This window comes from Argiope bruennichi, chromosome X2 (genome assembly GCF_947563725.1).
Source record: "Argiope bruennichi chromosome X2, qqArgBrue1.1, whole genome shotgun sequence".
Classification (NCBI taxonomy): Eukaryota; Metazoa; Arthropoda; class Arachnida; order Araneae; family Araneidae; genus Argiope; species Argiope bruennichi.
Window position 1 is genome coordinate 43,278,373 of NC_079163.1, and position 72,089 is coordinate 43,350,461.

General features: G+C 27.4%; 1 long non-coding RNA gene across 1 annotated transcript; it reads right to left on the reverse strand.

Annotated features, from left to right (window-relative positions):
• Window positions 1-5,070: 5,070 nt before the first annotated feature.
• On the reverse strand, window positions 5,071-34,449 carry LOC129960746 (uncharacterized). The gene is made up of 3 exons (XR_008783683.1): window positions 34,221-34,449; window positions 32,264-32,319; window positions 5,071-5,424 (listed from the first exon to the last, which is right to left on the reverse strand). It is a non-coding gene; the product is annotated as an uncharacterized LOC129960746 (long non-coding RNA).
• Between the last annotated feature and the right edge of the window lie 37,640 nt (window positions 34,450-72,089).

Consider the following 72,089-nt stretch of genomic DNA (forward strand, 5'->3'; position numbering starts at 1 on the left):
AAAAACAAAGCATAGTTTGACATATTGGGTTGAAAACAATGTATCTCTTCCAAGTTAATTTATATTTTTATTTAATTTATACTTACTTTATTTATATCATGCTTCAAAAATATATTAGTTAGTTGTAATTTCTTCTTCTTCTCCCCCCATCTTTCCTTCTTTCTTTGTTTCTTTTCTCTCTCTCTCTCTCTCTTTTTTTTTTTTTTTTTTGCACAAGTTTCAAAAATGTACTAGAACATTCTAATTGGATTTGTATGGTGTTAAAATAATTGGAATTAGCATGGTATAAAATTTTAATGCTATTATGGTATTAAATAGCACTTATGTCATGAAACTTATATGTTAAACATTTTTCAATTTATATATATATATATATATATATATATATATATATATATATATATATATATATATATATATATATATATATATATATATATATTAAAAAATAAAGAAGTTGAAAAAAGTGTTTACTAGTTGCTCTGTTGTGTATTGAGGTATTTTCAGAAGATGAATAAAAGATACTTTCGAAGCCAAACAGTCCTCAATTTTTTTATTGGTGTTTCATATATTCACATATATCAATCATAGGTTTCATAAAATCAAACTTGAACTGTTATTTGATGGGATTTGAAGTTATGCTTGACAAGTGCATACTAAAACTTATTCCTATACGTTAAAGTCATTCTTCCCCTGCACCTTTTTTTTTTTTTTTTTTTTTCCTTTGTTTTTATTATTTTCTGCAATACTCTTCAAAATTCTTGAATAAATTGTATTCAAAATAAATGGACTTTAACAGTGCTTAGAAGAAACAAACAAACAAACAAAAGACTAATTTATGAATTTTTTTTATCATAAAAAAATAGAAGTTTAAAAATTATTTCGAAGGGAGAGAGAAGGGGCCTCTGGAAGCACATAACCTCAAAGGAATTTCCATTTTCCTTTCCGGCTGAAAATTGAAGTAGTTAGTGTCATAATACATAGTTTTATTTTATGATTAAAAATTAAATTGGCTTGTCATGCCAAAGGATGAAAGTCGAAGTGAGGGAGGGACTTAGCACAGTGCCTAATCTTAAAAATTATAAGAACATTTTATATTAGAATCTCGAGAAAAATAATAAATTTTTTTTAAATTTCAAATATAAGAAAAAAAATATATGAAGAATTCATAGATTTTTCTATCTTTTCTAAACCTGTATTTCTATATCAATTATAAATCCATCAATTAAACAAAGGGAGTAAAAGCATTAGAAAAAATGTAACCCTAATCCACAAAATTTGAACAAATCATCAGTGTTATGCATTATTATGAGATGTTAAAAACTAAGTCTACCAACAACATTTTATACATATGAATTTTTTTCACTGAGAGATATCAAAAAGATAATTTTTAAAAACATAAATGAGTACAAAAGTCTTCAACCTGTAATGAATGCTTTAATTTATTTGTAAATAGAGATCCTCTCCTGATTTAAGTTTTTCATTTTGAGGTTTTTGCATATACTCCATAAATAAAATTCACAGTAATAAAATTTTACTTTCAAAATTGGAAACAATGCATTTCAATTACAAAAAAAAAAAAAAAAAAAAAAAAAAAATTCTGGGTGGTACTGAAATGCCTTGGGCGGCCTCAACCATAGAGACGGATTTGAAAATATTTTGAAATATAATGAAATGTTTAATTTAAATGTTAAACTAATACTTGAAAAAATCATATATTAGTTGAAATTTGATAATGAATGTTCATAATAAAGATCAATTTGAGTAATATTTTGTCAATTATTTGGAATCTCAGTGGAAAAAAAAAATTTTTTTTTCCCTCTGTTAATAATCTCAGGTTTACGTAGTATATTGTTCTTAGTGGGTTGACTTTTTTCAGGCGGAGCGAACAATTCCTTTCTGATCTAATAATAAATAATAGTCTTAATTTTTATCTTTATGGATTAAATGGAATCTTACTAATTTAAAGTATTTAATCTTGCTTATCAGAAATCCTAATTTCTCGTAAAAATTCTAAAAGGCCAGATTAAATTTGGGTTATTTTAATAAACATATCGACCATATGTTTAATTTAATAGCAAATTATTCCCTTTTTAACTATTGTAGAATATGTTATGAAAAAATACAATCTGTCAGTTTTAGTAACAGTGAATTGAAAGCAAAAACATAAACGCATCTGTTGATTTAAAAATTAATTAAAAATAGAGACACTTTTTATCTGCCTATGTTAAAAGTATTGTGTATGCTAAAAACTGATGAACGCTGCAATTATTTAATTTATAAAGCATTATTTAACTCATATTATTTCATTTTCTCCATATTTGTTATTTATTTTTTCCTCTGATTCATTTGAAAACAATTCGCTGCTGAAATCAATTTACTCGTATTTAATAAAAAGCTTTAAAAAATCTCTAAATCGTGAGAAGTTATGTGGAAGCAAACTCACAAAGAATTTACTGTCAGCCAGTCTCGTTCATTTTCGCTTCTAGGCGGAGACAATGACATCGAACGACGCATCGGAGCCAATGAACGTGAAGAAAGTTTTCCGACGAAGATACTGACGGAAATTCTGTAACTTTGTCAGAAGTGGGATGGCTTTTGTAAAGTTGCATTCCCCCAGTGGGACGGTCGAGAGTTTAGAAAGAGCAAGGAAAGAGAAATTGCGGCAAATTTCTCTTTTCTTGCTCTTTCTTATGCAATTATGTGTTTTTAAGGCTTATACAATAATTTTGAAATAATTATTCCAAAAAATCCTGAATTATTTATTTTACAAAAGCCATAAGAATGGAATAAAGAATGGCCCTTTTTTAGATATATTCAAAGATAATTACTTAAGTTCAATCTTCAAGTAAGTATTTCGATTAATTATTTGAAAATGAATTTGATTTTGATATGTTTTTTTTTTCAAATTTGTAAATGATACACACTGAATTAAATGAATTATTAATAATTAACTTTTTCATAGAAACTTAAGCGTTTATTAGTTTAACGCTGTCTACTGAGTCTGACTATTGCTAGTTAAAAATATATTCATTTTTTTATTTGAATTGATGGATTTGAATTTGATTTGATTTATTGATTTGAAAACTTATTGATTGAAAATTCAAAATTCCCAGCTCTTTTATTTTTAAAGACATTTCTATACTTGTCAAGTACTTGAATTGTAATGCCACATTCTCCAAACAATAGAAATGCCAGAATCAAAAATTATTAAATTTTTTTTTCAGTTTTTTGAACAAAAAAATATTTCCGGCAGACATTTTTATGCAAACAAAGGTTATTGAATAAGAAGCTGAAAAAAGTTGTAAATGATTTGGCTGAATGATTTAATAAAAATGCTTGAATGCTTTAATGCTTGATTGAAATCACGATTTTTAAAAATTGACTTAGATTACTATTTTAATCAAGGCGATCACTTAAGAAATATTTTCCATCATATGCTTTTTATGAAACTCAAGTTATGTCACTGGCACTAAAGAAAAGGTTTTAGATCTTTATTGCTTTGCATTCAGTTTATAAATTGTTAATTAAATTAAAAGAAATTTTCAGTTTTTTTTTATTCTAAAATGAGAAAATTTTATTTATAAAATTCTCCATTATGAATACGAGCTGAATTAAACACAATTATTGGCTTAGTTATTTTTCTGAATGAATAGCAAAAAAATATCAGAGAGAAGTTACTCACAAATTTCAATCGATTTAGAAATATATTTATTTTCACCCGAAACATTTAAACAGCTTAAGAAATAAATAAAACATATCAAAAAGTTGAAAAAATTAGCTTTAAATTCAAATATACAAACAAAAAAAAACCTTGAAAATATATTTTATTAAAAAAAGCCAAAACATGTGAAGCAAATATAGAAAAAACTACTAAAAAAATATTAAAATGTACACACATACAAAATTCTACACAACATTCCAGATAATGAATCAATTAATCCATGAGCAATAATAAGTTTTGCTAGCGCTGATTTCAATAACAATAAGAATATTTTTTTTTTAAACATTATGGTATTGTAGTTTTTCATATGCATTAACTACATAATTTTTTGCTTCAGTTTTTCTTTTCAAGAGAATTGGCGCTCTTATTTTGACTATGAATATCGAATTTCCACTACTTCACTGTTTTTAAGACCTTGTGTTTATAATTTTTAATTTGGGGATAGTTATTAAACTGATTTATGGTCTGATAAGTGTTTCTAACTGATTTCATTATTTTAGAAATTACTTTTTTTAAAGATATATCCACAGAAGCAAACTGAAAAGTCTCACATGTCTTTTGAGATTACAAGCTCTTCAACTAGTTTTATCACCAAATTGTGTTAATTTTGAACCTCTAAAAATTCACTCTCATATTTTTACTGTTTAATTTCTGAGTTGCAATATAAATGTGAACAACAATATTAGTTACAAATTCTGATGGATAGTGTAACCCTTCCCTATCACAGCTTTTAATTAATTTACAGTTTGCATTTATATCCAATATTTCCTTCTTTATAATCCATGAATGATTTCTTATGAATCTCATGAAGAAAATATTATAGTCTTAATTTTAAAAATATTTGTCTAGATTAAGATAGGAAATATTTATCTAGTTGTTCATAACTGGATCTTAACATTGTGTTGACTTTTCTTAATGTATTATTAGGTCTAGCAATATTTAATTACTTGACTAATGGATAAATTTACATGCATACAAAGCGAAATAAAAGAAATAAATATGATGGAGGAATAATGATATTTTACTGGATTTCACTTTAAAAAATGAAGGTGTTCGATGAGAAATTCTATCAAAAATTTAAGTTTATCCTCTATAAGATTTATTGATTTCTTTAGAGAAGATGTTATGAAATCTGAATTATCATCTAATAGATATCATAATTTGCAGCATTTGATTTGCAATAACTAAAAAAAGTAATTATTTCATTAATATTACTTTCATATATAGTTTTGCTTCTTTATATATCGACTTATATTCTGACCTTTATATGAAATTCTCAACAATAATTTTTCATTTTATGACAGCTGCATCGTGATATTTGGTATACACTTATTAATAACCAACGATAAAAAAACTTATTTTGATCCTTTTGAACTTTAGAACAAAAAGTAGTAACTTCATTAATTGAGAAACATTCATTTATTTCAGCAAAATTCAGAAAACTCTTTTTCATAGTTCTCTTTTGTCAGGAAATTCTCAGCAATAGCTTTATTAATGTGTTGTTCCTTCTAATTTCTACTGGTCCTTCAAAATCTTTTTTCGTAGATGACAGATACGAAGGACAACTGTGAAAAAGAGAGGAAATGTGCCTTTTGGAGTCTTGGTTTTTTCAATTTGACTCTGAATGTTTCTGCAGATGATTTCTTATTAAAAATTGTGACAAATTCTACATCATCTTCTTTGAAATGCTCTTCGTATACCTAAAACGAAAAAATAATCAATTAATCCCAAAATTCAAGAGTAATAATTCGAAATACATAAGTATGTTGACTCACAGTAGAAAATAAATTTAACTATAAATGTAAATAATTAGATTTTTTTTTTTTTTTTTGAGAGAGAGAGAGAGAAAGACAGAGAACAAAAATTTTTTGAACAGCTTGCATTTCTTGTGCGTTACAACGTTTATAAATGAAACAAAGCTATGATAATTAAACAATATCAAACTTTTCTAAAAATAAGCAATGTAATATTCATATATAATAGGGTTTATTATATTGTATAAATTTATTACAAATATCTTATAATTTTCCTGCCCTACTAAAATATAGTAATATTAGTTATGTTTTTTATCTTAGCTCTTAAACTGCAATTTTTTTTTATGTAATCCATTTCCTTATCTTTGTATTTTTAGTTACTTCTAAGTGCTTTCAAGAAATGGTCTTAATTCATTTGATTTTAACTCATCAGCTTTAAGGCAGCTAAATGTATGGGTTTCAAATGGATTTGTCATCTGCGACCTAGTTACTCGATAGTTTGTAACACAACAAGTGTTTGGCACCTGTTAATGAAGAATAGCAACTATTTGAAATGATAACTATAAATTTACATTAATTAAAAACTGCAAGATTAATTTCATGCGTCATATCTTTAATTTTAAAATAATTTCAAATTAACATAAACAACATTACGAATAAGTAAAATATACTGCTTTCTAAACGTGTGTGAATGTTATACATAGTGACTTTGCATACATGAGTATTATTTCGACATGCACAATAAATTTATGATAAGCATACTAAGCCTTATTATGAAATAATCAAATATTTTGTAAAAAACAATAAATAATTTAATCAATGATTTAACCGCACTTTGTAATTTTAAATAGTACTATTTTGCAAGTATGCATAACGGTGATAAAAAATCTCATTTACAATAAAAATACGTATCTATCTCATTAACAAAAAAAAAAAAAAAAAAAAAACGTAGCTTGTACAAGGCACGTTTTATAGTAAAAGACTTCAAGCAATGCACTTTATAAAAATCATTTGTTGTGATTATTATAATGAAATGTTAATTCTTAATTTCGGTAAATATATCTGTTTAAACTTACAAGCAGTGCCGGTCACTCTAGAGTGGCGAACGAGAAAACCGTTCTGTACAGATAAGGTTTTCATTCGAGCTGGATCATGGGACAGATGCTATTCTACTAAGCAGGAGACAAAACTCTCTTATCTAGGATTATTGTTCGTATTTGTCTTCTAATAAGCAAGAATAATTTAATAGTACTGTTTCAAAATTTTAATAATTTGCTTTAATCAAATCACAATTTGATATATCTTTGTTTTCTTGCGATAAACTGTTTAAAAAATGAATACAGTCCACTTTATTTATTGAGCTAGAGACACTATTTGGTCTGTCGAGGCCATGGATGAATTAAACTATAATGACTGGGATTCATTTGAATTTAGTGTCCATTAAAAGCTTTGGAAAATATCAACAATGGTGATGACGGCAGATATTCTAGGACAAATTAATATCTGCAAAAGGCGCTATAAAGGCCAATGTTACAAAAATGGAAACATTCCTTGAAATGTGAATTAGAATTTAAATCTTTTGTATGTAAATTAGAAATTAGACTGAAAAAAAATCAGAATACTACAGAAGAAATCAGACGAACTTCTTCAAGAATACTTTTCGATTCCAGATTTGAATCAATTTCAAAAGAAATGACAAATAATTTCGAGCAACTAAGTGTATTATCAACTTGAAGAATTGGAGGTAAGAATCACTTCTATTCTCAATTCTTTGAAATCGTCATCCAGTTTAAAGGAACCAGTTGTTGAAAACATTAAAAAAATTGTCAAAAATTCCATTCTCCACGTTTTGCGAATGGCATCATTTAAAACCCAATTCATTAGGCTGGTGTGAAATAATAATAATTTAAACAACTACGAACTGTTTTATTTAAGAGCGTCTCTCAAAGGAGAGACTAAACAGAATCATTTGAAGTTACATTTGGTTCTCCGTTTGTGGCATTAAAGGAAAGATTTGATAATGAAAGACTGTTAAATGATCATCATGTTCTTTCGATACTGAATTATGCTAAAATACAGAAAGAAGTAGCTAAGGAACTTCGGTCTTTAATTAACTATATTAAAAATGACATTTGGGGTTTTAAAGTTTTAAATTATGAACCAAATAATTTATCAGAGATTTTATCAATTAATATAATCCTTCAAAAACTAGACAAAGAGTCAAGAAAGAAGTTTGAATTTTCCCTAAAAACATCGGAAGTTCCACAATTTGATTCTCTAATATCTTTTTTGAAGGAAGTTTTATTTTAGAAAATGGATCTCGATTATTAGCAGCAGCGAAACCGGATTATCCAATCAAAAATGCAACAGGATACAAAATTTTAAATAATCCATTTAAACAAAAATATCTTGCGATAAAATCCAATAATAAAAGCAATTATAAGCAGTGTATTTGTTGTAAAGGCATGCATCCATTGTGTAAGTATATATCCTTTCAAAATATGAGCATAAAAAAAAAAGGAAAGAATTTGTTTCAACTCAATGAATTTGCAAACTCTGTCTTCGCGATCATACTGGTTCGTGCTCTTTCAAATTCAAGTGTCTTGTTAAAGATTGCCAGATGGCCCACAATTCCTTACTCCATGAGGGAGAGAGAGACATTAAATCAACCCACAGGAGGGGTAAGCAATGACCCACTCTTTCCCCCTAACGGTTCAGATGTCATCGAACCTTCTTCTCTGGTAGTTCGAAACAGGGTGATAAGTACAGCCTTTGCTATTGCGCTTTCGGATGAGATGTGCATCTTGCCGACAGCTTTAATTTGTTTTGCTTGGGAGAAAGGAAAATTATCTGATACTTGATTTATTCATGGAGCCAAATATGTGCCATTATTACCAAATGTGTTGAATTACTAGGGATAAAATAAGAAAAAATAAACATTCCCGTTTCTGGATTTAATTCGACCAATATCAGTATGAAGAGAAGGATGGAAATAGAAATCTTAAGACTTAAAAAATGATTTTACTAGATGTGTTTCCTTTTATGTAACTCCTTCAATTACAAATTTAACTCCATCCATACGATTAAACGGTGATATTTCAAAATTACCCAAACAAATCAATTTAGAGGATCCTAGTTTCATCGAATTTAATAAATCGAAACTTAATAAACTTAAATAATTAAAAAGAGAGCAGATTTGTTCCTTGAAATGTTAAAACCAAATAAATTCTATGTGAAGAATTCTAGCATAATTTTGTAGGACGTAATTTTCGGTTATATCTTGGCTGGTATATACGAAATCTCAGATATTAATAGACAATCTTGCGGTCTTACAATAGAATTTGGAGACATTTAAAAAACCTTGCAAACATTTTGAAATATTGAATCTGTAGGAGAGGATTTTCACATTTTAAGTAGTGAAGAGGAGTATGAAAAACACTTCGTTGGAAATTATTCAAGCACACTGGAAGGTAGATTTGTAATAAAAATTTCCTTAAAAAATTATAAATAATTAGGAGAATCTCGGACTCTTTTTAAACGACTTTCAGATATTTTATGGAGACATCTTAGTAGGGATGAAAGCTTAAATTCTGTCTGCTGTGATCTCATGCTTGAGTATCATGATTTAAGTCATATGACTAAAGTTAAAGAAGTGAATGAACATCAATTCTTTGTCTATTTATCTCACCATGGAGTTTATATCCTAAAATCGTCCACAAATCTTCGTGTAGTTTTCAAAAGTTCTAATCTTAACATTTATCTAATAGAGTTTCCATGAATCAAATTCAACTGAACGGCGAAATAATTCAACAAGACCTGTGTTCCATCATAATGTGTTTTCATAAACATGAATTTGTATTTACAGTAGATATCCGCATTATGTATAGGAAAATCTTAATTTACCATAATCTTGAGATTTGCAGAGAACAGCATAGAAAGAAGGGCCAGATAAATCAACAAAAATGTACCAACACAACACAATCTTTTATGATACAACTATTGCTCATTATTTAGATTCTAGAACCTTGAATCGGCTAGCGGTTGATGAAAAAATTGTTTTCCCAGATGCATCCGATGTTGTTCAACAGATTATAACATGGACGACTTTTTAACACACTTATATACCTTAAAAATTGCCAAAGCACTGTAAAACCAACATGTGCAGTTACTTGAAAAGGTAGGTACGACTTTCCACAAATGGCGCTCTAATTTTGAAAGTCTTCTCCCTAACATTCCAAATAATAGTGACTATCAATTTAACCACTCTAAAGATATGAAGCCTGTCAAATATTTAGGTGTTTTGTGGAGATCAAATCGTGATTTCTTTTCATTTAAAATAACTACTTCGTTGCAAAATTCATACACTGAGAGACGAATGCTTTCAGATATTTCTAGGATATACGATCCTCTAGGTCTAATTGATCCTGTTGATTCAAAGGCCAAGATTTTCATGCAAAGATTCTGATTATTGAAAATGGGTTAGAACGACTCTTTCTCTAAGGATGTTACTTGTGCATGGATCGAATTTGTCTTATTACTTCCGCACATTCAACAATTGGAACTCCCTCGACATTTTCCTTCAAATGACAGAGTAGTTATCTATTGGTTTACAGATGCTTCTACAGCAGTATATGAAGCAGTAATCTAGTGAATCCAATCCTGTATACCTGTTATGTGGAAAATCCTGTGTCGCTCCAATAAACCATTGACAATTCCCAGACTGGAGCTTTGTGCAGCACTGTTATTGTCAAAACTGACACAGAGAGTAATAAAAGTTCTTAATATTGCAATTTCTGAAGTAATGCTCTTCTCTGATTCTACCATTGTATTAGCTTGCTTGAAAAAACAAGAATTAAAAACTTTTGTTAACCACAGGGTAACCACCATTCAAAGGACTTTGTTTGGAAATTTGTATCATCAGAGGAGAATCCAGCAGATCTCATTTTTAGAAGTGTGTCTCCTGATTCCAGTAATTTATGATGGAATGACCCTTCATTCCTTAGAGGTAGATTAAAAACAGAAAAGCCACCTGCGTCCGAACCAATCACAGACAATGACTTTGTAAACTAAAGCAACCTGGAAAATGCCCCTTACATACTAACTCATTTGATAATGGAACATTATCATAAAAAGTATTTACATGTTGATCCTCAAAATCTTTAGTATCTAACAAAACATTTTGGCCTATTAACCGCAGAAATTTAGCAAGAGATGTGGTGCATAACTGTGTTATATGCGTCAAAAATAAATCTGTTATTGTAGAGCAATTAATGGGTAACCCTTCCCCAGAAAGAATTAATGTCAATACTCCGTTTTCTAACACAGGTCTTGATTTTACAAGTCCCTTTTTTATATAAAAAATGAAGATCAATGTAAAGGCATAATTCATAAGGTTTATGTAGGTTTTTTTTTTTTTTTGTAGGGTTACTAAAGTTATACAAATTGAAATGGTAACTGATTTTACTTCAGAGTCATTTGTCTTTACTTTAAGAAGATTCTTTGCAAGAAGAGGTAAATGTTCAGCTCTTTTCCTTTGCCACAAAATTCGTTGGTGTTCAAGCTGAATTGAAAAGAAACTATACAATATAATTACTTATCCAGATGATAATTTGAGTAACTTTTTGGCCTCTAATGCTATTAAATGGAAATTATTCCTCTGAGTTCACCGCAGTTTTCGACTTTGGAAGACTGGCGTGAAATCCTTTAAGTAGCATTTTCGAAGGGCGGTTGGAAATGAAAATTTGTAAAGAATTTATTATGAAGTTATGAAGAATTTAACACCATTATTGTAGAAATTGATGGGGGATTTTAAACTCGCTTCTTATCACTCCAATTTCTTCAAATATAAATGACTTGGAAGTTTTGACGCCAGGACATTTTTTTATTGGACGATCAATAAGTTGAATTTCCAAACCTGATTTAATTAATGTATCAGACAATAGATTATCTAGGTGGCAACAAGTAGAAAAATTGCCCCAACATATTTGGAAAAGGTGGAGTTGTGATTACTTAAATCATTTTCAACAACGCTAAAAACGGCAATTTGTAAAAAATATTGACAGGCATGGAGGCTACCAGGCATGATGGTAGTGCTAAAAGAAGAGAGTTTATCCACTTGCAAATAGATACTTGGTCGAATAATTGATGTAATACCTGGTAAAGATGGATGTATAAGTGTAGTGAATGTAAGAACATTAAACTGCATCTTAAAGAGGTCGATATCTAAAGTTTGCTCACAACCTGTTAAAACGAATAATTAATTGTATATTTTTTATTAATAAGCATAAAATCTCTCTATAAATTTTCTCCATTATAGGTATAAAGTGTATTTATGTATTGTATTTCAATTCTAATTCAATCATGTAGTATTTTCATGAAGCATATATTATTTCTGTATCTTATATTCATATTTGTATTTGAAATGTAATTTAATTATTCTTTTAATTATACTATACCTCTTTTAAATTTTGCTAATTTAGTCTTTCTATTACAAATGATATTTAAGAAATTTTCAAAATGAGCTTTACATTTGTCAGAAAGGTTCAGTAATATTGTATGTATGATGTGCATTCCTTAAGTGTTGGAATTTAAAATTCCAAAGCATGACGGAATGTTTAAAGCTCATTTGCAGCGCCACTCACCCTGGGAAATGAATGAGAAAACCGGCCAGAGCAAACTGGGATAGATGCTTCTGTACTAAGCAGGACACGAAACCCTCCTATCTAAGGTTATTGTTCATATTTACCTCCTAATAAGCAAAGTGATTTAATAGTGCAATTTTATACCTTTAACAACTCAGTTTGCATTATCAAATCATAATCTGATATATCTTCGTTAGTAATAAATAGTTTATTTAAATAGTTGCAATAAATAGTTTAAGAAACGAATACAGTTCACTTCATTTAATGAGTTAGATACAATATTTATTGTATTGATTACTTAATGAAGCGTTTCATTTTAATTTTAGTAAATTATTATATAATAATCTTTTTATTTTAAAAAATGCAATTGCTGATTGGACAAAAATTAAATTTTATTAAACACTTTTATGATAAAACTATTTTGTAATTGGATTCTTTTCAATTTAAACCAACTTGAAAATTATTGAAAAATGTCAATGTTCGGTCTCTTCAATCCCCCCCCCTTTTTTTTGTAAATCTGTTTCCTGTTTGAGAAATTTTTTTTAAACCATGTGTTATTCTACGCAGCTTTGAAAATTATTAGTATGCTTACGTCTGAAACAAGGAATGCATGCGCGAAAGTTTCTTTCCCAGACTTCATGCGTGGTTCGTTACGATGTAACGGGATCATTGAACTTTCCCCTCCCTAATTAATTCTCTTCAAGAGAACATTTGAATACAAGAGATCCCCCCCAGTTCAAAGCAGACTTGAACTGACCCTTGAATTCTGGTTTCTGAGAAATTTTCGGCTTTCTGTGCTCTGTCGGGAAAATTAGATCAGGCGGAAAATTCCTTTGCAGAGTTGTTGTACTCACGTCGAAAAAGCATCAAAAGTTTAAAGTAAGAAATAAGAATAAGAAAATTTGGCGAGCAAGTGTACGAAAATAACTAAGTTCAAAACATATTGTTCTAAGTCACTTGCAGCGCCAGCCCCTCCTGGGGTGGCGAAAGAGGAAACCACTCAGTTCAGACTGAGTTCTAATGCGACCTGGACCCAGAGATAGATGCTCCTCTACTAAGCAGGAGACGAAATTCTCTGATTTACTATTGTATACATTTACCTCCTATTAAGCGAGGGTGTGATTTAATGTTGCAATATTTTAATACTTTAATAATTTAATTAGAATATCTTTGTTGAGTTTCAAAATAAACTGCTTAAAAAACTACAGTCCACTACTTTTTTTATTGAGCTACAGAACATATGAAATAGAAAAATAACTTTGATGACTGAACTGTCTTCACGCATTTGAATGACAATCTGCGAGCGCCTGATTTCGAAAGGCGAAAATTTTCGACTGTTATGATTAGAACGAGACCTTGACCAGTCTCCAAGCCGATTTATTTCCAAGCTGTAAGAATGGTCAGAGCGCCTAAAAGGAAGAACCAATGACGAAACGTGTCGAGTTAAAAGGAGGGAACCTTTTCGGCGAGGATACTGGGACCGGTTGGAGCGAGGCTGAACGGACAAATCCTGGACCGACTACCTGAAATGTCCTGTGAAGCGAGCACGGAAAGGTTTAGCCAATTCTTGACTAACGCCCCTCCAGATGGAAAAACCTACCTGCGAGCCAGAAAAAGCAGTGACCTCAACATCCAACCTTCTTCTGTCAAAATCCTTCCAGCCGATCGACACCTCACTTAAGTCTTGTCCGTCCCTCTCGATTGTAAACCTGCGAATCTTCTACCGTGGCTCACTAGATGATGTTTGCTTTCAAATCATGATGCGTCTAGTCTTTTCCGTACCTCACTCCCTGTAATGATGTACGAGCAACCGTTTGCTGGATTTTTCCGACACAATAGCCAGATAAATCTTTATAGAATTAATTATGTACACACAGATTTAATGTCTAATTCTGAAATTGATATACAGGGTGGTTATAATTAAATTTCCACTTTGAAATGGTCATAAAAGGAAAACCACTGGACCAAATGTTATCAAACTTGGTAATAGTTTAAAGGAGGTCATGGGAATTTCTTTTCCGCCAAAAAAAAAAAAAAAAAAAAAAAATCTCAGCACCAGGGAGAAATGGCGTTGTATGTAATATGTTAAGCAAAATAGGATTAAGGAAAATAGAACATGAATACATCAGTCTAAAATGTGTTTAATCGTTTCTGAAACGTGTTACAAAGCATGTTCAATGTGGCGTCCACCATTTTCTGAAAGCAAGTTAAATCGCATTACTGCATTCTCAACAGTAGCTCTTAGCATTATCAGGAGGAAAGTTAAGCACTTGTTGGTTTATCGCTTCTTTCAGTTCCGCCAAATTGTTTAGATTATCACAATAAATGCTTTTGAGGTAACACATATTGAACATGCTTTGTAACACGTTTCAGAAACGGTTAAACACATTTTAAACTAATGTCTTCATGTCCTATTTTACTTAGCAATATTGCATACAGCGCCATTTCACACCTGGTGGTGAGTTTCTGAACTTTTTTTTTGGCAGAAAAGAGATTCCCATAACCTTCTTTAAATTATTACCAAGTTTGATAGCATTTGGTCCAGTAGTTTTTCTTTTATGATCATTTCAAAGTGGATCTTTAATTATAACCACCCTGTATATTTTTCAAATTTTATCTTTAATGTTTCAATGTACTATGATCATTTTTTTTCACTATAAGTGGAGTTCCAGCTTCCATTTAACCAATTAATTGTATTCATTCTTTCATTACTTAAATAAAGGTTTCTGCGAAATATTCCCATGCTATTTTGATTCTGAAATAAAAGCTTTGAGTATGTTAAGTATAATTATACTCAGAAGATTATGCATAATGTATTTTAATGATTCATATATATTAAAATACTTATTTTTTTATATGTAATTTAATTTATATGTTTGTAAATAAACGTTAACATTGTCAAAATTAGCAAATTATCATTATTTTTGCATCAACCGTAGAGCCTAAACAATTGATTTTCCAGCTGGATCTTTGATTCGAACCTGATTATTATTTAACATTATGAATTTCATGAAGAACACAATGAAATGCTTTATTTTCTTCTGTAATGCTTTGGTTACTTTTGTGAATTTTTAATTATTTGCTGATTAATGTTTAATTGTGTTAATTCTACTTAATCAAATAAACATACAAATCACCACGCATTAAATAATTGTTAACTTTTGAGCGATCAGCCTTAACAAGAATTTTTTCCCCCTAGTTTGGAAATTTAATAAAGGCTTCAAAAAAACATAACATTGATTTCATTATATAACAATAATGAATTTCGGAACCAATTTTTAACCAGAATTACTGAAATTTTTTTATTATAGGAGTCCCTTGGAGCTGTTATGTCCGTATAAAGATACATTTGTCTGTAAATAATACACTCACGAACATTCGATTCAACTTTCTTCTATTTACAATTCAACTTAGCTAAAAATTAAAACACTCAAAAAATGTAATTAGTATGCAAAAAAAAAAACAAAAAACAAATAGCGGTAGACGTCTGAAAGTATCATCAAATAGCTTTAATACCTGGTATTTGAATCACTGAGCTAGGCTTATCAATATTGATCACTATGATCGATCAATACTGATGTTCACGAGACTTAAGGAAGGATAAAGAAATATTTCTTCACCTTCTTTAATATGTTCTTTCAGAAGTGACTATTAAAAGCTTTGAAAGGACATCGTAAAATTCATCAATTTCTATCTAAAACAAAATTATGGATATAAAGTTTCGTTACACACTTTCCAAGTTTACTCACTTTCCTAGCCAGTCATAACATCTCTCCCCCCAGTATTTTCATCAGTGTCTAGAAATTTCGAGCAATCGGAAATGATAAACGCAATTCTGATATACGGGAACAAAAACAAAGGAATTTAAAAAAAAGTTCGCGAAAATCAAATTTCTATCTTAACGGAAAACTAATAATCTTTTCTTTTACGCTTAAAATTGCCAGCAGTTTCCCCCCATCTCTATCAATGTACGTTTGTAGAACAGTGCAACTGTGAATTTAAAATGTCTACCTTATTTACAAAATTTAATTTTGTTCATAAACTAAACAACAAACAGTTAACACAAATTTCAGATGTTAATAGTAATTTATACGTAAATCAGGACAAGAAAACCGCTTGTTCCTTAGCTTTGGAAGGGAAGTACAATGTTCAACAGTTCTACAACATGCGATAGGTAATACATACTGGAAAGTAACAAATTCTAGTTTTCGTTTTGAAACAGATGCAACACAAAGTCCCAGATAAAAATAAAAAAAGCTCTTCAATAAAAGGTAAGAGAATTATGATGCCCAAAATAGATAACTTAGATAAATATTTAATATGGAAAATCATAATTTTTATAGAAGGTAATTAATTTTCATCAAAATATTTTTCTCTTCAAATTGAAACTAATATTAAAAAAACTAAATTAACTCACTCACTAAATTAAAAAAATGAATCCTGAAAGAACTTCTTAATGTCTAAGAATTTTGCAAACAGCTCAAAGCTGAAAAAAGAAAACTTGCTGCACATTTTTTACACAGTTTATTAAAAGGCAGGTGAATTGTTTGATATCACTAATTTAGTAGAATTGAAGTAGAATGCAGGGAAGCTTCGCTATTATTAGCAAACCCAAAAACTTCTAATGCAAAAGAATGTTCATTTAAAAACAAAACTGATCTAGGTTACAAAAATAGATATTCTTCGCATACGAATGCCTTAACAATACACGCCGACTCATTTCACCACAAATATGAATCGAATCGTAAATTTAATCCAAAAAGAAACTATTATCCTTCTTCCGATGACAGACTGAGTAATCAAAAATGTATCTTTTATACTGAAAAACACATGAGTCATGATTGCTCACTTAGTATTAATGAAAAGAAAAAAATCGTTAATGGTTAAAGGAAAATGCTTTGTATGTTTTCAAAATCATATAAAAGAACATTCTGCAATAGTAATTTTCATAATTGTAAGCTCTGTGGTTCTTTTTCACATAATTCTTTAATTTGCGAAAGACCGCAATCCGAAACCGAAACTAAGAATAATTCCCCTCCAGTCGAAGTAGGGACTTTTATCCCCTAAGAAAATAATACCGCTTCTACCATGATATCTTTCAGCACCGAGTCAAATAAAAGAAAAAAATAGGGCCCCTGGATCGGTTTTATTATAAACATTTTCAGCTGTAGTGAACGGCAGAAGGGGAAGGACGCACTTGCGTTGTATGTTGGATTGCGGGGCCAATAAATCCTTCATCTTGAGAGAGGTGGTCGAGGAATTAGGATTGAAAACAGTGAGCAGGGAAGTTTTAGCTATTCACACTTTCGAAAGTGAAACCGCTGAGTGTCGTGTTTACGATATAGTGGAGATTACGTTAAGGAATGTGCGACACCCGACTCAATGTGTTGAAATACAAGCGGTTGTTTTTCACTCGATCACTTCGGCGAAAATTCATACTTCATCGCAGTTTTTAGAAACATAGCTTTGGAAAAGGGAATTGAGTTGGCAGATGTTAGTACTTCTAAGAGGATTGATGTCTAGATTGGTTCGGATTATATTTCAGAGGTTTTAGACGAAAGGAATATAAGGATTAGTAAAAGATTGTTGCAGGTGATAGTATTTTCGGATATTTTTACTACTGGGAAAGGAGATGGGAATTGATTGTAAGGAGATATCTGCTAACCATTTGATCATCGAGAGAGAGGAATCGAGCTTTGATAGGGTAAAAGATTTGTGGTTATTAGAAATGATTGGGATAAATGCGGATAAAGAAGTGTCTCTATCAGATAAAGAAACTTTAAAATCGTTTCTACAAAATACGACGTATAAAGACAAAAGATTCGAAACTCGTTTGTTATGGAAGGAGGATAATAAGGCATTAAGCAGTAATTATGAAATTGCAAAACGTCGTTTATTCGGTTTAAACAAAACATTAGATAAAAACAAAGAATTATTTGTTAAATACGATGGCATCATTAAGGAACACTTAAGGGAAGGTATTATAGAACGAGTAGATTTTAATTTAGACCAAAATATAAACACAGGTTATTTTCTTCCACATCACGCTGTAGTGCGAGAACGGAAGGACTGTACAAAGATTAGGATTGTCTCTTTGACGCATCATTAAAGGGAAAAGGCGCGTTATCGTTAAACGATTGTTTAGAGAGCGGACCGAACTTAAATCCTGATTTACTTGAAATCTTGTTACGGTTTAGGTTGCACAAAATTGCATTTAGTGCACATATTCAGCGCGCTTTTTTAGAAGTAGGGATTGCCGAAGAAGATAGGCAATTTCTGAAATTCTTATGGACAAAAGGGTATTATCCTAATCTCGGTTTCAGCCCTCACAATATTGAAACATTCCAGTATAAAAGTGTCACCTTTGGAGTGAAATGTGGCCCATTCTTACTTGCCGCAGTTATTAAACTGCATTTGGAAAAATTCGAAAGTGAATATGAAGAAACGTGTAAAATGTTGAGCTATTTGTACGTAAATGACCTAGCAGCTGGCACGGCAAGCATTTCCGAAGCTATAAAATTGAGCAAAGAAATGATCTATATTGTAAGTCAGGCAAGCATGAATCTTCGAAGATGGGCTACGAACTCCCCAATTCTAAATGTAGCTTGGGAACAAGCTAATGTTGACCGCCTTGAAACATCCGAAGAATTATGTGTGCCGTTAAAAATTCTTGGACTCATTTGGGACAATATCAACGATAAATTTACCATAGACATTCATCAAATTTCTAAAATGAAGGACAGTAATCCTTCAAAACGATTGATTCTGAGCATCTATGGGATGCTGTTTGATCCATTGGGGATGATAACCCCTTTTACTGTCAGAATGAAGTTGGTACTACAGATCACCTGGGATCGGGAGCTGAAATGGGATGAACCACTAACACCGGACATTCAAGAGACATTTCTATCATGGCTGGATGAGGTAAAAACTATCCCTCAGATTTCTTTGCCTCGTCCTTACTTCCTTGATGCAGAGACTCCAATGGCTGAAATTCACACTTTCTCTGATGCAAGCCCAAAGGCTTATGGTTGTGTCGCCTACTTCAGGAAAGTGACCAATGGGAAGGTGAACTCCAGTTTCATAGTGGCGAAATGCCGCCTAGCTCCATTGAAAAAATTCAGTCTGCCCTGACCCGAACTCATGGGAGCCCTTGTTTCTGCCAGATTAGCAGAATACTTAAAATGAGCATTTCCCTGGATTACATCTGACCACATCTTCTTCTGGTCGTATTCTCAAATCAGCCTTCATTGGATAAAAGGAGACCCTCTACGATGGAAGAAGTTTATGAGAAATCGCGTACGGGAGATCCAGGAGAAAAACAATCGAGACCAGTCGAATTACTGCAGAGGAAAGACGAACCCCGCATACAAGTTAACCCTAGGACTGTCTATCCGAGTGTTAATGCAAGATGTTTGGTGGCATGGTCCAGACTGGTTGTCTAATCCAGATCTATGCCTTGATAACACAATGAACAGCGAATTCAACGAAGTTGAAGTAGGAAACGAACTAAAGAAAGACTATATTCCAGCAAACAACATAGTAATGACTGTAACCGGATCTAATTGTGATGATTTTCTCGCTAAACTTCTCAAAATCACAAATTACTATGTAAAACTGATTCGTATTATTTCGTATATTTTTAGATTTTCAGCTAATTACAGGTACCCTCAGTCAAGGACTGCAGTGCCCATTACGGCTGATGAGAGGATTCAGACAGAAAATCAATTAATCCGAATGGTTCAACTTGGTAAGTTTAAGGAGGAAATCAGAGATTTGAAAAGAGGTAAGAATGTTTCAAAGAAAAGTAAGCTGTCAACCTTAAATGTATTTGTGGACGAAAATGATATTCTAAGAGTGGGAAGCAGGTTAAAAAATTCCAAATTACATGTTTATTCAAAATATTCTATTGTGTTACCATCCAATCATATTTTAACTTACAATATTTTAGTGCATTATCATAAGAAATATTTACATTTGGGAGCACAAGCTTTGTTGTATCAATGTAATGTTGTATCGTCAGAAATTTTGGCTAATCAATGGTAAACATAATTGTAAAAAGGTGATATTTAATTGCATTTCTTGTGTGAAAAACAAACCTGTTTTAACATCCATTAATTAATGGGTGATTTACCAGCTGATCGTGTAACTCCTAATCATGTATTCAATATTACTGGTATTGACTTTGCTGATCCATTCTTCTTAAAATTGAAAAATCAGAGAAAAGATATATTGAACAAAGTTTATGTTGTAATTTATGTGTGCTTATGTACTAAAGCCTTGCATCTTGATTTCGTAACTGATCAAACATCTGACTGTTTTATTGCAAGTTTAAAGCGTTTCTTTGGAAGAAGAGGTAAATGTGCAAAAATTCTTACTGACAATTAAAAAACATTTGTCGGTGCAAACAAAGAACTTAAAAAGCTGTATAATCTTGTCAATTCTCCTGATCAATATTTAAGTGAATTTTAATTTCAGAATCTATTGAATGGAAGTTCATTCCACCTAAATCACCGAGTTGTGGAGGTATTTGGGAAGCCGGATTAAACTCCTTTAAATTCCATTTAAAACGCGTACTAGGAAATCAAAAACTAACTCTGGAAGAATTTCTAACAATTTTGGCTGAAATTGAAGGCGTCCTAAATTCTAAACTCCGTTATCTCCAGAATTCGACGATTTTGAAACTTTGTCACCTGGTCATTTTTTGATTGGCAGACCAATTAATGGAATTGCCGAACCATTATTAATTAACTTAAATGAAAATCGATTATCAAAATGGCAAAAAATTACAACATTTTGTCAAAATATTTGGAAAATATGGAAACGCGATTATCTTTGTAGTTTACAACGTTACAAATGGAAATTCAAAAAGAATGATGTAAAACTCGGAACACTTGTTCTAATAAAAAATGAAAATTTACCTGGAACAAAGTGTTTGTTAGGAAGAATTACTGAAGTTTTCCACGGTAGTGACAACCATATTAGAGTAGTCAATATTAAATTACCAAATGGTAATATCCTAAAACGAAATGTTCGTGATATAGCTATTTTACCCTCTGGAAAATAAGTGTATTAATCTTATTGTATTTGTTTTAGTTTATACCATATATAATGAAAATTAATAATCAGAATTTTATTTTATTTATACTAATTGTATAATTGGTATTATTGTGAATTTATTGTTTTATTGTAACTACAGTATGCAATTTTATGAAGATCTTCATCCCGGGGGGTGGATGTTAAGAGTTTTGATTCCCTCCGGTGGAGAAAAGGGAAAATTCTGTTCCCCTAACCAGAAAAACCTATGAAAATTTCAACTCCCGCTTCGTCATTAATGGAATTATCATGCACTGACTGAACAACATTTTTTGTAATTGATGAAAAATTAATTTTAGCAGTTCATGCAATTTGAAATAATTTAAATTTACTTTCAGTAATGAATATATTTATAATTTCTTATTACAAGCAGAAATGCATAACTATACGGCGAACGAAATGGAATGGGACCATGCAGTGATTTTAAAAGAATTACAACAAGATTCTTGGGGCTTGGAGAACAGAGCGAACAGGGAGTGTAACCTTCAAGCATAAACATAAAATATCAGCAATTGCTTACTATTTTATACCAACATTGAAACTAAATTATTTAAAATATTTTTTAAGACAGAAAAATTAAAATAAAGCCCTTTTATTGCATATCTAAAAGTATTTTATCACATTATAAATAGTTGAATTGTAATATTTAAAAAAAACCTATATATATGCTATTATTTCAATTCCTTGAAAAAATAAGGTATATGGATATAAGAAAACAAAGTCTGGATATAAAATTCATGCTAATTTTATTAAATATGTAAATAGCAATTTGTTTCTTTTTTTAAAAAAATTACAAACACTACAATTACAAGCTTATTAATATAACTGACTGATTAGGTTACTCAGATAAGAATTTATTAATTTTTAATTCATATTTTCAAACATTATTTAATTGCTTCTTTAAACAACACTTAATCTCCGTGACAATCTGAGGTATGAAATTTTTAAACCAGGAGGTCTGGGGGGGGGGGATTCAGACTGATGTAAAAAAATATATTTGTATACATTTGTTTGTTTACAAGGGTTACATTTTTTTTTTTTAATTTTCAGTAATGTTACCACAGGGTTGTGGTTGTAGCATGGCAATAAGAAAAAAAAAAAAAAAAAAAAAAAAAAAAGTTAAATTGATGACACTAAAATTCGCAAAACATTTTCTCATTGGAAGATCTGTACAAATATTTCTTAAGAAAATACTTTTTTGTAAATTAGCACTAATCCATGTTCCCCTTTTGCTGTCTAAGATAATTCGATCCTTAGAAGCATGATAAAGTAGGAAATTGGTGAATTTTCTTTTTTCTATATAAATAAACATTCTCTCGCTTTCACAGTCTCGGATAAAATCAATTCCTAGAGACCTAAAAAGGTAGGCAGTTGCAATTTTATGAATAACAACATTTTTCCCTGCTCTAATAACACATATAACTTAGCACATTGCCGCAAATTAAATTTTTAAACTAGGTAATATTTATGGAAATTTTCACAAATGGTAAATATATTTCATAACACATGTTGTAAATTTGATTTACCCAACATTTTAAAGATATATTTTAAATAAGTAACATTTCTTAATTACAATCTAAGAAATCTACTTATAAATAAGCAGATTTATAATAGAAGTCTTATAAATAAGTAGCATTTCTTATTATATTTATGAAGATTTTCAAAATAACAATTATTAAAAATGTATCAACATGAACACATCATGGCAATTTTAGAATTTAAGATACCCTGTTTCTGATTTTGAAATATAAAAATGTTGTGCAATTAAGACCATGCAAATCAAATAAAATGCAATTAAATAATAATTTGATTTTATTATTTAATTATTTAATTAAATAATAATTTAATTATTTAATAATTTATTTAATTAATGCAATTAATTAATAATTTAGAATTTTTAGATTTTCAACATGAAATATCTAAAAATTCTAAATTTTTAACACACAGTGATACAAGAACTTTTTTAAAATAAAAATACTATTTCAATTTTGCAAATGGTAAAATATTAAAATCAATAAATTTCAAAAATCAATGCATCAAATAAAATGAATCTAAATAGTTAATAAACATTACAAAATTATTTTTGGTATTACTAAGCAATTGCAATTTTATTTCATTCTTTTTCTTGTGCACTTTTAAAGATTTTTATGAATGATTCTTACAATGGATTTAAGTGCTTGACAATTTTTTTTTAAAACAAAAACTTTTTTTGTAATATATATCACATTTTTAAAAATATCTGTAGGACTTAAACTCACTATATTTTGAAAAAAATGAAGAAACTATTTATCAATAGAATAAATCACTTAAAACTCTCATCAGAACTCCAATATACGCCTTTTCACTTGATAATTATACATTTTTATGTAATATCTGGAGAACAGCAGAAATGGGATGAGATTTGGTCGTAGCAAACCATATATTTCAAATTATTTCGTAAAACAAGATTTGAAAAAACAGTTATGCAGTTATTTTAACACATTTTATTCCTCATAATTTTAAGGCAATAGTCTCATTTTCATCTTTTGTCAAGGTTTCTTAGTCCGAGCCACGGGGAGCATGGCAAAGCATACCAAATTGAAAGGTAGGAAACAGGAAAAAAAAAAAGCAAAAGAATGTATGCTGAAAGCTCAAGCAACTCTAAAGTGAAGCCGAAATTCGAGTAATAGGAAATTATTTTCAGATTATAGATAAATTAGAAACCATATTATAATATAATTTCAATTTAACCGCATTTTAATTATTTTTTATCCTTATAAATTCATCCTTAAAAGCTAACTTCCAAGTTGTACAGTTTCCGACACTTTTTTAGAATCAACAGCTCTAACTGACTTAAACTACTGTCAAAGCAATTTTTAAAACTAGTTCGTGTTATTCTCGAAATAGACAGCCTTTTCTGAACATTAAAATGTCACTAACTTCTTCCCTCACTGCATTTTTGTTTTCATATTCTTAGCAGTGAAGCTGCACTGCATTTCTCTCCAATGGCAGCTATTCAAAATTGCTGACAGGACTATCTGAAAACTGCATTTATCTTTAATTCTTCAAGTTTACATAAAATTGATTAATTTCATTTTATCAACAACTACATTTCATTCATGACTCTATAGCACAACATTCGATTACCTAACATTATAAAAGCCGACAACAGATCCCCATGCAAATGGGAAGCATGCAGGATTTCGACTACATCAAAAGTTTTAATCAAATTCTGGATATTCACTGCAGGTTTTGGTTTTCCCTGTTACTGGAAAATAACAATTAAAAATAAAAATCTGAGTACATGTTTCAATCTTTTCTTTGTATTTATTAAGTTTGACCAAATTATCATCAAGCAAATAATAATAATAATGAAAATATCTAGAATTTTTCAGTGATTATTATTATTACTCACAAGCAATTTTTAGATAAGTTTCAGGGATGTTACTGTCACTTCCTAAATAATCAAAAAACCAATTTCAGATATAATTCCAGCTTTATATGCATTAAAAACTATTAAGTTATTTATTTCATGCTTTCTTTATAGAACACATTAGAAGAAAAATGGTGATGTTTATTTAATCCAATGCCCGGCAACTATTCCAACACCCAAATATCTCTAAAATGACGACACTTAAATGCACAATGAGTTTCTATGTTCCAATCATTAATGGCAAAATTCATTGGGATGACTTTCTACATTCTAGATGGTTGAAGGGTTAAAATGAAAAGTTGCATATTGCTTGCATGCACATAATTCTATCAAAAATACATTATGCCTTGTATGTAAGAAAGTATATATCTATTTAAAATGTCGATTTTTTTTCGTTTTAAGGAAGCTATTTACACCATTATAACAAGGCACTAAATATAATTCCAAAAGCAATAAAACACATTCAATTAAATAACACTGACCAATGTGAAATATATCTTACAAATATTCACATTAGTGGCTAAAAAAATAAATAAATAAATAAATAAAAAAGGCTCCTTTAAAATCTATGAATACATGGAAAATATACATACCAACATAATTAGAATAGTAGTATTCATAAAAATGTAGAGTTTTCATTCTTGCACCTTTTCCGAAAAGGAAACTGCCAATGATTTATCATATGCAATGGACAAAACAAAGGAGTTTCCCATTAGGATATTTGAAAGCAAAGGAAGTAAATAACACGAGAATTTCTGAATTTAGAAAAAATATATCATTTGACAAAATCAAGATTGTATTTCAAACATTATTATAACAAATAGAGATTTTATTTTATAATCAATTTTAAAACAAATTATTGAGTTTAAAAATTATGCATAATAAGCAATTTGTATGAGATGCTTCAGGTATCAAACTTTTTAAAATAGCAGATATAAGGAATACTTTTTTTATCTATATGATAAACAAATAATTGAATTTAAAATATTTAAATTTAAATGCCAAAGCTATGTAGAAGATGCAAAGTTTAGAAACAAGTTAAATGTCAACTAGTATTTGAGTATAAGCAGAAAATGCATTATAGTGTAAATACAAAAAATCTTACAATATAATCAAATTACTTTTGAAACAGAAATAATTTATTCCAAATCAAGCAATACCAGCACAATTACAAAATAATTATGAATAATGTACTAAAAAAATACTATTTCAAAAGTTATAATACTTAAATTTTAACTGTGAATAAGTTAAGAATTTTGAAACTAATTGTAAAAAAATCCTATTGGATGATAAAAATGGACAGTATTTTAAATAAAAATGTCATGAAATAAAGAAACGCTGCTCATATTTGTAAAGGATTAAAAACTGAATCACTACTTAAGGAATAAGATAAATATTTTTCAAGACATAATAGACTGAATGGATATTCTAATATTCAAACAAAAGCTCAGCCCAAATTACATTTCTATAAAATTTGAAAATGCTAAGAATAATTACAAAAGTAGCTAAAATAGTAGTAGCTAAAACAAATTATGTTCTCACTAGCAGCTGAAAATATAGATGTTAAAAGAACTCCATAAATACATAGTATAAGATAGTATTTGTATCAGAGTTCCTACATACACTTTTTATAACATCTTATCGCAAAAGGTCACTGAACAATCAAGAAAAAAATATAATTTACAGAATTCAGGATTTACATAATATTTCAATTTACCAATCAAAAACCTTTAATCACTATTGTCAATTATCAACATTTAAAATAATTTCCACACAATAAATCTATTGCTAATCAGAACATTTTTTTTATTTGAATATGCTAACAAAGACAGCAAAACTAGTAAAATAACCGCTTATGATCTGATTAAAATTTAAAAACAGACCAACTGAAAGATTCATTAAGAACAAGTCATAACTTAGACTTGAAATAACAAAAATCACAATTTAGAAATAATCATAATTATATCAACAAGGTGCATAGATAATTTTATCTTAAGAAATTTTTTTTCCCTTTAAAATACTTATAAGACCCAACTATGAAATAGAGCCTTTTTTTCATAAGAGAACTATGAATTCGATAAAATAAATTAATTTGGGTACTAAGTGCCCAGTTTGATACAAATATAAACTAAGAATACTACCAGGAATTACAAAATATTTTTCAACAACATTGAAACTAAATTGTTTAAAATGTTTTTTTTATGCAAGTTTCGTTTGAAAAGATCTTATTAAAAGACTTTCACTGCAAAACTTTAATTATTTAATTACATTACAGTTAGCAGTATAAGTAAAAAAAAAAAAAAAAAGAAAAGAAAAGAAAATGTTATACTACTACTTTATTAACATTCCAAGTCCTCGAAATAAAGATTGAGAGCATAAATAAACAAATTTTGAATATAAAAATCATGCTAATTTTATTAAATATGTAAATAAAAGGCTGTTTCCTTTTAGAGATTTTTCTAAACTCTTTCAATTTGTTCAATATTCTCACAAATAACTCTTGCCTATTCATTAGATAATTTTATTTGTAATGAAAAGTTTCTAACTTGCCAAAAATGTGCATTAGCTTTATATTCAATTTCCTTTTCCAAGAGAAATTTCTTTTCACATAAACAATCAAGAAGTCGGATTCTAACTTTATATCATTGACAACTATTTCTTTTGCCAATATTTTCACAAAAATAGGAAATATTTTGAATGGGTTGAGGTTTCTGAAATTCTCAATTCTTTTAGTAATGTTTACTGAATGGATTCTGTCTGACTGCTTTATGTAGTCGTATACTAAATGTCAAGGAAGCTATTTTTCATTCAAATTTCCCACTTCAATATTTTTACAGGGTGAGAAACTGCTGCGAAAATTAAATGCTTTTAAGTACCTTAGCCCCCAAAATAAAGCATCTTTGTATAAGTATGCATACATAAATTGGGCATTTTCTAAGCATAATATTTTTTTAGGTTTTATAATAATGCATAGTTTTTATTGAAAAAAAATCTTAAAAACTAATTTTAAATGATTATTTTTTAAATTTTAATATTTATTTCTGTATTTGCACAACGTCTTCTATTGTATAATAATGCTTTTTTGAATTTGACAAAAGCATAGAAAAGATCATAAAAATGACAAAAACACCTATTAATACCAAAAAAATTAAGCCAACTTTTAAAAGATTAGCAATAAAGATCTGTGAGCTTTTCCAACATTTCTTAAAATTAAAATAAAATATCTTATATATACAACATTTCTGAAAATGTCAATAGTGATGTAAAAGTTCATCATGATCACAAATTTTGTATTTAACTTTTATATAAGCAACTTTTCTGCCTACACTGACTCATTCGGATTAAGCAATTTTATTTGCAATCTTATAAACCTAAGAACTAAAGCATTCCTATGGCTATCATCACACGACTGCCAAAAACGCCATGAATTTGCTGATAGAACAATACCATGTTCTAAATGAGTTTTAAAAATCCTTTTTTAATAGAAAATAATAGCAGCGTTCACAAATCCTCAGACTAAAAAGAAATTGTATAATCGTCTCTTATTTCTAAAGTGTAGTAAAATTCTTCTTTGAGCATTTAACGTTCCTAAAATTTAATGAAAACCTGCTTTTTAATTTATAAGAAAAAATTCTTACTTAAAAAAATTACAGAAGCTTTATATATATTTTAGGATGAAATTAAACTGCCTTAACAAATCCTAGTTTTCATAAATAGAGGAAACAAATTAATAAAGTCGAAAAAAAAAATAAGCTTTATAGTTAGAAGCAAAATGGAAATAAATCAGTCAGAGTCTCCCCAAAACTTTCTTACATATTACCAGGAAATGCCTTGTGTGGTATTGGCATACAATAGTTACGAAATATTAACACTAGGCGTGAATTAAATATTTTTACTAATTCTATCATGCGAACATTGGCAAGTGTTTTGGGATTGATCTCTGGCATGTGGTTGAAAGTATCCAAAAAGCGAATTGCGGTGTTAGGTGCATTCTACTTAATTGATTAAAACAAAACTTTGACTCAAAACTACACTTATAGTCACAAAATTACATACCAAATTTGATATATTTAAGTCACTACATTTTTGAGCTATCACGTTTACATATTTCTGAAAGTACAGACCGACATGTGGTGAGCCCCTTGTTGGATTTCCCTCAAAATTTGACAGATGTTTATAGGATAGATATTAAATCTGTGTACAAAATTTTAACTCTAGCTCTATTAATTTTGTAGTTATCAAGCTAACTTATATTCGAACAGTCAGACAGATAAACAGATTTCCTTAAAACGGATGTAGCTGAAAATTTGATCGAAATCTACCAGTTTGGTGTGAAGAACATATACCAAATTTCATCCATCTAGCTCAAAGTGATTCTATGTTATCTTTGTCACAGACAGACATTTTCCGAAAATGTGTTTTCGAATTCAAGGAGGTATGAAAAGTGGATATTCATTAACATTTCAAGTTCGAATTTTTTGACGATTGCTATAATTTTTCTAAATTTTATATAATAGAAAGTAAAAATGCAAATTGAAGCATTTTTTTAAAGTCTTTCTTGAAGCCAGAGCGAGACAATATATCGCATTGCTTCAAAATGTAACATAAATTATCAAATGAAGAACTTTACTCAATGAACACGCTTTAAATTTTTTAAAGTTTAAATAAAAGCAAAGAAAACATTTTTCTCCTTTTTATTACAAGTTTAACAATTACAGAATAATGTGAATAATCGAAGAAACAATATCATTTTGAATTTTATTATAGTAAAAATATTTGTTATAAACTGTGTCCAAAACTAATTTCTCAGAAATATTTTTTTTTAAATTACATTCAACGAAACAAAATTTTTACTATTCAAAAGCTATTCTTTTTTAACTTTTAAAACAGTGTTAAAATAATTTTTATGCGATAATACGCTTCGATGTTATGATGAAAACACATTAAAATTCTATTTTTTAATTAAACTTTGAATTAAAAGTTTGAGAAATCTGTTCTTGGTGTGCCTCTAATGTCAAAAAAAAAAAAAAAAAAATTTCCCTGAATTTCATGCTTCTAACTTCAATGGCTTTATGCTAAGCGTTGCTCAGGACAAGACTTTACATATAAAGACAGATTTCATTGGGGTAAAAATTTCTATAAGAGTTGTGAAAAGTGAAAAATTATAAAAATGGTAAAACTTAAATCCTGGAAGGAAAAAAAGATTGTAAAAACGGTTTTTTTTATTTCTTTAAAAATATTTAAGTTAAATAACTTAAAATATTAAGTATAAATCTTAAATATTAATATTAATTATTATATTTTAACTTAAAATATTCAGATCCAGCAGTTTCTTTTTTTTCTTAATCGAAACAAATTTGGCAAGATTAGTTCAACAAATAAAAATGTTCAAATGGATGGGGACTGCGAAAGACATCAAAAGAAAGACAAAAAAAATACTGCAAAAGACATCACCATCATTGAAAATGTAAGGCTTCGTCATATTAGATTTTAAGCGATTGACTAACGTAATTACATATAGCAATTAATAACAATTCAATATAAAACAGTTGAATGCATGTAGTAGGTCGTTCAAGTGATTGCTCAAAAACGACATATTAATGAGAATGATGGTAGAATATGTTAGTGTTTTTAAAGTAGTTTTTTCCATGTTCGATATATCGTTTTGGCGCATTAGATTCATCCTACTATTTTCATAGCAGGAAAGAAAAAAAGGGGGAAAAAAGAATCACTAAGCCTTATCTTATTATGTGCTGGAATCCCTGGAATACTTCTTCGAATTTTTCCCTCTCGTTGGTTTTCTTTTTTTGATGCATCCGGTAAACAAGCTTTTATGACTATGATTTCGAATTACCATATTCGACTCGTGGGGAAATAAAACAAGACGAAAACCTTTCTTCTTCTTTATGAGAGAAGTAAGCACTTTTTAAGAACCTTTTCAGAAAATAAAACACTTTTTAGGTGCTTAAAAATGGTTTTCAAATTTAAGCACTTTTCATGTATGCATGTGATACTGCAAAATCAATGCAGCACTTAATGTATGATAATAATTACATAATCATAGTTCATGCAGCATAAAATGCTGAATATTAGAAATGTTAGAAAAACATCCTTACTTCACATAAATTACTTTTTGACAGAATTCAACTGAAAAATAAATCAAATTATTTCATGTCTCATACTTTTAGCACAATTAAATATAAAATTTATGCTATAAATATCGATGCCTTTCCACATTTTATTTTCCCATTTTGAAGAAGAGATTTATTTGTTGAATCAAGATTCAAGTAGCAAGAATGAGTTTTCTTCATAAGTTCCATTAATAGCATAAATAAATGAACATTCTTCTGTTGCAAGATCAAAACTCTTTTAATATCATAAGTACAACCACATATATGAATATTATTAGTAAAAGCTTCTGGACTTATCATCTAAAAAGAATAATTTTCTATAAAATGCAATTTTGTTGACATTATAACATGAAACTGAGAATGTAAACATCACTGACAATTTCAAAGATGTTTAAATAATGTTCAACTGATCTATAATGTCAATAATTTTTAACCAGTTACAAAAAAAAAAAAAAAAAAAAAAACCAATTATGATCAGTTATTATGATGCTTCATATATTAATGTCATATATTAAAAAATTATGAATAGGTGTACTGATGAAAAAAAGTGTATGATGTAAAAAATACAAACCTAGGAAACAAAACGCAAAGCTTTCTTCGTCATCACGAGAAAATTAAGCACTTTTTAAGAACCTTTTCTGAAAATCATGCACTATTAAGTTGTTTAAAAATGGTTTATCATTTGAACTGAGAACAATAAAAAGTCAAAACAACTTCAAGAAACATTTAATATTGATTTACTAATTTCAAAAAAAAAAAAAAAAAAAAATGAATGACATAAAAATACATTCATCCAAAAGATAAAGTTTGGTTGACATAAAAGAACTAACTTCTAATAAAGATAATACAACACAATAAAGTTATGTATTTTACTTGTATCCTTTAGTATAACCAGAAAATTAGAAACATGAGGTCAATGTGAATTCCTATCATAATTTGAGAGTATGGGTTAGTAATGAAAATGCTATAGCAAATAATTAAAATTTTTAAACAAATCTCATAAAATGTGTGATCATTGTTAAAGGGGAGCTATTTCAATTAATTTATAAAAAAATTAAGACTTTTAATTTATTAAATATTTAAGATTTATTAAATTTTTAAGACTTTTTTACAGCTTGTAACAACCAGAATAATAACATTATACTAAATAGAAAAGTTGGTGGATATAAAAGTTGACTATTTTCACACGATTTGGAATATTAGGAGATAGAAGCTTAATCAAAATTACATGATCACAGAAAACGGAATTATACCGACGTGATTAGAAATTTATGACTGAATGATAACAAGGTGCTGTGACAAGTTACCCATTTCAGGAAAGTGTAACCCATGCTACCATTAATGTACAAATCCGTATATGGATATTACATTTAAAAAATGCACTTTTTTCTGTAATGGCTAAACACACATGTTGAGTAGTGAAATAGATTTACTTTGCTACATAGATTCCTGTAATATAACATAAATCAGAAACTACCTAGAATAATGTGTAAAAAAAAACTTACCTGACGTATACTTTTTAGTTTCCATGTAGAGCATTTTGATCTGTATCCAGATAATTCTGGGAGAAAAAAAAATTAAAAAAAAAAATCTCATACTGAATGCCCAAAGAAATAAATCTCATGCTGATAATATTGTTCAACAACAAGATCAAAAATTTCAATTTCAAAGTAAGATTTAACTGTTTTAGATTATTTTGAGTCTGATGAATCCAAAACTGGATTCATTAGAATCTATCTTCTTATCTTCGATTAGAATCTAATCTAATTCTAGTTTTTAAAACAATGAGTATTTTAAATATTTTATAACATCTGTAGCCACTAATTATCCTGCTGATTGCTGTATATTATATATATTATTCATTTTATCTATATATTCAATAGGAAAAAGAAATAGTCTAATATCAACAAACACCTGTGTATATTTTAGCAACAGTAGAAAAAAGTGTTAAAGGAAAGCTTGCACTGTGGTACTTAAGTTCAATTCCCGTGTTTTCTTCTTACTGGAATTTCAATACGACTGGTATCACACCTTTAACTTGAGCCATTGTTTTGATTAAATTTTACCACTCAACCATGCAATATGAATTAGAACTTTGTAAAAGCAGAATCAAAAAGTAGGTTCTATTAAAAGTATAAATTTACATACATGCATGGATGACCTACACACTTCAGTCCGAAATCAAAAATCAACCTTCAATAGCTCAAGCCATTCCTTGCTCTCTTCTCCTTAATCCTTGTCCATTCTTATTCTGTCACCTCATGATCCCTCTCTTGGCTCCCTCTTCTCGGATATCATGTGAACTTTCCTGATCACCACAATAACTGTTAGTTATGTCAGGTGCATGTAAAAGGCTTTATTCATTACAGGGGGGGGGGAAGGAGGAACATTCTGATTTAGAAAAAACAAGACTATCAACTAAACTGAGATTATTATTTGAAGCAAATACAAGGAAAAAGTGCAGACTAATTAAAGAAAAAACATTTTTCTATTGAATATAAATATATTTAATCAAAATATTAGGTAGGAAACAGTGATATGCATCAAATATTTATGAAAATTTGTTTCAATCATAACAAGGAATTTAGAATACTATAGTTAAATCAATATAAATAAACTCTTAGAAACTAAAATGAATTACAATTTATTCATAAAATCAATTGCATTTTTTCAAGATTACTTGAATAGAAAAAAAAAAGACATTAAAAACAATTATTAACAATGTGGTTCATGTATATCTGCTTTGGAGAACTGCCTTCCTAAAATAATTCTAAATAAGCTAATAAAATAACTAACTTTTCATTTTCTATTAAATTCACAGATTTAATTCAATATACAGTAATAGAATTAGAACATAAAGAAAGCACTTAGAATATCAACACTATTCAGCACTGCAACCATTTAACTTTCCTAAAACCAACATCTAAAATTTAAAAAATAAACTGCCAGATTCCCACTAAATATTAATTTTCATTTTATTAAATGAATGTTTAAGTGAAAAGAAAAATAGTACAACTTAATATGGAAATTTAAATAATGGACGATCGAAGGAATTTGGAATTATAACAAAAAACAGTAAATTTAATTAAAATGCAGCAGAATTAATACACTTCTGCTTGCTACCATATATTAAGAAAATTCGATTGCTTTGTCTTTGTAATCTTCGCATAACTCAATTTCTCCTTCCATTTCGCTTAAATCTATAATTAATTGAATACTCTCATCCAAGCTAATTAAATCCTTCAATTTTTCCCTGAGCTGAGCTTTTAAGCTCACAAGCTCATTAATTTTTGTTTCTTTCGTATATTCATTACAAATTTCTTTGCTTAAGGAATTTTTAATTTTAGTTAAATGTTTCGTGAAAATAGTACGTAATCCTTTCCTTTTTTCCTTTAATCTATTAATATCCATTTTAAACTAAATAATTCAAAAAAGCTTAGAACAAATAATAAATGTGCCCACCTCTGGTTTCAGCTCCTCACTGTGCTTCCTCCAAACGCTTTCCAAAAAAATTTCAATTTCCAAATTTCAACGTATCACGTCCAGGGTACAACACGATGTTCAGTCAGTGCATGACAATTCCATTAATGAAGAAGCAGGAGTTGAAACTTTCATAGGTTTATTTTCACACATATATGGACACGGACATTTCTAAGCTACCACACAAACACATCACAACACAAAAGGCGGGAGAGAGAGTATGTACATGTCGCAGCGTCAGCGTCTCGAATACATCTGGTTAGGGGAACAGAATTTCCCCTTTTCTCCACCAGAGGGAGTCAAAACTCTAACTACACTTTCTATTTGTATTTTTCATTCTTTATTCTTGTTGCTGCTGCAACAGAATATTTGATCTCATTATTCTCAGTTGAATATTTAACTTCTAATTGTACTGTTCACTTAAAATGTTTGTATTCTATTTCTTTTGATTTCAAATATTGGAACATTTCTGTGTTAGTCAGACTGATTATGTTTCTCATTCCACTATATTCTTTTCTGAGCCTTTTTATGAAATTAAAACCTGAAAATATTGCTTTTTTAGGATATAAGGTATTTTAAAATGTAAAGCTTAATTTTTTTGCATATCAAGAAAAGTATGCTCAGTTGTTATTACATTTGAATTTTAATTATATCTAAAATCTCTGTTACTACTAATGTCCATGCAGAATGAAATCTGCTTTCTCTCTGATAAACTTAATAATTAATCTGTATTTTCAAAATCTGAGATTGTGATTTCATGTATAAATATTTAATTGTATGAATTTATAAAAATAATTCTTTCCTTTTATAGGTATGGAAAGTTATGAAAGTTTCTCAGTTGAAATGCAAAGAAGGACCTAATCTAATCCTAAGACATTAATCAGGTATGTATATTTCTGTTTGTCCTTCCTATTTTCAAGTTTTTGTTTATTTAATTACCACTTTCTGTTCATAATTAAATGTGTTCTTATGTAAGGGATCAGAAAAAAGTTACATGAATTATAAATTGGACCTTTCTTCATGAATTCGAGAAATATGTCTTGATACAACAAATCATGAACTTATGGTATAAAATCAATGTTTTTGCTTCTTTACATTTTCTATTTGCATTTTTCATTCTTTATTCTTGTTGCTGCAGCTGCAGAATATTAGATCTCATTATTCTGAGTTTAATATTTAACTTCTAATTGTACTTACTGTTCACTTAAAATGTTTGTATTCTATTTCTTTTGATATCAAATATTGGAACATTTCTGTGTGTTAGTAAGACTGATTATGTTTCTCATTCCTCTATATTCTTTTCTGAGCCTTTTTATAAAATTAAAAACTGAAAATATTACTTTTTTAGGATATAAGGTATTTGAAAATGTAAAGCTTAATTTTTTGGCATATCAAGAAAAGTATGCTCAGTTGTTATGGCATTTGAATATTAATTATATCTAAAATCTCTGTTGCATACTAATGTCTATGGAAAATGAAATCTGCTTTCTCTCTGATAAACTCCATAATTAATCTGTATTTTGAAAAACTGAGATTGGTATTTCATGTGTAAATATTTAATTGTATGAATTTTTAAAAATAATTCTTTATAGCCTAATGTGTTTGTGTTTTACATTTCTTTAACAATACTGCATGTTGAATTTAACCATTTTTTGCATTTCCTTTTATAGGTATGGAAATTTATGAAAGTTCCTCAGTTGAAATTGAAAGAAGGAGCTAATCTAATCCTAAGACATTAATCAGGTATGTATATTTTTGTTTGTCCTTCCTATTTTCAAGTTTTTTTTATTTAATTACCACTTTCAGTTCATAATTAAATGTGTTCTTATGTAAGGGATCAGAAAAAAGTTACATGAATTATAAATTGGACCTTTGTTCATGAATTCGAGAAATGTGTCTTGATACAACAAATCATGAACTTATGGTATAAAATCAATGTTTTTTGCTTCTTGACACTTTCTATTTGTATTTTTCATTCTTTATTCTTGTTGTTGCTGCAACAGAAAATTTGATCTCATTATTCTGAGTTTAATATTTAACTTCTAATTGTACTGTTCACTTAAAATGTTTGTATTCTATTTCTTTTGATATCAAATATTGGAACATTTCTGTGTGTTAGTAAGACTGATTATGTTTCTCATTCCTCTACACTCTTTTCTGAGCCTTTTTATAAAATTAAAAACTGAAAATATTGCTTTTTTAGGATATAAGGTATTTGAAAATGTAAAGCTTAATTTTTTGGCATATCAAGAAAAGTATGCTCAGTTGTTATTACATTTGAATTTTAATTAAATCTAAAATCTGTCATATACTAACGTCAATGCAGAATAAAATCTGCTTTCTCTCTAATAAACTCCATAATTAATCTGTATTTTGAAAAACTGAGATTGGGATTTCATGTGTAAATATTTAATTGTATGAATTTTTTAAAATAATTCTTTATAGCCTAATGTGTTTGTGTTTTACATTTCTTTAACAATACTGCATGTTGAATTTAACCATTTTTTGCATTTCCTTTTATAGGTATGGAAAGTTATGAAAGTTCCTCAGTTGAAATTGAAAGAAGGAGCTAATCTAATCCTAAGACATTAATCAGGTATATATATTTTTGTTTGTCCTTCCTATTTTCAAGTTTTTTTTTATTTAATTACCACTTTCTGTTCATAATTAAATGTGTTCTTATGTAAGGGATCAGAAAAAAGTTACATGAATTATAAATTGGACCTTTGTTCATGAATTCGAGAAATGTGTCTTGATACAACAAATCATGATCTTATGGTATAAAATCAATGTTTTTGCTTCTTTACATTTTCTATTTGCATTTTTCATTCTTTATTCTTGTTGCTGCAGCTGCAGAATATTAGATCTCATTATTCTGAGTTTAATATTTAACTTCTAATTGTACTGTTCACTTAAAATGTTTGTATTCTATTTCTTTTGATATCAAATGTTGGAACATTTCTGTGTGTTAGTAAGACTGATTATGTTTCTCATTCCTCTATATTCTTTTCTGAGCCTTTTTATAAAATTAAAAACTGAAAATATTGCTTTTTTAGGATATACGGTATTTGAAAATGTAAAGCTTAATTTTTTGGCATATCAAGAAAAGTATGCTCAGTTGTTATTAAATTTGAATTTTAATTAAATCTAAAATCTCTGTTGCATACTAATGTCAATGCAGAATAAAATCTGCTTTCTCTCTAATAATCTCCATAATTAATCTGTATTTTGAAAAACTGAGATTGGAATTTCATGTGTAAATATTTAATTGTATGAATTTTTTAAAATAATTCTTTATAGCCTAATGTGTTTGTGTTTTACATTTCTTTAACAATACTGCATGTTGAATTTAACCATTTTTTGCATTTCCTTTTATAGGTATGGAAAGTTATGAAAGTTCCTCAGTTGAAATTGAAAGAAGGAGCTAATCTAATCCTAAGACATTAATCAGGTATGTATATTTTTGTTTGTCCTTCCTATTTTCAAGTTTTTTTTTATTTAATTACCACTTTCTGTTCATAATTAGATGTGTTCTTATGTAAGGGATCAGAAAAAAGTTACATGAATTATAAATTGGACCTTTGTTCATGAATTCGAGAAATGTGTCTTGATACAACAAATCATGATCTTATGGTATAAAATCAATGTTTTTGCTTCTTTACATTTTGTATTTGCATTTTTCATTCTTTATTCTTGTTGCTGCAGCTGCAGAATATTAGATCTCATTATTCTGAGTTTAATATTTAACTTCTAATTGTACTGTTCACTTAAAATGTTTGTATTCTATTTCTTTTGATATCAAATATTGGAACATTTCTGTGTGTTAGTAAGACTGATTATGTTTCTCATTCCTCTATATTCTTTTCTGAGCCTTTTTATAAAATTAAAAACTGAAAATATTGCTTTTTTAGGATATAAGGTATTTGAAAATGTAAATCTTAATTTTTTGGCATATCAAGAAAAGTATGCTCAGTTGTTATGACATTTGAATTTTAATTATATCTTAAATCTCTGTTGCATACTAATGTCAATGCAGAATAAAATCTGCTTTCTCTCTGATAAACTCCATAATTAATCTGTATTTTGAAAAACTGAGATTGGGATTTCATGTGTAAATATTTAATTGTATGAATTTTTAAAAATGATTCTTTATAGCCTAATGTGTTTGTGTTTTACATTTCTTGAACAATACTGCATGTTGAATTTAACCATTTTTTGCATTTCCTTTTATAGGTATGGGAAATTATGAAAGTTCCTCAGTTGAAATTGAAAGAAGGAGCTAATCTAATCCTAAGACATTAATCAGGTATGTATATTTTTTTTTGTCCTTCCTATTTTCAAGTTTTTTTTAAAATTTAATTACCACTTTCAGTTCATAATTAAATGTGTTCTTATGTAAGGGATCAGAAAAAAGTTACATGAATTATAAATTGGACCTTTGTTCATGAATTCGAGAAATGTGTCTTGATACAACAAATCATGAACTTATGGTATAAAATCAATGTCTTTGCTTCTTGACATTTTCTATTTTCGTTTTTCATTCTTTATTCTTGTTGCTGCAGCTGCAGAATATTAGATCTCATTATTCTGAGTTTAATATTTAATTTCTAATTGTACTGTTCACTTAAAATGTTTGTATTCTATTTCTTTTGATATCAAATATTGGAACATTTCTGTGTGTTAGTAAGACTGATTATGTTTCTCATTCCTCTATATTCTTTTCTGAGCCTTTTTATAAAATTAAAAACTGAAAATATTGCTTTTTTAGGATATAAGGTATTTGAAAATGTAAAGCTTAATTTTTTGGCATATCAAGAAAAGTATGCTCAGTTGTTATGACATTTGAATTTTAATTATATCTTAAATCTCTGTTGCATACTAATGTCAATGGAAAATGAAATCTGCTTTCTCTCTGATAAACTCCATAATTAATCTGTATTTTGAAAAACTGAGATTGGGCTTTCATGTGTAAATATTTAATTGTATGAATTTTTAAAAATAATTCTTTATAGCCTAATGTGTTTGGGTTTTACATTTCTTTAACAATACTGCATGTTGAATTTAACCATTTTTTGCATTTCCTTTTATAGGTACGGAAAGTTATGAAAGTTTCTCAGTTGAAATGCTAAGAAGGAACTAATCTAATCCTAAGACATTAATCAGGTATGTATATTTTTGTTTGTCCTTCCTATTTTCAAGTTTTTTTTATTTAATTACCACTTTCTGTTCATAATTAAATGTGTTCTTATGTAAGGGATCAGAAAAAAGTTACATGAATTATAAATTGGACCTTTGTTCATGAATTCGAGAAATGTGTCTTGATACAAGAAATCATGAACTTATGGTATAATATCAATGTTTCTGCTTCTTGACATTTTCTATTTGCATTTTTCATTCTTTATTCTTGTTGCTGCAGCTACAGAATATTAGATCTCATTATTCTGAGTTTAATATTTAACTTCTAATTGTACTGTTCACTTAAAATGTTTGTATTCTATTTCTTTTGATATCAAATATTGGAACATTTCTGTGTGTTAGTAAGACTGATTATGTTTCTCATTCCTCTATATTCTTTTCTGAGCCTTTTTATAAAATTAAAAACTGAAAATGTTGCTTTTTTAGAATATAAGGTATTTGAAAATGTAAAGCTTAATTTTTTGGCATATCAAGAAAAGTATGCTCAGTTGTTATGACATTTGAATTTTAATTATATCTAAAATCTCTGTTGCATACTAATGTCAATGGAAAATGAAATCTGCTTTCTCTCTGATAAACTTAATAATTAATCTGTATTTTGAAAAACTGAGATTGGTATTTCATGTGTAAATATATTTATTGTATGAATTTTTAAAAATAATTCTTTATAGCCTAATGTGTTTGTGTTTTACATTTCTTTAACAATACTGCATGTTGAATTTAACCATTTTTTGCATTTACTTTTATAGGTATGGAAAATTATGAAAGTTCCTCAGTTGAAATTGAAAGAAGGAGCTAATCTAATCCTAAGACATTAATCAGGTATGTATATTTTTTTTTTGTCCTTCCTATTTTCAAGTTTTTTTTTTTATTTAATTACCACTTTCAGTTCATAATTAAATGTGTTCTTATGTAAGGGATCAGAAAAAAGTTACATGAATTATAAATTGGACCTTTGTTCATGAATTCGAGAAATGTGTCTTGATACAACAAATCATGAACTTATGGTATAAAATCAATGTCTTTGCTTCTTGACATTTTCTATTTTCATTTTTCATTCTTTATTCTTGTTGCTGCAGCTGCAGAATATTAGATCTCATTATTCTGAGTTTATTATTTAACTTCTAATTGTACTGTTCACTTAAAATGTTTGTATTCTATTTCTTTTGATATCAAATATTAGAACATTTCTGTGTGTTAGTAAGACTGATTATGTTTCTCATTCCTCTATACTCTTTTCTGAGCCTTTTTATAAAATTAAAAACTGAAAATATTGCTTTTTTAGGATATAAGGTATTTGAAAATGTAAAGCTTAATTTTTTGGCATATCAAGAAAAGTATGCTCAGTTGTTATGACATTTGAATTTTAATTATATCTTAAATCTCTGTTGCATACTAATGTCAATGGAAAATGAAATCTGCTTTCTCTCTGATAAACTCCATAATTAATGTGTATTTTGAAAAACTGAGATTGGTATTTCATGTGTAAATATATTTATTGTATGAATTTTTAAAACTAATTCTTTATAGCCTAATGTGTTTGTGTTTTACATTTCTTTAACAATACTGCATGTTGAATTTAACCATTTTTTGCATTTCCTTTTATAGGTACGGAAAGTTATGAAAGTTTCTCAGTTGAAATGCAAAGAAGGAGCTAATCTAATCCTAAGACATTAATCAGGTATGTATATTTTTGTTTGTCCTTCCTATTTTCAAGTTTTTTTTTATTTAATTACCACTTTCTGTTCATAATTAATTGTGTTCTTATGTAAGGGATCAGAAAAAAGTTACATGAATTATAAATTGGACCTTTGTTCATGAATTCGAGAAATGTGTCTTGATACAACAAATCATGAACTTATGGTATAAAATCAATGTTTCTGCTTTTTCACATTTTCTATTTGCATTTTTCATTCTTTATTCTTGTTGCTGCAGCTGCAGAATATTAGATCTCATTATTCTGAGTTTAATATTTAATTTCTAATTGTACTGTTCACTTAAAATGTTTGTATTCTATTTCTTTTGATATCAAATATTGGAACATTTCTGTGTGTTAGTAAGACTGATTATGTTTCTCATTCCTCTATATTCTTTTCTGAGCCTTTTTATAAAATTAAAAACTGAAAATATTGCTTTTTTAGGATATAAGGTATTTGAAAATGTAAAGCTTAATTTTTTGGCATATCAAGAAAAGTATGCTCAGTTGTTATGACATTTGAATTTTAATTATATCTTAAATCTCTGTTGCATACTAATGTCAATGGAAAATGAAATCTGCTTTCTCTCTGATAAACTTAATAATTAATCTGTATTTTGAAAAACTGAGAATGGGATTAAATTGTATGAATTTTTAAAAATAATTCTTTATAGCCTAATGTGTTTGTGTTTTACATTTCTTTAACAATACTGCATGTTGAATTTAACCATTTTTTGCATTTCCTTTTATAGGTACGGAAAGTTATGAAAGTTTCTCAGTTGAAATGCAAAGAAGGAGCTAATCTAATCCTAAGACATTAATCAGGTATGTATATTTTTGTTTGTCCTTCCTATTTTCAAGTTTTTTTTATTTAATTACCACTTTCAGTTCATAATTAAATGTGTTCTTATGTAAGGGATCAGAAAAAAGTTACATGAATTATAAATTGGACCTTTGTTCATGAATTCGAGAAATGTGTCTTGATACAACAAATCATGAACTTATGGTATAAAATCAATGTTTCTGCTTCTTCACATTTTCTATTTGCATTTTTCATTCTTTATTCTTGTTGCTGCAGCTGCAGAATATTAGATCTCATTATTCTGATTTTAATATTTAACTTCTAATTGTACTGTTCACTTAAATGTTTGTATTCTATTTCTTTTGATATCAAATATTGGAACATTTCTGTGTGTTAGTAAGACTGATTATGTTTCTCATTCCTCTATATTCTTTTCTGAGCCTTTTTATAAAATGAAAAACTGAAAATATTGCTTTTTTAGGATATAAGGTATTTGAAAATGTAAAGCTTAATTTTTTGGCATATCAAGAAAAGTATGCTCAGTTGTTATGACATTTGAATTTTAATTATATCTAAAATCTCTGTTGCATACTAATGTCAATGGAAAATGAAATCTGCTTTCTCTCTGATAAACTTAATAATTAATCTGTATTTTGAAAAACTGAGAATGGGATTAAATTGTATGAATTTTTAAAAATAATTCTTTATAGCCTAATGGGTTTTGTGTTTTACATTTCTTTAACAATACTGCATGTTGAATTTAACCATTTTTTGCATTTCCTTTTATAGGTATGGAAAGTTATGAAAGTTTCTCAGTTGAAATGCTAAGAAGGAACTAATCTAATCCTAAGACATTAATCAGGTATGTATATTTTTGTTTGTCCTTCCTATTTTCAAGTTTTTTTTATTTAATTACCACTTTCTGTTCATAATTAAATGTGTTCTTATGTAAGGGATCAGAAAAAAGTTACATGAATTATAAATTGGACCTTTGTTCATGAATTCGAGAAATGTGTCTTGATACAAGAAATCATGAACTTATGGTATAAAATCAATGTTTCTGCTTCTTGACATTTTCTATTTGCATTTTTCATTCTTTATTCTTGTTGCTGCAGCTACAGAATATTAGATCTCATTATTCTGAGTTTAATATTTAACTTCTAATTGTACTGTTCACTTAAAATGTTTGTATTCTATTTCTTTTGATATCAAATATTGGAACATTTCTGTGTGTTAGTAAGACTGATTATGTTTCTCATTCCTCTATATTCTTTTCTGAGCCTTTTTATAAAATTAAAAACTGAAAATGTTGCTTTTTTAGAATATAAGGTATTTGAAAATGTAAAGCTTAATTTTTTGGCATATCAAGAAAAGTATGCTCAGTTGTTATGACATTTGAATTTTAATTATATCTAAAATCTCTGTTGCATACTAATGTCAATGGAAAATGAAATCTGCTTTCTCTCTGATAAACTTAATAATTAATCTGTATTTTGAAAAACTGAGATTGGTATTTCATGTGTAAATATATTTATTGTATGAATTTTTAAAAATAATTCTTTATAGCCTAATGTGTTTGTGTTTTACATTTCTTTAACAATACTGCATGTTGAATTTAACCATTTTTTGCATTTCCTTTTATAGGTATGGAAAGTTATGAAAGTTTCTCAGTTGAAATGCTAAGAAGGAACTAATCTAATCCTAAGACATTAATCAGGTATGTATATTTTTGTTTGTCCTTCCTATTTTCAAGTTTTTTTTATTTAATTACCACTTTCTGTTCATAATTAAATGTGTTCTTATGTAAGGGATCAGAAAAAAGTTACATGAATTATAAATTGGACCTTTGTTCATGAATTCGAGAAATGTGTCTTGATACAAGAAATCATGAACTTATGGTATAAAATCAATGTTTCTGCTTCTTGACATTTTCTATTTGCATTTTTCATTCTTTATTCTTGTTGCTGCAGCTACAGAATATTAGATCTCATTATTCTGAGTTTAATATTTAACTTCTAATTGTACTGTTCACTTAAAATGTTTGTATTCTATTTCTTTTGATATCAAATATTGGATCATTTCTGTGTGTTAGTAAGACTGATTATGTTTCTCATTCCTCTATATTCTTTTCTGAGCCTTGTTATAAAATTAAAAACTGAAAATATTGCTTTTTTAGAATATAAGGTATTTGAAAATGTAAAGCTTAATTTTTTGGCATATCAAGAAAAGTATGCTCAGTTGTTATGACATTTGAATTTTAATTATATCTTAAATCTCTGTTGCATACTAATGTCAATGGAAAATGAAATCTGCTTTCTCTCTGATAAACTCCATAATTAATCTGTATTTTGAAAAACTGAGATTGGTATTTCATGTGTAAATATATTTATTGTATGAATTTTTAAAAATAATTCTTTATAGCCTAATGTGTTTGTGTTTTACATTTCTTTAACAATACTGCATGTTGAATTTAATCATTTTTTGCATTTCCTTTTATAGGTACGGAAAGTTATGAAAGTTTCTCAGTTGAAATGCAAAGAAGGAGCTAATCTAATCCTAAGACATTAATCAGGTATGTATATTTTTGTTTGTCCTTCCTATTTTCAAGTTTTTTTTTATTTAATTACCACTTTCTGTTCATAATTAATTGTGTTCTTATGTAAGGGATCAGAAAAAAGTTACATGAATTATAAATTGGACCTTTGTTCATGAATTCGAGAAATGTGTCTTGATACAAGAAATCATGAACTTATGGTATAAAATCAATGTTTCTGCTTCTTGACATTTTCTATTTGCATTTTTCATTCTTTATTCTTGTTGCTGCAGCTACAGAATATTAGATCTCATTATTCTGAGTTTAATATTTAACTTCTAATTGTACTGTTCACTTAAAATGTTTGTATTCTGTTTCTTTTGATATCAAATATTGGAACATTTCTGTGTGTTAGTAAGACTGATTATGTTTCTCATTCCTCTATATTCTTTTCTGAGCCTTTTTATAAAATTAAAAACTGAAAATATTGCTTTTTTAGGATATAAGGTATTTGAAAATGTAAAGCTTAATTTTTTGGCATATCAAGAAAAGTATGCTCAGTTGTTATGACATTTGAATTTTAATTATATCTAAGATCTCTGTTGCATACTAATGTCAATGGAAAATGAAATCTGCTTTCTCTCTGATAAACTTAATAATTAATCTGTATTTTGAAAAACTGAGAATGGGATTAAATTGTATGAATTTTTAAAAATAATTCTTTATAGCCTAATGGGTTTTGTGTTTTACATTTCTTTAACAATACTGCATGTTGAATTTAACCATTTTTTGCATTTCCTTTTATAGGTATGGAAAGTTATGAAAGTTTCTCAGTTGAAATGCTAAGAAGGAACTAATCTAATCCTAAGACATTAATCAGGTATGTATATTTTTGTTTGTCCTTCCTATTTTCAAGTTTTTTTTATTTAATTACCACTTTCTGTTCATAATTAAATGTGTTCTTATGTAAGGGATCAGAAAAAAGTTACATGAATTATAAATTGGACCTTTGTTCATGAATTCGAGAAATGTGTCTTGATACAAGAAATCATGAACTTATGGTATAAAATCAATGTTTCTGCTTCTTGACATTTTCTATTTGCATTTTTCATTCTTTATTCTTGTTGTTGCAGCTACAGAATATTAGATCTCATTATTCTGAGTTTAATATTTAACTTCTAATTGTACTGTTCACTTAAAATGTTTGTATTCTATTTCTTTTGATATCAAATATTGGAACATTTCTGCGTGTTAGTAAGACTGATTATGTTTCTTATTCCTCTATATTCTTTTCTGAGCCTTTTTATAAAATTAAAAACTGAATATATTGCTTTTTTAGAATATAAGGTATTTGAAAATGTAAAGCTTAATTTTTTGGCATATCAAGAAAAGTATGCTCAGTTGTTATGACATTTGAATTTTAATTATATCTAAAATCTCTGTTGCATACTAATGTCAATGGAAAATGAAATCTGCTTTCTCTCTGATAAACTCCATAATTAATCTGTATTTTGAAAAACTGAGATTGGTATTTCATGTGTAAATATATTTATTGTATGAATTTTTAAAAATAATTCTTTATAGCCTAATGTGTTTGTGTTTTACATTTCTTTAACAATACTGCATGTTGAATTTAACCATTTTTTGCATTTCCTTTTATAGGTACGGAAAGTTATGAAAGTTTCTCAGTTGAAATTGAAAGAAGGAGCTAATCTAATCCTAAGACATTAATCAGGTATGTATATTTTTTTTTTGTCCTTCCTATTTTCAAGTTTTTTTTTTTATTTAATTACCACTTTCAGTTCATAATTAAATGTGTTCTTATGTAAGGGATCAGAAAAAAGTTACATCAATTATAAATTGGACCTTTGTTCATGAATTCGAGAAATGTGTCTTGATACAACAAATCATGAACTTATGGTATAAAATCAATGTCTTTGCTTCTTGACATTTTCTATTTTCATTTTTCATTCTTTATTCTTGTTGCTGCAGCTGCAGAATATTAGATCTCATTATTCTGAGTTTATTATTTAACTTCTAATTGTACTGTTCACTTAAAATGTTTGTATTCTATTTCTTTTGATATCAAATATTAGAACATTTCTGTGTGTTAGTAAGACTGATTATGTTTCTCATTCCTCTATACTCTTTTCTGAGCCTTTTTATAAAATTAAAAACTGAAAATATTGCTTTTTTAGGATATAAGGTATTTGAAAATGTAAAGCTTAATTTTTTGGCATATCAAGAAAAGTATGCTCAGTTGTTATGACATTTGAATTTTAATTATATCTTAAATCTCTGTTGCATACTAATGTCAATGGAAAATGAAATCTGCTTTCTCTCTGATAAACTCCATAATTAATGTGTATTTTGAAAAACTGAGATTGGTATTTCATGTGTAAATATATTTATTGTATGAATTTTTAAAACTAATTCTTTATAGCCTAATGTGTTTGTGTTTTACATTTCTTTAACAATACTGCATGTTGAATTTAACCATTTTTTGCATTTCCTTTTATAGGTACGGAAAGTTATGAAAGTTTCTCAGTTGAAATGCAAAGAAGGAGCTAATCTAATCCTAAGACATTAATCAGGTATGTATATTTTTGTTTGTCCTTCCTATTTTCAAGTTTTTTTTTATTTAATTACCACTTTCTGTTCATAATTAATTGTGTTCTTATGTAAGGGATCAGAAAAAAGTTACATGAATTATAAATTGGACCTTTGTTCATGAATTCGAGAAATGTGTCTTGATACAACAAATCATGAACTTATGGTATAAAATCAATGTTTCTGCTTCTTGACATTTTCTATTTGCATTTTTCATTCTTTATTCTTGTTGTTGCAGCTACAGAATATTAGATCTCATTATTCTGAGTTAATATTTAACTTCTAATTGTACTGTTCACTTAAAATGTTTGTATTCTATTTCTTTTGATATCAAATATTGGAACATTTCTGTGTGTTAGTAAGACTGATTATGTTTCTTATTCCTCTATATTCTTTTCTGAGCCTTTTTATAAAATTAAAAACTGAATATATTGCTTTTTTAGAATATAAGGTATTTGAAAATGTAAAGCTTAATTTTTTGGCATATCAAGAAAAGTATGCTCAGTTGTTATGACATTTGAATTTTAATTATATCTAAAATCTCTGTTGCATACTAATGTCAATGGAAAATGAAATCTGCTTTCTCTCTGATAAACTTAATAATTAATCTGTATTTTGAAAAACTGAGATTGGTATTTCATGTGTAAATATATTTATTGTATGAATTTTTAAAAATAATTCTTTATAGCCTAATGTGTTTGTGTTTTACATTTCTTTAACAATACTGCATGTTGAATTTAACCATTTTTTGCATTTCCTTTTATAGGTATGGAAAATTATGAAAGTTCCTCAGTTGAAATTGAAAGAAGGAGCTAATCTAATCCTAAGACATTAATCAGGTATGTATATTTTTTTTTTGTCCTTCCTATTTTCAAGTTTTTTTTTTTATTTAATTACCACTTTCAGTTCATAATTAAATGTGTTCTTATGTAAGGGATCAGAAAAAAGTTACATGAATTATAAATTGGACCTTTGTTCATGAATTCGAGAAATGTGTCTTGATACAACAAATCATGAACTTATGGTATAAAATCAATGTCTTTGCTTCTTGACATTTTCTATTTTCATTTTTCATTCTTTATTCTTGTTGCTGCAGCTGCAGAATATTAGATCTCATTATTCTGAGTTTATTATTTAACTTCTAATTGTACTGTTCACTTAAAATGTTTGTATTCTATTTCTTTTGATATCAAATATTAGAACATTTCTGTGTGTTAGTAAGACTGATTATGTTTCTCATTCCTCTATACTCTTTTCTGAGCCTTTTTATAAAATTAAAAACTGAAAATATTGCTTTTTTAGGATATAAGGTATTTGAAAATGTAAAGCTTAATTTTTTGGCATATCAAGAAAAGTATGCTCAGTTGTTATGACATTTGAATTTTAATTATATCTTAAATCTCTGTTGCATACTAATGTCAATGGAAAATGAAATCTGCTTTCTCTCTGATAAACTCCATAATTAATGTGTATTTTGAAAAACTGAGATTGGTATTTCATGTGTAAATATATTTATTGTATGAATTTTTAAAACTAATTCTTTATAGCCTAATGTGTTTGTGTTTTACATTTCTTTAACAATACTGCATGTTGAATTTAACCATTTTTTGCATTTCCTTTTATAGGTACGGAAAGTTATGAAAGTTTCTCAGTTGAAATGCAAAGAAGGAGCTAATCTAATCCTAAGACATTAATCAGGTATGTATATTTTTGTTTGTCCTTCCTATTTTCAAGTTTTTTTTTATTTAATTACCACTTTCTGTTCATAATTAATTGTGTTCTTATGTAAGGGATCAGAAAAAAGTTACATGAATTATAAATTGGACCTTTGTTCATGAATTCGAGAAATGTGTCTTGATACAACAAATCATGAACTTATGGTATAAAATCAATGTTTTTGCTTTTTCACATTTTCTATTTGCATTTTTCATTCTTTATTCTTGTTGCTGCAGCTGCAGAATATTAGATCTCATTATTCTGAGTTTAATATTTAACTTCTAATTGTACTGTTCACTTAAATGTTTGTATTCTATTTCTTTTGATATCAAATATTGGAACATTTCTGTGTGTTAGTAAGACTGATTATGTTTCTCATTCCTCTATATTCTTTTCTGAGCCTTTTTATAAAATGAAAAACTGAAAATATTGCTTTTTTAGGATATAAGGTATTTGAAAATGTAAAGCTTAATTTTTTGGCATATCAAGAAAAGTATGCTCAGTTGTTATGACATTTGAATTTTAATTATATCTAAAATCTCTGTTGCATACTAATGTCAATGGAAAATGAAATCTGCTTTCTCTCTGATAAACTTAATAATTAATCTATATTTTGAAAAACTGAGAATGGGATTAAATTGTATGAATTTTTAAAAATAATTCTTTATAGCCTAATGGGTTTTGTGTTTTACATTTCTTTAACAATACTGCATGTTGAATTTAACCATTTTTTGCATTTCCTTTTATAGGTATGGAAAGTTATGAAAGTTTCTCAGTTGAAATGCTAAGAAGGAACTAATCTAATCCTAAGACATTAATCAGGTATGTATATTTTTGTTTGTCCTTCCTATTTTCAAGTTTTTTTTATTTAATTACCACTTTCTGTTCATAATTAAATGTGTTCTTATGTAAGGGATCAGAAAAAAGTTACATGAATTATAAATTGGACCTTTGTTCATGAATTCGAGAAATGTGTCTTGATACAAGAAATCATGAACTTATGGTATAAAATCAATGTTTCTGCTTCTTGACATTTTCTATTTGCATTTTTCATTCTTTATTCTTGTTGCTGCAGCTACAGAATATTAGATCTCATTATTCTGAGTTTAATATTTAACTTCTAATTGTACTGTTCACTTAAAATGTTTGTATTCTATTTCTTTTGATATCAAATATTGGAACATTTCTGTGTGTTAGTAAGACTGATTATGTTTCTCATTCCTCTATATTCTTTTCTGAGCCTTTTTATAAAATTAAAAACTGAAAATGTTGCTTTTTTAGAATATAAGGTATTTGAAAATGTAAAGCTTAATTTTTTGGCATATCAAGAAAAGTATGCTCAGTTGTTATGACATTTGAATTTTAATTATATCTAAAATCTCTGTTGCATACTAATGTCAATGGTAAATGAAATCTGCTTTCTCTCTGATAAACTCCATAATTAATCTGTATTTTGAAAAACTGAGATTGGTATTTCATGTGTAAATATATTTATTGTATGAATTTTTAAAAATAATTCTTTATAGCCTAATGGGTTTTGTGTTTTACATTTCTTTAACAATACTGCATGTTGAATTTAACCATTTTTTGCATTTCCTTTTATAGGTATGGAAAGTTATGAAAGTTTCTCAGTTGAAATGCAAAGAAGGAGCTAATCTAATCCTAAGACATTAATCAGGTATGTATTTTTTTGTTTGTCCTTCCTATTTTCAAGTTTTTTTTATTTAATTACCACTTTCAGTTCATAATTAAATGTGTTCTTATGTAAGGGATCAGAAAAAAGTTACATGAATTATAAATTGGACCTTTGTTCATGAATTCGAGAAATGTGTCTTGATACAACAAATCATGAACTTATGGTATAAAATCAATGTTTCTGCTTCTTCACATTTTCTATTTGCATTTTTCATTCTTTATTCTTGTTGCTGCAGCTGCAGAATATTAGATCTCATTATTCTGAGTTTAATATTTAACTTCTAATTGTACTGTTCACTTAAATGTTTGTATTCTATTTCTTTTGATATCAAATATTGGAACATTTCTGTGTGTTAGTAAGACTGATTATGTTTCTCATTCCTCTATATTCTTTTCTGAGCCTTTTTATAAAATGAAAAACTGAAAATATTGCTTTTTTAGGATATAAGGTATTTGAAAATGTAAAGCTTAATTTTTTGGCATATCAAGAAAAGTATGCTCAGTTGTTATGACATTTGAATTTTAATTATATCTAAAATCTCTGTTGCATACTAATGTCAATGGAAAATGAAATCTGCTTTCTCTCTGATAAACTTAATAATTAATCTGTATTTTGAAAAACTGAGAATGGGATTAAATTGTATGAATTTTTAAAAATAATTCTTTATAGCCTAATGGGTTTTGTGTTTTACATTTCTTTAACAATACTGCATGTTGAATTTAACCATTTTTTGCATTTCCTTTTATAGGTATGGAAAGTTATGAAAGTTTCTCAGTTGAAATGCTAAGAAGGAACTAATCTAATCCTAAGACATTAATCAGGTATGTATATTTTTGTTTGTCCTTCCTATTTTCAAGTTTTTTTTATTTAATTACCACTTTCTGTTCATAATTAAATGTGTTCTTATGTAAGGGATCAGAAAAAAGTTACATGAATTATAAATTGGACCTTTGTTCATGAATTCGAGAAATGTGTCTTGATACAAGAAATCATGAACTTATGGTATAAAATCAATGTTTCTGCTTCTTGACATTTTCTATTTGCATTTTTCATTCTTTATTCTTGTTGCTGCAGCTACAGAATATTAGATCTCATTATTCTGAGTTTAATATTTAACTTCTAATTGTACTGTTCACTTAAAATGTTTGTATTCTATTTCTTTTGATATCAAATATTGGAACATTTCTGTGTGTTAGTAAGACTGATTATGTTTCTCATTCCTCTATATTCTTTTCTGAGCCTTTTTATAAAATTAAAAACTGAAAATGTTGCTTTTTTAGAATATAAGGTATTTGAAAATGTAAAGCTTAATTTTTTGGCATATCAAGAAAAGTATGCTCAGTTGTTATGACATTTGAATTTTAATTATATCTAAAATCTCTGTTGCATACTAATGTCAATGGAAAATGAAATCTGCTTTCTCTCTGATAAACTCCATAATTAATCTGTATTTTGAAAAACTGAGATTGGTATTTCATGTGTAAATATATTTATTGTATGAATTTTTAAAAATAATTCTTTATAGCCTAATGTGTTTGTGTTTTACATTTCTTTAACAATACTGCATGTTGAATTTAACCATTTTTTGCATTTCCTTTTATAGGTACGGAAAGTTATGAAAGTTTCTCAGTTGAAATGCAAAGAAGGAGCTAATCTAATCCTAAGACATTAATCAGGTATGTATATTTTTGTTTGTCCTTCCTATTTTCAAGTTTTTTTTTATTTAATTACCACTTTCTGTTCATAATTAATTGTGTTCTTATGTAAGGGATCAGAAAAAAGTTACATGAATTATAAATTGGACCTTTGTTCATGAATTCGAGAAATGTGTCTTGATACAAGAAATCATGAACTTATGGTATAAAATCAATGTTTCTGCTTCTTGACATTTTCTATTTGCATTTTTCATTCTTTATTCTTGTTGCTGCAGCTACAGAATATTAGATCTCATTATTCTGAGTTTAATATTTAACTTCTAATTGTACTGTTCACTTAAAATGTTTGTATTCTGTTTCTTTTGATATCAAATATTGGAACATTTCTGTGTGTTAGTAAGACTGATTATGTTTCTCATTCCTCTATATTCTTTTCTGAGCCTTTTTATAAAATTAAAAACTGAAAATATTGCTTTTTTAGGATATAAGGTATTTGAAAATGTAAAGCTTAATTTTTTGGCATATCAAGAAAAGTATGCTCAGTTGTTATGACATTTGAATTTTAATTATATCTAAAATCTCTGTTGCATACTAATGTCAATGGAAAATGAAATCTGCTTTCTCTCTGATAAACTTAATAATTAATCTGTATTTTGAAAAACTGAGAATGGGATTAAATTGTATGAATTTTTAAAAATAATTCTTTATAGCCTAATGTGTTTGTGTTTTACATTTCTTTAACAATACTGCATGTTGAATTTAACCATTTTTTGCATTTCCTTTTATAGGTACGGAAAGTTATGAAAGTTTCTCAGTTGAAATGCAAAGAAGGAGCTAATCTAATCCTAAGACATTAATCAGGTATGTATTTTTTTGTTTGTCCTTCCTATTTTCAAGTTTTTTTTATTTAATTACCACTTTCAGTTCATAATTAAATGTGTTCTTATGTAAGGGATCAGAAAAAAGTTACATGAATTATAAATTGGACCTTTGTTCATGAATTCGAGAAATGTGTCTTGATACAACAAATCATGAACTTATGGTATAAAATCAATGTTTCTGCTTCTTCACATTTTCTATTTGCATTTTTCATTCTTTATTCTTGTTGCTGCAGCTGCAGAATATTAGATCTCATTATTCTGAGTTTAATATTTAACTTCTAATTGTACTGTTCACTTAAATGTTTGTATTCTATTTCTTTTGATATCAAATATTGGAACATTTCTGTGTGTTAGTAAGACTGATTATGTTTCTCATTCCTCTATATTCTTTTCTGAGCCTTTTTATAAAATTAAAAACTGAAAATATTGCTTTTTTAGGATATAAGGTATTTGAAAATGTAAAGCTTAATTTTTTGGCATATCAAGAAAAGTATGCTCAGTTGTTATGACATTTGAATTTTAATTATATCTAAAATCTCTGTTGCATACTAATGTCAATGGAAAATGAAATCTGCTTTCTCTCTGATAAACTTAATAATTAATCTGTATTTTGAAAAACTGAGAATGGGATTAAATTGTATGAATTTTTAAAAATAATTCTTTATAGCCTAATGGGTTTTGTGTTTTACATTTCTTTAACAATACTGCATGTTGAATTTAACCATTTTTTGCATTTCCTTTTATAGGTATGGAAAGTTATGAAAGTTTCTCAGTTGAAATGCTAAGAAGGAACTAATCTAATCCTAAGACATTAATCAGGTATGTATATTTTTGTTTGTCCTTCCTATTTTCAAGTTTTTTTTATTTAATTACCACTTTCTGTTCATAATTAAATGTGTTCTTATGTAAGGGATCAGAAAAAAGTTACATGAATTATAAATTGGACCTTTGTTCATGAATTCGAGAAATGTGTCTTGATACAAGAAATCATGAACTTATGGTATAAAATCAATGTTTCTGCTTCTTGACATTTTCTATTTGCATTTTTCATTCTTTATTCTTGTTGCTGCAGCTACAGAATATTAGATCTCATTATTCTGAGTTTAATATTTAACTTCTAATTGTACTGTTCACTTAAAATGTTTGTATTCTATTTCTTTTGATATCAAATATTGGAACATTTCTGTGTGTTAGTAAGACTGATTATGTTTCTCATTCCTCTATATTCTTTTCTGAGCCTTTTTATAAAATTAAAAACTGAAAATATTGCTTTTTTAGAATATAAGGTATTTGAAAATGTAAAGCTTAATTTTTTGGCATATCAAGAAAAGTATGCTCAGTTGTTATGACATTTGAATTTTAATTATATCTTAAATCTCTGTTGCATACTAATGTCAATGGAAAATGAAATCTGCTTTCTCTCTGATAAACTCCATAATTAATCTGTATTTTGAAAAACTGAGATTGGTATTTCATGTGTAAATATATTTATTGTATGAATTTTTAAAAATAATTCTTTATAGCCTAATGTGTTTGTGTTTTACATTTCTTTAACAATACTGCATGTTGAATTTAACCATTTTTTGCATTTCCTTTTATAGGTACGGAAAGTTATGAAAGTTTCTCAGTTGAAATGCAAAGAAGGAGCTAATCTAATCCTAAGACATTAATCAGGTATGTATATTTTTGTTTGTCCTTCCTATTTTCAATTTTTTTTTTATTTAATTACCACTTTCTGTTCATAATTAATTGTGTTCTTATGTAAGGGATCAGAAAAAAGTTACATGAATTATAAATTGGACCTTTGTTCATGAATTCGAGAAATGTGTCTTGATACAACAAATCATGAACTTATGGTATAAAATCAATGTTTCTGCTTTTTCACATTTTCTATTTGCATTTTTCATTCTTTATTCTTGTTGCTGCAGCTGCAGAATATTAGATCTCATTATTCTGAGTTTAATATTTAATTTCTAATTGTACTGTTCACTTAAAATGTTTGTATTCTATTTCTTTTGATATCAAATATTGGAACATTTCTGTGTGTTAGTAAGACTGATTATGTTTCTCATTCCTCTATATTCTTTTCTGAGCCTTTTTATAAAATTAAAAACTGAAAATATTGCTTTTTTAGGATATAAGGTATTTGAAAATGTAAAGCTTAATTTTTTGGCATATCAAGAAAAGTATGCTCAGTTGTTATGACATTTGAATTTTAATTATATCTTAAATCTCTGTTGCATACTAATGTCAATGGAAAATGAAATCTGCTTTCTCTCTTATAAACTCCATAATTAATCTGTATTTTGAAAAACTGAGATTGGGATTTCATGTGTAAATATTTAATTGTATGAATTTTTAAAAATAATTCTTTATAGCCTAATGTGTTTGGGTTTTACATTTCTTTAACAATACTGCATGTTGAATTTAACCATTTTTTGCATTTCCTTTTATAGGTACGGAAAGTTATGAAAGTTTCTCAGTTGAAATGCAAAGAAGGAGCTAATCTAATCCTAAGACATTAATCAGGTATGTATATTTTTGTTTGTCCTTCCTATTTTCAAGTTTTTTTTTATTTAATTACCACTTTCTGTTCATAATTAAATGTGTTCTGATGTAAGGGATCAGAAAAAAGTGACATGAATTATAAATTGGACCTTTGTTCATGAATTCGAGAAATGTGTCTTGATACAACAAATCATGAACTTATGGTATAAAATCAATGTTTCTGCTTCTTTACATTTTCTATTTGCATTTTTCATTCTTTATTCTTGTTGCTGCAGCTGCAGAATATTAGATCTCATTATTCTGATTTTAATATTTAACTTCTAATTGTACTGTTCACTTAAATGTTTGTATTCTATTTCTTTTGATATCAAATATTGGAACATTTCTGTGTGTTAGTAAGACTGATTATGTTACTCATTCCTCTATATTCTTTTCTGAGCCTTTTTATAAAATTAAAAACTGAAAATATTGCTTTTTTAGGATATAAGGTATTTGAAAATGTAAAGCTTAATTTTTTGGCATATCAAGAAAAGTATGCTCAGTTGTTATGACATTTGAATTTTAATTATATCTAAAATCTCTGTTGCATACTAATGTCAATGGAAAATGAAATCTGCCTTCTCTCTGATAAACTTAATAATTAATCTGTATTTTGAAAAACTGAGAATGGGATTAAATTGTATGAATTTTTAAAAATAATTCTTTATAGCCTAATGTGTTTGTGTTTTACATTTCTTTAACAATACTGCATGTTGAATTTAACCATTTTTTGCATTTCCTTTTATAGGTACGGAAAGTTATGAAAGTTTCTCAGTTGAAATGCAAAGAAGGAGCTAATCTAATCCTAAGACATTAATCAGGTATGTATATTTTTGTTTGTCCTTCCTATTTTCAAGTTTTTTTTATTTAATTACCACTTTCAGTTCATAATTAAATGTGTTCTTATGTAAGGGATCAGAAAAAAGTTACATGAATTATAAATTGGACCTTTGTTCATGAATTCGAGAAATGTGTCTTGATACAACAAATCATGAACTTATGGTATAAAATCAATGTTTCTGCTTCTTCACATTTTCTATTTGCATTTTTCATTCTTTATTCTTGTTGCTGCAGCTGCAGAATATTAGATCTCATTATTCTGAGTTTAATATTTAACTTCTAATTGTACTGTTCACTTAAAATGTTTGTATTCTATTTCTTTTGATATCAAATATTGGAACATTTCTGTGTGTTAGTAAGACTGATTATGTTTCTCATTCCTCTATATTCTTTTCTGAGCCTTTTTATAAAATTAAAAACTGAAAATATTGCTTTTTTAGAATATAAGGTATTTGAAAATGTAAAGCTTAATTTTTTGGCATATCAAGAAAAGTATGCTCAGTTGTTATTACATTTGAATTTTAATTAAATCTAAAATCTGTCATATACTAATGTCAATGCAGAATAAAATCTGCTTTCTCTCTAATAAACTCCATAATTAATCTGTATTTTGAAAAACTGAGATTGGGATTTCATGTGTAAATATTTAATTGTATGAATTTTTTAAAATAATTCTTTATAGCCTAATGTGTTTGTGTTTTACATTTCTTTAACAATACTGCATGTTGAATTTAACCATTTTTTGCATTTCCTTTTATAGGTACGGAAAGTTATGAAAGTTTCTCAGTTGAAATGCAAAGAAGGAGCTAATCTAATCCTAAGACATTAATCAGGTATGTATATTTTTGTTTGTCCTTCCTATTTTCAAGTTTTTTTTATTTAATTACCACTTTCAGTTCATAATTAAATGTGTTCTTATGTAAGGGATCAGAAAAAAGTTACATGAATTATAAATTGGACCTTTGTTCATGAATTCGAGAAATGTGTCTTGATACAACAAATCATGAACTTATGGTATAAAATCAATGTTTCTGCTTCTTCACATTTTCTATTTGCATTTTTCATTCTTTATTCTTGTTGCTGCAGCTGCAGAATATTAGATCTCATTATTCTGAGTTTAATATTTAACTTCTAATTGTACTGTTCACTTAAAATGTTTGTATTCTATTTCTTTTGATATCAAATATTGGAACATTTCTGTGTGTTAGTAAGACTGATTATGTTTCTCATTCCTCTATATTCTTTTCTGAGCCTTTTTATAAAATTAAAAACTGAAAATATTGCTTTTTTAGAATATAAGGTATTTGAAAATGTAAAGCTTAATTTTTTGGCATATCAAGAAAAGTATGCTCAGTTGTTATTACATTTGAATTTTAATTAAATCTAAAATCTGTCATATACTAATGTCAATGCAGAATAAAATCTGCTTTCTCTCTAATAAACTCCATAATTAATCTGTATTTTGAAAAACTGAGATTGGGATTTCATGTGTAAATATTTAATTGTATGAAATTTTTAAAATAATTCTTTATAGCCTAATGTGTTTGTGTTTTACATTTCTTTAACAATACTGCATGTTGAATTTAACCATTTTTTGCATTTCCTTTTATAGGTATGGAAAGTTATGAAAGTTCCTCAGTTGAAATTGAAAGAAGGAGCTAATCTAATCCTAAGACATTAATCAGGTATGTATATTTTTGTTTGTCCTTCCTATTTTCAAGTTTTTTTTTATTTAATTACCACTTTCTGTTCATAATTAAATGTGTTCTTATGTAAGGGATCAGAAAAAAGTGACATGAATTATAAATTGGACCTTTGTTCATGAATTCGAGAAATGTGTCTTGATACAACAAATCATGAACTTATGGTATAAAATCAATGTTTCTGCTTCTTTACATTTTCTATTTGCATTTTTCATTCTTTATTCTTGTTGCTGCAGCTGCAGAATATTAGATCTCATTATTCTGATTTTAATATTTAACTTCTAATTGTACTGTTCACTTAAATGTTTGTATTCTATTTCTTTTGATATCAAATATTGGAACATTTCTGTGTGTTAGTAAGACTGATTATGTTACTCATTCCTCTATATTCTTTTCTGAGCCTTTTTATAAAATTAAAAACTGAAAATATTGCTTTTTTAGGATATAAGGTATTTGAAAATGTAAAGCTTAATTTTTTGGCATATCAAGAAAAGTATGCTCAGTTGTTATGACATTTGAATTTTAATTATATCTAAAATCTCTGTTGCATACTAATGTCAATGGAAAATGAAATCTGCTTTCTCTCTGATAAACTTAATAATTAATCTGTATTTTGAAAAACTGAGAATGGGATTAAATTGTATGAATTTTTAAAAATAATTCTTTATAGCCTAATGTGTTTGTGTTTTACATTTCTTTAACAATACTGCATGTTGAATTTAACCATTTTTTGCATTTCCTTTTATAGGTATGGAAAGTTATGAAAGTTTCTCAGTTGAAATGCTAAGAAGGAACTAATCTAATCCTAAGACATTAATCAGGTATGTATATTTTTGTTTGTCCTTCCTATTTTCAAGTTTTTTTTATTTAATTACCACTTTCAGTTCATAATTAAATGTGTTCTTATGTAAGGGATCAGAAAAAAGTTACATGAATTATAAATTGGACCTTTGTTCATGAATTCGAGAAATGTGTCTTGATACAAGAAATCATGAACTTACGGTATAAAATCAATGTTTCTGCTTCTTGACATTTTCTATTTGCATTTTTCATTCTTTATTCTTGTTGCTGCAGCTACAGAATATTAGATCTCATTATTCTGAGTTTAATATTTAACTTCTAATTGTACTGTTCACTTAAAATGTTTGTATTCTATTTCTTTTGATATCAAATATTAGAACATTTCTGTGTGTTAGTAAGACTGATTATGTTTCTCATTCCTCTATACTCTTTTCTGAGCCTTTTTATAAAATTAAAAACTGAAAATATTGCTTTTTTAGGATATAAGGTATTTGAAAATGTAAAGCTTAATTTTTTGGCATATCAAGAAAAGTATGCTCAGTTGTTATGACATTTGAATTTTAATTATATCTAAAATCTCTGTTGCATACTAATGTCAATGGAAAATGAAATCTGCTTTCTCTCTGATAAACTTAATAATTAATCTGTATTTTGAAAAACTGAGATTGGTATTTCATGTGTAAATATATTTATTGTATGAATTTTTAAAAATAATTCTTTATAGCCTAATGTGTTTGTGTTTTACATTTCTTTAACAATACTGCATGTTGAATTTAACCATTTTTTGCATTTCCTTTTATAGGTACGGAAAGTTATGAAAGTTTCTCAGTTGAAATGCTAAGAAGGAACTAATCTAATCCTAAGACATTAATGAGGTATGTATATTTTTGTTTGTCCTTCCTATTTTCAAGTTTTTTTTTATTTAATTACCACTTTCTGTTCATAATTAAATGTGTTCTTATGTAAGGGATAAGAAAAAAGTTACATGAATTATAAATTGGACCTTTGTTCATGAATTCGAGAAATGTGTCTTGATACAAGAAATCATGAACTTATGGTATAAAATCAATGTTTCTGCTTCTTTACATTTTCTATTTGCATTTTTCATTCTTTATTCTTGTTGCTGCAGCTACAGAATATTAGATCTCATTATTCTGAGTTTAATATTTAACTTCTAATTGTACTGTTCACTTAAAATGTTTGTATTCTATTTCTTTTGATATCAAATATTGGAACATTTCTGTGTGTTAGTAAGACTGATTATGTTTCTCATTCCTCTTTATTCTTTTCTGAGCCTTTTTATAAAATTAAAAACTGAAAATATTGCTTTTTTAGAATATAAGGTATTTGAAAATGTAAAGCTTAATTTTTTGGCATATCAAGAAAAGTATGCTCAGTTGTTATGACATTTGAATTTTAATTATATCTAAAATCTCTGTTGCATACTAATGTCAATGGAAAATGAAATCTGCTTTCTCTCTGATAAACTTAATAATTAATCTGTATTTTGAAAAACTGAGATTGGTATTTCATGTGTAAATATATTTATTGTATGAATTTTTAAAAATAATTTTTTATAGCCTAATGTGTTTGTGTTTTACATTTCTTTAACAATACTGCATGTTGAATTTAACCATTTTTTGCATTTCCTTTTATAGGTACGGAAAGTTATGAAAGTTTCTCAGTTGAAATGCTAAGAAGGAACTAATCTAATCCTAAGACATTAATCAGGTATGTATATTTTTGTTTGTCCTTCCTATTTTCAAGTTTTTTTTTATTCAATTACCACTTTCTGTTCATAATTAAATGTGTTCTTATGTAAGGGATCAGAAAAAAGTTACATGAATTATAAATTGGACCTTTGTTCATGAATTCGAGAAATATGTCTTGATACAAGAAATCATGAACTTATGGTATAAAATCAATGTTTCTGCTTCTTGACATTTTCTATTTGCATTTTTCATTCTTTATTCTTGTTGCTGCAGCTACAGAATATTAGATCTCATTATTCTGAGTTTAATATTTAACTTTTAATTGTACTGTTCACTTAAAATGTTTGTATTCTATTTCTTTTGATATCAAATATTGGAACATTTCTGTGTGTTAGTAAGACTGATTATGTTTCTCATTCCTCTATATTCTTTTCTGAGCCTTTTTATAAAATTAAAAACTGAAAATATTGCTTTTTTAGAATATAAGGTATTTGAAAATGTAAAGCTTAATTTTTTGGCATATCAAGAAAAGTATGCTCAGTTGTTATTACATTTGAATTTTAATTAAATCTAAAATCTGTCATATACTAATGTCAATGCAGAATAAAATCTGCTTTCTCTCTAATAAACTCCATAATTAATCTGTATTTTGAAAAACTGAGATTGGGATTTCATGTGTAAATATTTAATTGTATGAATTTTTTAAAATAATTCTTTATAGCCTAATGTGTTTGTGTTTTACATTTCTTTAACAATACTGCATGTTGAATTTAACCATTTTTTGCATTTCCTTTTATAGGTACGGAAAGTTATGAAAGTTTCTCAGTTGAAATGCAAAGAAGGAGCTAATCTAATCCTAAGACATTAATCAGGTATGTATATTTTTGTTTGTCCTTCCTATTTTCAAGTTTTTTTTATTTAATTACCACTTTCAGTTCATAATTAAATGTGTTCTTATGTAAGGGATCAGAAAAAAGTTACATGAATTATAAATTGGACCTTTGTTCATGAATTCGAGAAATGTGTCTTGATACAACAAATCATGAACTTATGGTATAAAATCAATGTTTCTGCTTCTTTACATTTTCTATTTGCATTTTTCATTCTTTATTCTTGTTGCTGCAGCTGCAGAATATTAGATCTCATTATTCTGATTTTAATATTTAACTTCTAATTGTACTGTTCACTTAAATGTTTGTATTCTATTTCTTTTGATATCAAATATTGGAACATTTCTGTGTGTTAGTAAGACTGATTATGTTACTCATTCCTCTATATTCTTTTCTGAGCCTTTTTATAAAATTAAAAACTGAAAATATTGCTTTTTTAGGATATAAGGTATTTGAAAATGTAAAGCTTAATTTTTTGGCATATCAAGAAAAGTATGCTCAGTTGTTATGACATTTGAATTTTAATTATATCTAAAATCTCTGTTGCATACTAATGTCAATGGAAAATGAAATCTGCTTTCTCTCTGATAAACTTAATAATTAATCTGTATTTTGAAAAACTGAGAATGGGATTAAATTGTATGAATTTTTACAAATAATTCTTTATAGCCTAATGTGTTTGTGTTTTACATTTCTTTAACAATACTGCATGTTGAATTTAACCATTTTTTGCATTTCCTTTTATAGGTATGGAAAGTTATGAAAGTTTCTCAGTTGAAATGCTAAGAAGGAACTAATCTAATCCTAAGACATTAATCAGGTATGTATATTTTTGTTTGTCCTTCCTATTTTCAAGTTTTTTTTATTTAATTACCACTTTCAGTTCATAATTAAATGTGTTCTTATGTAAGGGATCAGAAAAAAGTTACATGAATTATAAATTGGACCTTTGTTCATGAATTCGAGAAATGTGTCTTGATACAAGAAATCATGAACTTATGGTATAAAATCAATGTTTCTGCTTCTTGACATTTTCTATTTGCATTTTTCATTCTTTATTCTTGTTGCTGCAGCTACAGAATATTAGATCTCATTATTCTGAGTTTAATATTTAACTTCTAATTGTACTGTTCACTTAAAATGTTTGTATTCTATTTCTTTTGATATCAAATATTGGAACATTTCTGTGTGTTAGTAAGACTGATTATGTTTCTCATTCCTCTATATTCTTTTCTGAGCCTTTTTATAAAATTAAAAACTGAAAATATTGCTTTTTTAGAATATAAGGTATTTGAAAATGTAAAGCTTAATTTTTTGGCATATCAAGAAAAGTATGCTCAGTTGTTATGACATTTGAATTTTAATTATATCTAAAATCTCTGTTGCATACTAATGTCAATGGAAAATGAAATCTGCTTTCTCTCTGATAAACTTAATAATTAATCTGTATTTTGAAAAACTGAGATTGGTATTTCATGTGTAAATATATTTATTGTATGAATTTTTAAAAATAATTCTTTATAGCCTAATGTGTTTGTGTTTTACATTTCTTTAACAATACTGCATGTTGAATTTAACCATTTTTTGCATTTCCTTTTATAGGTACGGAAAGTTATGAAAGTTTCTCAGTTGAAATGCTAAGAAGGAACTAATCTAATCCTAAGACATTAATCAGGTATGTATATTTTTGTTTGTCCTTCCTATTTTCAAGTTTTTTTTTATTTAATTACCACTTTCTGTTCATAATTAAATGTGTTCTTATGTAAGGGATAAGAAAAAAGTTACATGAATTATAAATTGGACCTTTGTTCATGAATTCGAGAAATGTGTCTTGATACAAGAAATCATGAACTTATGGTATAAAATCAATGTTTCTGCTTCTTGACATTTTCTATTTGCATTTTTCATTCTTTATTCTTGTTGCTGCAGCTACAGAATATTAGATCTCATTATTCTGAGTTTAATATTTAACTTCTAATTGTACTGTTCACTTAAAATGTTTGTATTCTATTTCTTTTGATATCAAATATTGGAACATTTCTGTGTGTTAGTAAGACTGATTATGTTTCTCATTCCTCTATATTCTTTTCTGAGCCTTTTTATAAAATTAAAAACTGAAAATATTGCTTTTTTAGAATATAAGGTATTTGAAAATGTAAAGCTTAATTTTTTGGCATATCAAGAAAAGTATGCTCAGTTGTTATGACATTTGAATTTTAATTATATCTAAAATCTCTGTTGCATACTAATGTCAATGGAAAATGAAATCTGCTTTCTCTCTGATAAACTTAATAATTAATCTGTATTTTGAAAAACTGAGATTGGTATTTCATGTGTAAATATATTTATTGTATGAATTTTTAAAAATAATTCTTTATAGCCTAATGTGTTTGTGTTTTACATTTCTTTAACAATACTGCATGTTGAATTTAACCATTTTTTGCATTTCCTTTTATAGGTACGGAAAGTTATGAAAGTTTCTCAGTTGAAATGCTAAGAAGGAACTAATCTAATCCTAAGACATTAATCAGGTATGTATATTTTTGTTTGTCCTTCCTATTTTCAAGTTTTTTTTATTCAATTACCACTTTCTGTTCATAATTAAATGTGTTCTTATGTAAGGGATCAGAAAAAAGTTACATGAATTATAAATTGGACCTTTGTTCATGAATTCGAGAAATATGTCTTGATACAAGAAATCATGAACTTATGGTATAAAATCAATGTTTCTGCTTCTTGACATTTTCTATTTGCATTTTTCATTCTTTATTCTTGTTGCTGCAGCTACAGAATATTAGATCTCATTATTCTGAGTTTAATATTTAACTTTTAATTGTACTGTTCACTTAAAATGTTTGTATTCTATTTCTTTTGATATCAAATATTGGAACATTTCTGTGTGTTAGTAAGACTGATTATGTTTCTCATTCCTCTATATTCTTTTCTGAGCCTTTTTATAAAATTAAAAACTGAAAATATTGCTTTTTTAGAATATAAGGTATTTGAAAATGTAAAGCTTAATTTTTTGGCATATCAAGAAAAGTATGCTCAGTTGTTATTACATTTGAATTTTAATTAAATCTAAAATCTGTCATATACTAATGTCAATGCAGAATAAAATCTGCTTTCTCTCTAATAAACTCCATAATTAATCTGTATTTTGAAAAACTGAGATTGGGATTTCATGTGTAAATATTTAATTGTATGAATTTTTTAAAATAATTCTTTATAGCCTAATGTGTTTGTGTTTTACATTTCTTTAACAATACTGCATGTTGAATTTAACCATTTTTTGCATTTCCTTTTATAGGTACGGAAAGTTATGAAAGTTTCTCAGTTGAAATGCAAAGAAGGAGCTAATCTAATCCTAAGACATTAATCAGGTATGTATATTTTTGTTTGTCCTTCCTATTTTCAAGTTTTTTTTATTTAATTACCACTTTCAGTTCATAATTAAATGTGTTCTTATGTAAGGGATCAGAAAAAAGTTACATGAATTATAAATTGGACCTTTGTTCATGAATTCGAGAAATGTGTCTTGATACAACAAATCATGAACTTATGGTATAAAATCAATGTTTCTGCTTCTTTACATTTTCTATTTGCATTTTTCATTCTTTATTCTTGTTGCTGCAGCTGCAGAATATTAGATCTCATTATTCTGATTTTAATATTTAACTTCTAATTGTACTGTTCACTTAAATGTTTGTATTCTATTTCTTTTGATATCAAATATTGGAACATTTCTGTGTGTTAGTAAGACTGATTATGTTACTCATTCCTCTATATTCTTTTCTGAGCCTTTTTATAAAATTAAAAACTGAAAATATTGCTTTTTAAGGATATAAGGTATTTGAAAATGTAAAGCTTAATTTTTTGGCATATCAAGAAAAGTATGCTCAGTTGTTATGACATTTGAATTTTAATTATATCTAAAATCTCTGTTGCATACTAATGTCAATGGAAAATGAAATCTGCTTTCTCTCTGATAAACTTAATAATTAATCTGTATTTTGAAAAACTGAGAATGGGATTAAATTGTATGAATTTTTAAAAATAATTCTTTATAGCCTAATGTGTTTGTGTTTTACATTTCTTTAACAATACTGCATGTTGAATTTAACCATTTTTTGCATTTCCTTTTATAGGTACGGAAAGTTATGAAAGTTTCTCAGTTGAAATGCTAAGAAGGAACTAATCTAATCCTAAGACATTAATCAGGTATGTATATTTTTGTTTGTCCTTCCTATTTTCAAGTTTTTTTTTATTTAATTACCACTTTCTGTTCATAATTAAATGTGTTCTTATGTAAGGGATAAGAAAAAAGTTACATGAATTATAAATTGGACCTTTGTTCATGAATTCGAGAAATGTGTCTTGATACAAGAAATCATGAACTTATGGTATAAAATCAATGTTTCTGCTTCTTGACATTTTCTATTTGCATTTTTCATTCTTTATTCTTGTTGCTGCAGCTACAGAATATTAGATCTCATTATTCTGAGTTTAATATTTAACTTCTAATTGTACTGTTCACTTAAAATGTTTGTATTCTATTTCTTTTGATATCAAATATTGGAACATTTCTGTGTGTTAGTAAGACTGATTATGTTTCTCATTCCTCTATATTCTTTTCTGAGCCTTTTTATAAAATTAAAAACTGAAAATATTGCTTTTTTAGAATATAAGGTATTTGAAAATGTAAAGCTTAATTTTTTGGCATATCAAGAAAAGTATGCTCAGTTGTTATGACATTTGAATTTTAATTATATCTAAAATCTCTGTTGCATACTAATGTCAATGGAAAATGAAATCTGCTTTCTCTCTGATAAACTTAATAATTAATCTGTATTTTGAAAAACTGAGATTGGTATTTCATGTGTAAATATATTTATTGTATGAATTTTTAAAAATAATTCTTTATAGCCTAATGTGTTTGTGTTTTACATTTCTTTAACAATACTGCATGTTGAATTTAACCATTTTTTGCATTTCCTTTTATAGGTACGGAAAGTTATGAAAGTTTCTCAGTTGAAATGCTAAGAAGGAACTAATCTAATCCTAAGACATTAATCAGGTATGTATATTTTTGTTTGTCCTTCCTATTTTCAAGTTTTTTTTTATTCAATTACCACTTTCTGTTCATAATTAAATGTGTTCTTATGTAAGGGATCAGAAAAAAGTTACATGAATTATAAATTGGACCTTTGTTCATGAATTCGAGAAATATGTCTTGATACAAGAAATCATGAACTTATGGTATAAAATCAATGTTTCTGCTTCTTGACATTTTCTATTTGCATTTTTCATTCTTTATTCTTGTTGCTGCAGCTACAGAATATTAGATCTCATTATTCTGAGTTTAATATTTAACTTTTAATTGTACTGTTCACTTAAAATGTTTGTATTCTATTTCTTTTGATATCAAATATTGGAACATTTCTGTGTGTTAGTAAGACTGATTATGTTTCTCATTCCTCTATATTCTTTTCTGAGCCTTTTTATAAAATTAAAAACTGAAAATATTGCTTTTTTAGAATATAAGGTATTTGAAAATGTAAAGCTTAATTTTTTGGCATATCAAGAAAAGTATGCTCAGTTGTTATGACATTTGAATTTTAATTATATCTAAAATCTCTGTTGCATACTAATGTCAATGGAAAATGAAATCTGCTTTCTCTCTGATAAACTTAATAATTAATCTGTATTTTGAAAAACTGAGATTGGGATTTCATGTGTAAATATTTAATTGTATGAATTTTTAAAAATAATTCTTTATAGCCTAATGTGTTTGTGTTTTACATTTCTTTAACAATACTGCATGTTGAATTTAACCATTTTTTGCATTTCCTTTTATAGGTATGGAAAGTTATGAAAGTTTCTCAGTTGAAATGCAAAGAAGGAGCTAATCTAATCCTAAGACATTAATCAGGTATGTATATTTTTGTTTGTCCTTCCTATTTTCAAGTTTTTTTAAATTTAATTACCACTTTCTGTTCATAATTAATTGTGTTCTTATGTAAGGGATCAGAAAAAAGTTACATGAATTATAAATTGGACCTTTGTTCATGAATTCGAGAAATGTGTCTTGATACAAGAAATCATGAACTTATGGTATAAAATCAATGTTTTTGCTTCTTGACATTTTCTATTTGCATTTTTCATTCTTTATTCTTGTTGCTGCAGCTGCAGAATATTAGATCTCATTATTCTGAATTTAATATTTAACTTCTAATTGTACTGTTTACTTAAAATGTTTGTATTCTATTTCTTTTGATATCAAATATTGGAACATTTCTGTGTGTTAGTAAGACTGATTATGTTTCTCATTCCTCTATATTCTTTTCTGAGCCTTTTTATAAAATTAAATACTGAAAATATTGCTTTTTTAGGATATAAGGTATTTGAAAATGTAAAGCTTAATTTTTTGGCATATCAAGAAAAGTATGCTCAGTTGTTATGACATTTGAATTTTAATTATATCTTAAATCTCTGTTGCATACTAATGTCAATGGAAAATGAAATCTGCTTTCTCTCTGATAAACTCCATAATTAATCTGTATTTTGAAAAACTGAGATTGGGATTTAATGTGTAAATATTTAATTGTATGAATTTTTAAAAATAATTCTTTATAGCCTAATGTGTTTGTGTTTTACATTTCTTTAACAATACTGCATGTTGAATTTAACCATTTTTTGCATTTCCTTTTATAGGTATGGAAAGTTATGAAAGTTTCTCAGTTGAAATTGAAAGAAGGAGCTAATCTAATCCTAAGACATTAATCAGGTATGTATATTTTTGTTTGTCCTACCTATTTTCAAGTTTTTTTTAAATTTAATTACCATTTTCTGTTCATAATTAATTGTGTTCTTATGTAAGGGATCAGAAAAAAGTTACATGAATTATAAATTGGACCTTTGTTCATGAATTCGAGAAATGTGTCTTGATACAACAAATCATGAACTTATGGTATAAAATCAATGTTTCTGCTTCTTCACATTTTCTATTTGCATTTTTCATTCTTTATTCTTGTTGCTGCAGCTGCAGAATATTAGATCTCATTATTCTGAGTTTAATATTTAACTTCTAATTGTACTGTTTACTTAAAATGTTTGTATTCTATTTCTTTTGATATCAAATATTGGAACATTTCTCTGTGTTAGTAAGTCTGATTATGTTTCTCATTCCTCTATATTCTTTTCTGAGCCTTTGTATAAAATTAAATACTGAAAATATTGCTTTTTTAGGATATAAGGTATTTGAAAATGTAAAGCTTAATTTTTTGGCATATCAAGAAAAGTTTGCTCAGTTGTTATGACATTTGAATTTGAATTATATCTAAAATCTCTGTTGCATACTAATGTCAATGGAAAATGAAATCTGCTTTCTCTCTGATAAACTTAATAATTAATCTGTATTTTGAAAAACTGAGATTGGTATTTCATGTGTAAATATATTTATTGTATGAATTTTTAAAAATAATTCTTTATAGCCTAATGTGTTTGTGTTTTACATTTCTTTAACAATACTGCATGTTGAATTTAACCATTTTTTGCATTTCCTTTTATAGGTACGGAAAGTTATGAAAGTTTCTCAGTTGAAATGCTAAGAAGGAACTAATCTAATCCTAAGACATTAATCAGGTATGTATATTTTTGTTTGTCCTTCCTATTTTCAAGTTTTTTTTATTCAATTACCACTTTCTGTTCATAATTAAATGTGTTCTTATGTAAGGGATCAGAAAAAAGTTACATGAATTATAAATTGGACCTTTGTTCATGAATTCGAGAAATATGTCTTGATACAAGAAATCATGAACTTATGGTATAAAATCAATGTTTCTGCTTCTTGACATTTTCTATTTGCATTTTTCATTCTTTATTCTTGTTGCTGCAGCTACAGAATATTAGATCTCATTATTCTGAGTTTAATATTTAACTTTTAATTGTACTGTTCACTTAAAATGTTTGTATTCTATTTCTTTTGATATCAAATATTGGAACATTTCTGTGTGTTAGTAAGACTGATTATGTTTCTCATTCCTCTATATTCTTTTCTGAGCCTTTTTATAAAATTAAAAACTGAAAATATTGCTTTTTTAGAATATAAGGTATTTGAAAATGTAAAGCTTAATTTTTTGGCATATCAAGAAAAGTATGCTCAGTTGTTATGACATTTGAATTTTAATTATATCTAAAATCTCTGTTGCATACTAATGTCAATGGAAAATGAAATCTGCTTTCTCTCTGATAAACTTAATAATTAATCTGTATTTTGAAAAACTGAGATTGGGATTTCATGTGTAAATATTTAATTGTATGAATTTTTAAAAATAATTCTTTATAGCCTAATGTGTTTGTGTTTTACATTTCTTTAACAATACTGCATGTTGAATTTAACCATTTTTTGCATTTCCTTTTATAGGTATGGAAAGTTATGAAAGTTTCTCAGTTGAAATGCAAAGAAGGAGCTAATCTAATCCTAAGACATTAATCAGGTATGTATATTTTTGTTTGTCCTTCCTATTTTCAAGTTTTTTTAAATTTAATTACCACTTTCTGTTCATAATTAATTGTGTTCTTATGTAAGGGATCAGAAAAAAGTTACATGAATTATAAATTGGACCTTTGTTCATGAATTCGAGAAATGTGTCTTGATACAAGAAATCATGAACTTATGGTATAAAATCAATGTTTTTGCTTCTTGACATTTTCTATTTGCATTTTTCATTCTTTATTCTTGTTGCTGCAGCTGCAGAATATTAGATCTCATTATTCTGAATTTAATATTTAACTTCTAATTGTACTGTTTACTTAAAATGTTTGTATTCTATTTCTTTTGATATCAAATATTGGAACATTTCTGTGTGTTAGTAAGACTGATTATGTTTCTCATTCCTCTATATTCTTTTCTGAGCCTTTTTATAAAATTAAATACTGAAAATATTGCTTTTTTAGGATATAAGGTATTTGAAAATGTAAAGCTTAATTTTTTGGCATATCAAGAAAAGTATGCTCAGTTGTTATGACATTTGAATTTTAATTATATCTTAAATCTCTGTTGCATACTAATGTCAATGGAAAATGAAATCTGCTTTCTCTCTGATAAACTCCATAATTAATCTGTATTTTGAAAAACTGAGATTGGGATTTAATGTGTAAATATTTAATTGTATGAATTTTTAAAAATAATTCTTTATAGCCTAATGTGTTTGTGTTTTACATTTCTTTAACAATACTGCATGTTGAATTTAACCATTTTTTGCATTTCCTTTTATAGGTATGGAAAGTTATGAAAGTTTCTCAGTTGAAATTGAAAGAAGGAGCTAATCTAATCCTAAGACATTAATCAGGTATGTATATTTTTGTTTGTCCTACCTATTTTCAAGTTTTTTTTAAATTTAATTACCATTTTCTGTTCATAATTAATTGTGTTCTTATGTAAGGGATCAGAAAAAAGTTACATGAATTATAAATTGGACCTTTGTTCATGAATTCGAGAAATGTGTTTTGATACAACAAATCATGAACTTATGGTATAAAATCAATGTTTCTGCTTCTTCACATTTTCTATTTGCATTTTTCATTCTTTATTCTTGTTGCTGCAGCTGCAGAATATTAGATCTCATTATTCTGAGTTTAATATTTAACTTCTAATTGTACTGTTTACTTAAAATGTTTGTATTCTATTTCTTTTGATATCAAATATTGGAACATTTCTCTGTGTTAGTAAGTCTGATTATGTTTCTCATTCCTCTATATTCTTTTCTGAGCCTTTGTATAAAATTAAATACTGAAAATATTGCTTTTTTAGGATATAAGGTATTTGAAAATGTAAAGCTTAATTTTTTGGCATATCAAGAAAAGTTTGCTCAGTTGTTATGACATTTGAATTTGAATTATATCTAAAATCTCTGTTGCATACTAATGTCAATGGAAAATGAAATCTGCTTTCTCTCTGATAAACTTAATAATTAATCTGTATTTTGAAAAACTGAGATTGGTATTTCATGTGTAAATATATTTATTGTATGAATTTTTAAAAATAATTCTTTATAGCCTAATGTGTTTGTGTTTTACATTTCTTTAACAATACTGCATGTTGAATTTAACCATTTTTTGCATTTCCTTTTATAGGTACGGAAAGTTATGAAAGTTTCTCAGTTGAAATGCTAAGAAGGAACTAATCTAATCCTAAGACATTAATCAGGTATGTATATTTTTGTTTGTCCTTCCTATTTTCAAGTTTTTTTTATTCAATTACCACTTTCTGTTCATAATTAAATGTGTTCTTATGTAAGGGATCAGAAAAAAGTTACATGAATTATAAATTGGACCTTTGTTCATGAATTCGAGAAATATGTCTTGATACAAGAAATCATGAACTTATGGTATAAAATCAATGTTTCTGCTTCTTGACATTTTCTATTTGCATTTTTCATTCTTTATTCTTGTTGCTGCAGCTACAGAATATTAGATCTCATTATTCTGAGTTTAATATTTAACTTTTAATTGTACTGTTCACTTAAAATGTTTGTATTCTATTTCTTTTGATATCAAATATTGGAACATT